General features: G+C 46.5%; 1 protein-coding gene across 1 annotated transcript; it reads left to right on the forward strand.

Annotated features, from left to right (window-relative positions):
• The first annotated feature begins 34,265 nt into the window (after window positions 1-34,265).
• Window positions 34,266-60,646, forward strand: OVOL2 (ovo like zinc finger 2). The gene is made up of 4 exons (XM_035005649.1): window positions 34,266-34,365; window positions 35,038-35,258; window positions 47,733-47,922; window positions 60,333-60,646. Exons 1-4 carry the CDS (start codon window positions 34,266-34,268, stop codon window positions 60,644-60,646), a joined length of 825 nt encoding a protein of 274 aa, XP_034861540.1.
• The last annotated feature ends 336 nt before the right edge of the window (window positions 60,647-60,982 follow it).

Here is a 60,982-nt window from a genome sequence, read left to right on the forward strand (position 1 = left end):
TTGCACAGTAAGAGAGAGGTTTAATGAGTAGGCAGTGGTGGGGAATAGGACAGAACAAAGAATGTGCAGAGCTTTTCTGGGATGGGAGTGCAGGTGATGAGGGCTAAGCTGGGCCTCCAAGGCTTCTCAAACATGAATAAATGGCATAATGATGTACAAGGCACGTTGTAAAGCAAGGATGAGTGTTGGGCATAGATAGGAATGGGGGTCTGAGGATCTCCCCTGATCCTCTTCCCTGGAGGAAAGGAAAGCTGAGGACGCTAGGTTCCCTCTTGATGCCAGTGATGGGAATAAAAGGCCTGAGGAGTGTGTCTCAAGACTTCTATCTGAAGGGTCCAGGGAAGATGCCACCAACAGTCTATAGAACTCTTTCCTGCTGTTGCAACAGGAGGTTGTTGGTTTTAGAGTCTCAGGACGCAACACTTATTTTGGAAAATGTTCTAGGCTGATTATTTTCTAATCTCTGCAGTTGCAAATATCCTTTCTCCATATCTTTCCTGCACTTTGTTCTAACCCCATATCTTGGCTTAAGGTTTCAGAGCAGTCTAAACTTTCCTGACAATGAGTTTGTATTTCCGTTTCTTGGTCTCCTTGTTGATTTGGGATATTTCACATCAGAAAGAAGAAATGTTGACTATTTCATCATTTTTTTTTTCAATTACAAGGACTGATTTTTTTTTTAAGATATCTCATTCTTCATTTCATTGGGGAACCCTGAATGTTTATATCTACAGGTTTTTTCTCTTATGTTGAGAATTTCTCCAGAAAAGAATCTTCTAATGTCCTGACTGGGAGATAATAGGTCTGGCAGTCAACATCCTAGGAGCCCAGCAGGAGAAGGATGCCAGAAATGCCCCATTAGTAGGTAGACTTTTGTTCAATTCTGCTGTTTTCAGTAAGGCCTCATCTGGGCCTAGTGTCCCTGAGTGGTTCAGGTTCTTCATTCCTGGGGCTGGGCAAAGCAAGATGGTGGATAGCATGGGACATGGGAGAGGCCTTATGATTCTAACTGCATCTTCCTTATATAGATATCCATGTAATATGTCCCACCTCTTATTCTTATGGCAAATTATATTTCCCCAAATGGCCACACCAATATATATCCCACTCCATAAATACTTTTTACAAACCAATGTTGACACACCTCCATTGAGAGGTGGGGGTCTATGTTCCCTACTCTTGAATCTGGATGGATCTTTGTAACTGCCTTGACCAACAACAGAATGCAGCAAAAGTAATGCTCTGTGCCTTGGACTTTATCCTGGACTTTTCTTCTTTCATGGGATGCTTGCCATGGAACCCAGATTGAAGAAGCCCAGGCCACGTGGAGAGGCGACTTATGGGTTCTGCCCAACTAGCTCAGTCCCAGCCAACGGCCAGCATTAACTGCCCGTAAATGAACACTCAGATGACTCCAGCACCCACCTTTGAGTCTTTTGACTGAGTCCCAGACACTAGAGCACAGACCAGCTGTCTTCACAGTGTGCTTTGTGAATTCCTGACCCATGGGAACCATGACCAAAGATAAATTATTCTATTTGTTTTAAGCCACTAAGCTTTAGGTATAATTTGTTACTCAGTAGTAGATAACTAATACACCACTGTCTTCAGCAATCTCTTGTACTTCTAATTTGTGGTCTTTTCCAGTGTTCTGATGTTTCTTGCCTGTCCATCAACCTTCCGTCTTTCAAAACTGTGTTGACATCGCTTGTCTGCGTGTTGTCACTTCTGTTCTCTGTGTCCTAGTAGGGATTGCTTGGTTTAATTTATGGTCACCCCTCTTTGATTGGGTTAATCCTTTTCTGAACACTCGCAACATCATATGATTTAATTTTGTGGCAAGAAATAGAAATGGACTCCAGCTAGTTTATACACATACATTTTTGAAGCATATGAGTTCTTCAAATAATTGAAGAGTTGAATGACCAAGACAGGGAAAGGGAAGATGAAAGAAATTTTTCACTGGATAAATAAAAAGAAAAATTTCCCTGAATGTTCACAGATTTCTGTTGATCTAGAGTAGTGTTGTCCAGGAGACAGATCATGAGTCACAGATGTCATTTTACATTTTCTAGTGCTATATATATTTAAAAAACAGGTGAAATTAATTTTTCTATATTTTATTTGACCCAATATATCCAAAATATTATCCTTTGAACATGTAATAATATAAAAATGTATTAATGAGATATTTTGCCTTTTGTTTTTGTACTAAGTCTTCAAAATCTGATGCACTTACAGTACATTTTAGGTACTTAATAGGCACATGTGGCTAGTGGCTATCATATTGGGCAGTCAGGTATGGAAAATAATTGTTACTGTCCTTGAAAAAACTCAGCTCCAGAATTTTTTTTGCCTGCCTCTCTATGTTTGAAGTATCAGATTTCAGAAGAAAGAATCTCATTGGTCCATCTTGAGCTTACTCTGGACCAATCAACCGTGACCATGCACCACCATGTAATATTGAAGACTGGGGGCCATCTTGGGTATCAGAGAAGGTGGAGCTGTGTATCAGACCACTATCGCAAGAAGGAGCAAATACATTCACATTAATATTTAATCATTTCACATATTGTGGGAGACATGTTTTTTATTCTCTATATTTCCCGATGATGTGACATCTTGCTGAACCCAGAGATGCTTCCCCTCCCAGGACTAGCCATTCCTAGAGATAGTGAAGGAGTTACCAGCAAGTGTGCCTTTCACGTACAAGCCACCAATCCAGCCAACTCTTTGTCAGGCTTTTACAGTCCAGCCAGGTAACAGGAAAGTAAGGACAACCCCTATGCCCCAGAGCCCTGAAAATGATCAAACTAGCCAGTATCAAGCCTGCTCACCCTACCTCAGCCATTCCTCAGAAACCACAGTAAAGATGCTTGCCCACCTTTTCCTCTTGTCTCCCTCTGCCTCTTGACCAGCTCTGGTGCTTCCCCGAGTGCTTCCCCTGCACGCTGTACTTCTAACTGCATCTTCCTTATATAGATATCCCACTCCATAAATACTTTTTACAAACCAATGTTGACACACCTCCATTGAGGTGATGACGAGTGCAAATTTCTTCCACTGTGAAAGTCCTTTCCACATCTGTGTGTCCTACCATAACTGATTAAAACAAATTCTGTGTAAAAAATAATAATAATAATAATAATAAAATTAAAAAAACAAAACAAATTCTGTGTACATTTTAAAACACATTTGTTCATTTCACAAGATTCCCAAGAGGACCCTCAGTGAAAGCTTTTCTTCCCATTTGCTCAGTTCTCTTCCTGCCCCAATAACCTCTGTCTTAGTTTTTCATGAATCTTTCCAGAGTAAATATATGTAAGCAAATACAAATATTTTCCCTCCTTTTTGCCAAAAAGGCAATAAAATACAGCCATTGCAATCACTTTTAATCATCTTATATCTACTGGTGTCACTTCTGTTTTTGATGTTCTTGTAGGTGCCTTAAAAGAAATTCTTATAGGGGCGCCTGGGTGGCTCAGTCGTTAAGCATCTGCCTTCGGCTCAGGTCATGATCCCAGGGTCCTGGGATCGAGCCCCGCATCAGGCTCCCTGCTCTGCAGGAAGCCTGCTTCTCCCTCTCCCACTCCCCCTGCTTGTGTTCCCTCTCTCGCTGTGTCTCTCTCTGCCAAATAAATAAATAAAATCTTTTTAAAAAAATTCTTATATATTCCTGTGTAGTTTGCATAATTCTTGTACTATTATTACTACTTAATTTGCCACACCTGTAGATTTCTTCACTGCTGTCACATTTTAAATTCCTGGAGGCAAAAGCTGGGTCTTATTCATCTTTGACAGTGTATCATTTATTACAGTGCTTCCCACAGGGTCAGTAAAACAAACAAAATTTAAAAAGATGAACAGATCTTTGTGGAATAAATGAATTAATATTAGGAAAATGCATGCAACATCTATCCTTTTCTAATAGTAATTGATTTCATCAATGTTGTGCTTTTTAAACCATTTAAAAATATAGTTGTCAAGGGCTGCCTGGATGGCTCAGTTGGTTAAGTGTCTCCTTAACCTGGGATCAAGCCCCGTATCAGACTCTCTGCTCCTCAGGGAGCCTGCTTCTCCCTCTCCCTCTGCCTGCCACTCTGCCTACTTGTGATCCCTCTCTCTCTGTCAAATAAATAAATAAAATCTTTTTTAAAAAAGTTAAAAATATATAGTTGTCCTGGGTTCTTCCTGTTTGGAATGACTTTTTGCATTTTAAGGGTAGGCTGTATTTGGAAGCATTTGGGAGCTTGGCAAAAATACGTGTAAAAATTATATCAGAACATCATTCAAACCTAACATATGTAAATAACCTCCTCAAACAAAGGAATTGAGGGTTAGTACTTTTCTTACATTTTTATTTGGGAAATTTTCACGAGGAACATGAAGGCATAAGACAAAGAAAGCATAAATCAAACTAACATGGGGACAAAGAGAAAGAACAATATGTTTCCAGAAAGCTCTACTAGAAGCTAAATGGCACACAAAACCCCCTGCTCCTCTGATCATTCTGGTATGAATTCTGATCTGTGCTTTATTACAGTCCATGGCAAGTTTTTCCTTTAGAAGTGGTCTGCAGTAAGTACGGTCTAATCCCCTCCCACCCCCAGGGAGGTATTATAGGTACTTTTAAAAATCTTTTTCCTCTTGAGGAAAATGGTCATTTGTTTTTCTCATGCAGCTGTGTTTTCACCAAGCAGGAGCAAAATGTTATCCTGAATTTGGGGGATTCCAAATATCAGCATTCCCCCTTTGCTATCAACAGCATTTTCACCCTGCTGTGTCCCTGGAGCCTAGCACAGTGCCTGTCCATGTTTGTTAAGTGGCGATAGGAAACCCACTCTCAGGAGTGTCTGGCTGGCTCAGCAGGTAGATCATGTAACTCTTAGATCTTGGGGTCATGAATTCAAGCCCCATGTTGGGTGTAGAGTTTATGTAAAAAGAAAAAAAAAGGGATGCCTGGGTGGCTCAGTCGGTTAAGTGTCTGCCTTTGGCTCAGGTCATGATCCCAGGGTCCTGGGATTGAGCCCCACATCGGGCTCCTAGCTCAGCGGGGAGCCTGCTTCTCCCTCTCCCACTCTCCCTGCTTGTGCTCTCTCTGACAAATAAATTAATAAAATCTTAAAAAAAAAAAAAGATGACTGCCCTCGAAGAACCAACAGCCAATAGTGAAGTTTAGCACTTTGGATAACACCACCTAGACATGGACAAATCAGATTAAAATCTAAATCTTTTAATCAATTAAAAACACGTATACAAGTAAAAGTACAAATCTTAACTATACAGCTTAATGATCTTTTACAAGTGAATAATTTCATGAAGCCACCACCCATCAAGATGGAACATAGTGTTAGCACTCTAGACTATTCCCATATATCCCCTTCCAGGTATGTTCCTGACCTACCTCATCCTAGATTGATTTTGCCTGTTTGTGAGCATTATATAAATGGAATCATACAATGTGTTCTCTTTTGTGTCTGTTAATATTATGGGAGATCCATCCACACTATTGCATGTACCAGTAGCTTATTCTTTTTCAGCTCTTGGTAGTATTTTGTCATATGAACATAGCATGATTTACATATCTATTCTCCTAAATGGACACCTGGGACAGCTTAGGCTGTCATAAATAAAGTGCTATGAACACTCTCCTACGTATCTTTTTTAAAAAAATTCCATTTATTTATTTATTTGGGGGCAGAGTGTCATTTTATGAATTTTAACACATGTATAGATTTATACCATTGCTAAACAATCAAGATACAGTCCCATCATCCCAGAGAACTTCCTGTTCCTCCTTATCCCTAGTCCCTGACAACGACCAACCTACTCTCCATCACTATAGTTTCATCTTTTTGAGAATGTCGTATAGATGGAATTATATGGTATGTAACTGTTGGAGGCTGGCTTCTTTCACTCGGATAATTCCTTTGCTATCCATCAACATTCCTTTGCATTGTTGACATGATTACATGCCTTTTGATGGGCATAAGTGCTCCCTTCTGTGGGTACATCTGTAGGAGAAGAATTGCTTGATCACAGTTTCTTTAAGTACGGCCAAGTATTTTCCCAAAGCGACTGAACCAGCACTGTGAGAGAGTTTCCGTTGTTCTCTGTCTTCACCAGAATTTGGGAAACATTCTGGTCAGCGTGTATGTCACCTTTTAGCCATTCTCATAGGTGTGTATGTATTAGATTTTAAGGTTTGTCATAATGCACGGGAAGAATTAGTCATCTTCTGTAGCAGATGCTGTTGGTGCCTTGCTCGGATCCTCTGGGGTCCCTTTTACCATCCCATAGCTGCTGCAGGTGCTGTTGCTAACGGCTCACACCTGCAACTTTATCCAGCACTTGCCCTTGGGCCATTAGAGCTGCTGCATGGATTTTAACCCCCCCGGCCCCGAACACAGGGTGGTCCCAGCCAATGGCTGGCTTTAATGGGGTGCAAAAACCCAGTTCCCTTGCCTCAAGGCAGACAGATTCACAGTGTTTCGATTTATACTTCAGAGCTCCCTGTGGGATCAAGCGGAGGCCAGCTTTACCTGAAACTACAACCGTGTTTGGCTTTTCCACCTGCCGGCTCCTGTTCTCCTTACTTCCTTACAAGGTTTTCCTGTGAGCACCCCCCGTTGAAGGACCCAGACAAGAACCCCCGTTTTCAGCTCTCCTTCGAGGGAACCTACTCCAAGACAGTTTTGCAGCATCCATGTCTCTATCCTCCCTGCCCAAAGGCTCCACTTTCTATGTATATGTTGAGTTAAAAACAAAAAAACAAACTCGACATTTGACTGAGACCGACAAAAAAAGTAATAAGCAGTAGCTTAAACAAACAAACGTTTGTTTGTTTTCTCAGGCAATATTAGCCTCAATGTGACAAGTGCCAGTTAAGTTGTAGGCTTGCAGGCAGAACTCTGAGCTAAGCGAAATTACCCTTGACCATCCCACTTGCTCTTCAGGACCCTTCTTCCTGTGTTGGTCCTTCCTTCTACTTGCTCCCCCCACAGTGTATCCCAGTGATCTTGGAATGCTCAATCCAGTCTTTTCCAAATAGTACCCCCTGAGAATTTTCCGGGTGCTGGGGTGCTTCAACAATTCTGCACACATAAATTAATATTTTATTCCAAACAATAGAAAATTTTAAATCCTGAGATTTTTATCCGTCGGCAAATTAATAACTGGGCAGTTAATTTCATTAAGCTTTTCAAGACATCCCTCTAGTTATTTCTCTTCATAGAAAGTGATCAAATAAACTCGTTTGTTGCTCAGGTGTTAATGACATTCAATTCTTTGGTTCAATCAGTGTTTATAGAGGTTCTGGTCCAAGCTCCTTAATTAGCTGGGTTACAAATATGAATAATACACTGGCTGCTCTTTTAAAGATCATATACGGGGGTGCCTGGCTGGCTCAGTCAGGAAAGCATACAACTCTTGATTTCAGGGTTGTGAGTTCAAAGTCCTTGTTGAGTGTAGAGATTACTTAAATAAATAAAATTTAAAAAAAATAAAGACCATATATGTACACATATCATTGCATTTTTCACTCCATCGTAATTATCGGTTTGTGGTTTCTCTCATTAGACTGTAAGCTTCTTGAGGTCAAGGACCATGTATTATCTCTGTACTCCTATAACTAGCATGGTGACTGGAAGTTCCCATACATGTGTGTGGAAAGCAGAGTGGCAGAGAGGGCTGATGGAGGACAGAGAAAGAGAGGCAGGTAAGGGAGGTGTGGTAGATTAAAGATGGCCATTAATTCTTGGCATTTTTCCCCACTGAGGGGCAGGGTCTATTTCTGCAGCTCCTCTTGAATCTGGGCTGATCTTGTGACTTCCTTTGACCAATAGAACATGGCAGGCATGATGCCATTTCAGGCCTAAGCTTTAAGAAGGTCTGGCAGCTTCTGTTTTGCCCCCTAGGGGAAGCCAGCCCCCTGTAAGAAGTCAAACTATCCTGAGACTACCAAGCTATAAAGGAGCCCAAAATAACCTCCTGGAGAGGACATACAGGGGAGAACGGAGGAACCCAGCCAACAGCAAGGACTGAAGCCTAGACATGTAACCCCAGTTGGATGGTTCCAACGAGACCTCAGCTATTTGAGCTATTCCAGCTGAGGTCCCAGATATCACAGAACAGAGATGAGCTGTTCCCGCTGTGCTCTGATCAAGTACCGACCCCTGAAATCATGTTCAAATGAAATGCTGTTGTGAGCTATTAATTTTTGGGGGGGTGAATGTATTTCCTTTTTTTTTTTAAAGATTTTATTTATTTATTTGACAGAGAGAGAGACAGCGAGAGAGGGAACACAAGCAGGGGGATTGGGAGAGGAAGAAGCAGGCTTCTGGCTGAGCAGGGAGCCCGATGAGGAGCTCGATCCCAGGACCCTGGGATCATGACCTGAGCTGAAGGCAGGCGCTTAACAACTGAGCCACCCAGGCTCCCCTCCTTTTTTTTTTTAAGATTTTATTTATTTATTTGAGAGAAAGAGTGAGAGAGAGCGAAAGAGAGAGCACAAGCCAAGGGGAAAGGCAGAGGGAGAAGCAGACTCCCCGCTGAGCAGGGAGCCCCATGTGGGACTCGATCCCAGAACCCTGGGATCATGACCTGAGAGGAAGGCAGATGCTTAACTGACTGAGCTACCCAGGTGCCCCTTTAAGGTTTTTTGGGGTTTTTTGTTTTTTGTTTTTTTTTTTAAGATTTATTTGCAAGAGAGGATGAGCGGGAGAGGGAGAGAGAATCTCAAGCAGACTCCATGCTCTGCTCAGAGACTGACACAGGGCTCGATCTCATGACCTTGAGATCACGACCCTGAGATCAGGACCCTGAGCCAAAACCAAGAGTTGGACACTTAACCGATTGCACCACCCAGGTGCCCCTTGAGCTACTAAGTTTTGGGATGGTTGATTACACAGCAAAAGACACCTGAAACAGGAAGTATTCACCATCAAAAGGACAATTTACAGTTTCATTATTCCCAGTAATTTTTATTCTATTTAAGATATGCTTTCAGGAAGAGAACTTTTTTTTTTTTTAAGATTCTTTATGTATTTATGAGAGAGAGACTGAGCAAGGGGAGAAGCAGAGGGAGAGAGATAAGCAGAATCCACACTGAGCGCAGATCCTGACACGGGGCTCCATCTCGGGACCCTGAGCCAAAACCAAGAGTCGGTCGCTTAACTGAGCCACCCAGGCACCCCTAGAACATTATTTTTTTTTTAAGATTTTATTTATTTTTATTTGAGAGAGAGAGAATGAGAGAGAGGGAGTACATGAGAGGGGGGAGGGTCAGAGGGAGAAGCAGACTCCCTGCCGAGCAGGGAGCCCGATGCGGGACTCGATCCAGGGACTCCAGGATCATGACCTGAGCCAAAGGCAGTTGCTTAACCAACTGAGCCACCCAGGCGCCCACCCCTAGAACATTATTAATACAAAGTAAAAGCTATAATAGTGAGATATTTGGGTGCAGAGAAGATATTTCTGACACATTCCTCATATCCTATGAAAAGTACAGCATGCCTTGGTTGCTGTCCTTGGATGCCTTGATCAGAGCTAGGAGGGAAGCTGGGGAGTTCACTGCATGTGCTGAAACTCAATTATATACCGTGGTCGGGAAGCTAATGTAAGTGAATGAAATGGGTCAGTTATGGCAGGTGTAGGGAAAGGTGGGAATGTAAGGTCAGGAGCCACCAGCTTTCAACTGCAGGCAATTCCAGTCATGAGGGAGCACAGACCTTGTATTGCTGGATCTCCCACTTTTTTTCCCAGAAGCAAAATAGCCATATTTTTATATGAAATCTCCAGATCTCATACCTGGGCTATAAAGTGTGTTGGGCTGCCAATTTGAACTCCCTGGTGCTGAGAATGAGAACACTGGATGAGGTGTCATACTCGTCATACATTGCACGTGTGTCTCTCCTAGCATCCTGTGGCTTTTGAAAGTGAAAGATGGTCTGTCTATGTACTTTCCAGCCAAGTCCAACTGGATCAGACTCACTGCTTGAAGTTGTAAGTGTTGGTGGGGATGTGGAGCAACCAGAATTCCCCCACACTGCTCATGGGTTTGGAACTGGTCCAAGCATTTGGAGAACTCTCTGGCAGTAAGGACCAAGACTGATCATACACCTGCCCTGTCCCTATGACCCAGCAATGCCACTCAAGGTAAATATCCAAAAGAAATGCAATATATGTCCACCAAGAGACATGCATTACAGCGTGCATAGGAGCACTATTAGTAATAGTCAAATACTGGAATACAATGTCTATCAATGGTAGAATGGATAAACAAGGCATTCATTGATGGAGTATTACCCAGCAGTACAAAACAAACAAACAAACAAACCCAACACCCATGCAATAAACATCTATTGCTTGTTTGCTACATGCAATAACTGGATAAATCTCAGAGACAAAATGTTAAGTGAAGGCATTGGATATGGAAGAGTCCATACAGTATGATATTCCGCGTATTAGGGTCTGGCTTCTCCACATCTCCAGCAACACTTGGTATATGAAGTTCAAACACAGGCAAAACTAATCTGTGCTTTAGGCATGACGGTGGTTACTCTTGACAGGGGGATGGTAACTTGATGGAGCATGAGGGGGTTTCCAGTGCACTTTTTCTTTTTTAAGATTTATTTATTTATTTTAGAGAGAGAGTGAGAGAGAGTGCAAGTGGGGGGAGGGGCAGGGAAGAGGAAGAGAGAGAATCCCAAGCAGATTCCCCACTGAGTGCAGAGCCCTATGCTCTGCTCTATCCCATGACCCTGAGCCAAAATGAAGAGTTCAATGCTCTACCATCTGAGCCACCCAGGCGCCCCCAGTACACTTTTTTTTTATTTGTGCATTTTTCTTTATCCATGTTTCAAAATATTATTTTGGGGGGGGCACCTAGTTGGTTCAGTGGGTGGAGCATGTGACTCTTGATCTCCGGGTTGTGAGTTTGAGACCCATGTTGAGTGGCAAGATTGCTTAAAAATAAAATCATAACAAAAATTCTTGTTAAAAAAGCAAAATTGGAAAAATGTAGCACTTCTTCAACCTGGATCTGGAAGTGAGGACAGCATCAACCTGGATCATGCCTCTAGGCGCTGGGCATGGATGCGGAGCGCCAGCGAGCTCTAAGCCTTTGTTTTCTTAAGTCACTAGAGAATAGGGCAGTGCTCTGGGGCAGCCTGCTGGTCCTTCTCTCGGATCTCTCCTCCATCTCCCTAGACAGGGCTGCCTGACAAGGGGAGCATTGCCCGGCCTCCTGAATTGGGTCAGTGGTAGGTAGGCTGAAGTGGATGGTATGAGCAACCTTCTGGTCATCTCCTGGAGATGGCAAGGACTGACTGACCAAGCAGAGAAGGACAACATCCTAGGGGATGGCCGAGCCACACAAGGGCAAGAAAGCAGGGCTCTGAATGACCACATGACTCAGAATCACCCTGTCGTCCTGGATCCGCTGGAATGTTGACGTTGTCGAAGCAGACCTCTTTCTTATCGAAGCTTCTATATTTTCGGGTCTCCTTGTTACCACAGCTAAGCCTCCGCCCTTTCCCAGGCGTTACCTGGTGCAGCTGACGTCGCTGACCCACGAGCCGCCGGGACTTGGGGCTGGTGGGCCGCAGCTGTGGAAGTACCTGGCGGGCCGCATTCAGGATGGCCGTGGGGTCTGGGCCTCCGCAGCTGTAACTGTAGAATGGAGCACTGCAAGAAATGGCATTTTCCTAAGTGTCGAGGTAGTGAAGAGCACTGGTTCTCAAAGGTGGGCCGCAGAAGCACCGGGAGCTTGTTAGAAATGCAAATTCTTGGGCCCTCCCCCAGGTGGACCGGCTCAGGGACTGGCATGTGGCTTGCCCCAAACCCCCTGGGGGATTCTGACACACCCTCAAGTGTGAGAACCACCGGCTTGGAGGGCTCAGCAAACTTTCTCTGTGAAAGGCCAGATAGCAAATATTTTAGGTTCCACGGGTCATGGAGTCTCACAAGGATTCAGCGTGCCAGTGTAGAGCCCAAGTCCCCGGCATCTGTAAATGAGTGGGCGTGACTTGATTTGACTTAAGGTGGATTTGAGAGAATCAGGTAAATGCTTAGAACATACGGTAAATGCAGGGCACAGTGGTTTGTTTTGTTTTTGTTTTTTTAAAATTTTTTGAGAAAGAGAACGTTCCCTGAGTCTCCATCTTCCCTGTAGTCAGTCCAAAGTCTACACTAGGCACCCTCTGGCTCTTCCCTCCAGGTTCCTCCATCTTACTTTCTACACGCTGTCTTACAAAATCTGTGAAATTCTATAATAAATTAAAATCCGATAATAGGGGCGCCTGGGTGGCTTAGTTGGTTAAGCGACTGCCTTCGGCTCAGGTCATGATCCTGGAGTCCCGGGATCGAGTCCTGCATCGGGCTCCCTGCTCGGCAGGGAGTCTGCTTCTCCCTCTGACCCTCCTCCCTCTCATGCTCTCTGTATCTCATTCTCTCTGTCTCAAATAAATAAATAAAATCTTTAAAAAAAAAATCCGATAATAGCTAATAGAGCCGCCTCTCTTAGGGGCATCTGCATTTTGAGGTGGGACAATATTTGGTGGTGGGGGGAAAGTATTATGTCCCAATATCAGTGGATGGATGTTTTTGGAGTAGGGAGAGGCTTTTGGTTTCCCTGGAGTCACCTTCAGGGGACAGACTGCTTTCATGTAAATCCTGATCTGTCTGTTTGGGCTCAGATATTCCTGGAAGGAAAGTAGAAATCTGCTGCCTTTAATCTTACCTGGGTTTAATTGCAGTATTCACTGGGAGCTGCTGGTAGCTTGTTTTATTCTGGGTTCAGAGAGTCTGGAAGGAGGAGCTCTGGCTGGACATGCTAGCATCCCTCCTTCCCCTAGGCTGCCCTCCCTGGTGCCCCTCAGGGACCAGAGCATCCTATACCAGCTTTCCCTGCTATGTACGCAGAGAACAATCCTATCATGTGTCTGTGCATGCAGGTACTAATGGCACTGAGCCAAGGTAGGCTAGCACCTCCTCTCTCTGTTCTATTCGGTGCCCACCCCTCCATGGATTGGATGCTGCTGCCCACAGTGATGAGGGCAGACTTCTCAGGCTACTGAATCCAATCCTAATCTCTTCCAGAAACCCCCTCACAGCCACACCCAGAGATAATGTTTTACCAGCCCTCTGGGCACCCCTAACCCAGTCAAACTGACACATTACATTGAACTTGAGCATCCTCCCAGGCTCAAAGTCAGTGAAATGAAAGTCCCATTGCATCTCATTGGTTCTGAATGGGTAACATGCTACCCTCTGTGACTAGTGAAAGATCAGTGTTGATTGGCTAAGTCTGATCCATCTGTCCTAAGCTGGAGCCGGAGTGGGGCCACTAGGGAAACTGAGGGAGAGAGAGAGAGAGAGAAATGAGGGGTGGGAGAATTTTAAGGAAATCAAAACCCAGGTGCTATTCCTGAGACAGTGGGACTGGATGCATCTTAGTTTGTGTTCTCCCAGAATCTGACCCTGAGCTGAGGATTCAGATGCAAGTAGTTTGTTTAGAAGATGATCCCAGGGGAGTAGGGAAGCAGGAAAAGAAAGAGAAGAGAGCCAATGAAGAAAGGACGTGCTATCAAGCAAGTTTCTTCTGTGGGCGGCTGAAGCCCAATCCCACTGGGGAACTCTGGGATACAGTGTAGAGCCTGCCTCAAAGTTATCCCAACAGAGGGGCAAGGAAACTGGAGTAGTTATCCAACTCATCTACCATGGATATAGAGCTTCTTCTAGCCCATTAATTCTGCGGAACTTCAGCTTGTCCTGCACACCAGCTAAGCTTGCTCTTATGCACCCCAGCTCCCCCCCAAAAAGTCCTCAGGCAAGAGAATTTGGAGGTGTTTGCAGCAAGTAGCCACAACGTGTAGCGGTGAATGCCAAGGGGATGTGTGTAATGTACCAGCAGTGTCTGCCACAGGGTGCCAGGACAATGAATATCCTCCAACCTTCCCCCATCCCGTGCTAGGGATCCTTACCCACAGCAGGTGTAGGGTCCTTCTCTGGACCCCCTGGGCAAGATACATTCTTCCTTCTGACAAATGAAAGAGAACGTCAAGTCCATACCATAGAGATAAGAGAGCACCCAGAGCTCCCCTTCGCATCAAGCAGAGCCTATCTCACAGGTACTGTCCTGTAAAAGGAAGAAAAAGTTTGCAGGCAGGCACAGTGCTCTGGGCCACAAGCTAAAGATCTCAAAAGGGCGTAGTTGACTCAGTTGACAGGAACAGATGAGCTGAGTTTGAGACCTCTCCACCTGAAGCACACGGACCGGGACTGGGAAGTGTGGACATCCCAACACAACTCAGAGTTGCTCCTGGAACTGGAGTGGATGAACGCTGGGCCCCCAGAAATCCCCTGCAGGTGCTGGCCACAATCCTAACCCTTCAACTGGTTGATGTATCAAAATGGGTGACAACTACCATTTCCCCAACATGAATATTACAATTGAGCATCTTTATATTTCCTCCTTTCCCCGCTTCTCCTTTTATTATCTTATTTTTAAATCCTTCCATTAGTTCCTTTGGTAACTTTAAAAAGGACTTATGCTTCTTTATCTTGATTTTTAAAAAAGATCTTATTTATTTATTTGACAGAGAGAGACACACAGTGAGAGAGGGAACACAAGCAGGGGGAGTGGGAGAGGGAGAAGCAGGCTTCCCGCCAATCAGGGAGCCTGATGCAGGGCTCTATCCCCGGACCCTGAGATCTTGACCTGAGCCGAAGGCAGACAGTTAATGACTGAGCCACCCAGGTGCCTCTATCTTGATTTCTTAACTAACTATGGTGGTTTTTTTTTCCTATTTTTAAATAATATTTTACTATGATCTGTTTACTTCATTCATGGTGTCTGGCTCTTCTGATCTTTTTGGGAATGGGGGGCATTAGAAAAATGTCTTTTTTTCTGTTTCTTTCTTTTTTTTATACAGTAATTTGTATGACGTGGGGATTAGTTGATCCTTATAACTTGGACACTTGAAGGATCTCACTGGTAAATTGTTTAGCTCTAAGTCATTTCTAAGAGGTATTTTAAACCTAAAAAATGTTTATATTAGGTGTGTCTTTTTGTAAGGAGTTTATAATTGAATTGGAAACAAACAGTATTTATCTTTTAAATGGGGGCTTAAATTTTAATTCTTATTTTTAAAAAATAATCTTTATTTATTTTTAAAGATTTATTTATTTGAGAGAGAGAGCGCGAGCATGCATGCACATGAGTGGAGAAGGGGCAGAGGAAGAGGAAGAGACTCTCAGAAAGACTCCCTGCTGAGCTCAGAACCTGACATGGGGCTCAATCTCACACCCTGAGATCATGACTTGAACTAAAATCAAGAGCCGGAGGCTTAACTGACTGAGCCACCCAGGGACCCTCAAAATAATCTTTATTTTTTAGAGCAATTTTTGGTTAACGAAAATTACAGAGGTAGTACAGAGACTTCCCATACACCCCACACCCATTTTCCTTATTATTACCATCTTAAATGTGTGGTCCATTTGTTATAATTAATCAATATTGACACATCGTTATTATTTTTTAAAGATTTTATTTATTTATTTGACAGAGAGAAAGACAGTGAGAGAGGGAACACAAGCAGGGGGAGTGGGAGAGGGAAAAGCAGGCTTCCTGCTGAGCAGGAAGCCTGATGCGGGGCTCACTCCCAGGACCCTGGGATCATGACTTGAGCCAAAGGCAGACGCTCAAAGACTGAGTCACCCAGGAACCATCTGACACATAATTATTAACTGAAATCCATGCTTTATTTGCATCTCTTTGGTTATTACCTCATGCCCTTTTTTCTGTGCCAGGATCTATCCAGGACACCACATTACATCTAGTCATGTCTCCTTAAGCTACTCTTTTTTTTTTTTTTTTAAGATTTTTATTTATTTATTTGAAAGAGAAAAAGCATGAGAGAGAGAGAGCATGAGCTGGGGGTGGGGGTTGCAGAGGGAGAAGCAGACTCCCCGCTGAGCAGGGAGCCTGACTCGGGTCTCGATCCCAGAACCCTGAGCTCATCACCTGAGCTGTAAGCAGACATTTAACCAACTGAGCCACCCAAGCACCCCCTCCTTAAGCTCCTCTTGACTGCGACAGTTTCTCAGACTTTCCTTGTTTTTGATGACATTGTCAGTTTTGAGGGGTACAGATATTTTATAGAATATTCCTTATTAGATTTCCCTGAGATTTTCCTCATGATTAGACTGGGGTTATGGGTTTTCAGGGGGAAAGATAAGGGAGGTAAAGTGCCATTCTCACCGCATCTTATCAACAGCGCATATTATCCGCATGACTTATCACCGTTGACCTTGGCCACTTGGCTGAGACAGTGTTTGCCAGGTTTCTCCACTGTAAAGTTGCTCTTTTCTATACTGTCCCTTTTGGAAGGAAGTCACACTTGAGGAGTGGAGAGGGATGCCTCACCTCCTAGAAAATGGTGCAGAAGGCAGAATAATACCCCCCACCCACCAAGAGGTCCATGTCCTCTTTCTCAGAATTTGTCAGTGTGTTACACAGTGCAGAGCAAATAAGGATGTGCAGGGGTGGTGAGGGAAAGGAAGAATCAAGGATGACTTGGAGGTTTCTGGCTGGGGATGCTGAACGAATGTCATTTATCGAGATGGGGCAGCCTGGGGTAGGGACATGGGGAAGGAGAGATTGAGGGGGAGCATCAAGATGTTTTCCAACTTACTAGGATATTTTGGAGATAATTCAGATGGAGTCAGCAAATAAACAACTGGATCTGGGGAAATGTGGAGCTCTAAGGAAGGTGGGGAGTGCACTTATGACTTTGAAGGTCATGGGATGTAACATTAAGAAATGGGCGAGATTTCCTTGGGGAAGAACAGGGAAGATGAAAAGGGGCAGGACCAAGCTCTGAGGAAGAGCTGAGAACAGAAGCCAGGCTGGAGGGGGTTCCATGGGAGGAAGAGTGAACACAAAGCGAAAATGTTGGCATTTATTGTAGAACACGGATTGTGGTTCTTGAAATCAAGCAAACACTTGCAGGGCTTATAAAACCAACATGTCTGGGCCCAGAGTTTCTGACTCAGGAGGTCTAGAATGGGGCCTGGGAATCTGCATTGCTAACAAATTCCCAGGTGATGTTGATGCCACTAGCCTGAGGACACTTTGAGAACCACTCTTGGAATGAACTATGCTTGGGTATGAATGGGCACGAGAGAACCAGCGGGGAGTGCGGAGAAAAGAGGACTTCTAAAGATTAAAGATAACTGCATATTTGCTTGCTGGTGGGAGCAACCCAGTAGAGTGGGGGGAGATGGATGGTGCAGAAAGAGAGGGGACAAATGAAGGGACAGCCCTTGGCAACTCAAAAGGGGGCTGGATTTGGAGCATCGTGGGGACTTTTTTCTCTGATAGGAGAATGGACATTTACCCCAAGGCAACAAGTGTGCATAGATTTTGAAGATAAGCAGTGGGAGATTGAGCAAACTTGCTTGTAGTGTTGACAAAGAATGAAGACTTTATCCGCAAGAGTACAGTAAATGTTGGAGGAGATTTGAGGCAAAGGGAGAAGGTATGAACTAGTCATCTTGGGGGCCAGGAAGTCAACTTTCCTAGACTAGCTTAATAGAACTTTCTGTAATCGGGTATTGTTCTATAATCTGCACTGTCCAATATAGTAACCGCTAGCCAACATGACACAATGGATATTTAAGTTATTTAAAATTAAATAAAAATAGAAATGTAGTTCCTCAGACTCACTAGTCACATCTTAAGAATCAATGGTGCATTTTTAGAGAGACATAGTCGGGCTGTGGAGCTGCGTGGAGGGTGCTTGAGATTTGTTAAACAAGCCTGGTTTGTGATTTTTCTCCAGCAACATTCACCAGCTCAGCAACAGGCCCAAAGAAGGTGGGTGATACAGGCCTTTTTTTAGGGTGAGCTTTTTCCAGATAGGTAGGACCAAGGGAGAGAGGGCCAAAGCATCAGGGGCATTGGGAGGGAGTGACATAATGCAGGATTATGGGATGTCTGCTGCAGGACCCCAGACAAGAAAAACCATGGAGCTAAAAGAACTTTCAGATGTGTCCTTCAATGTAAAAATGTGAAAAGGACCCTAACAGAATAAATATCTTAGCTTTTCTATAAACTCCATCTCAGAGATCAATTGTTGACAAGGGGAAGTTTCTTTTTATACAACACTCCAGCTAATAAAGAAAAGAGTGATAGAATCAAGCATCAGGATTCTTTAAGTCACTAATGAAATAATGCTCATATAAGCAACGCTCATTAATGGTTGCTAAAACCACAAAAAAGAAGGACAGGATATTTTGTGTCTCTTGTTGGAAGAACTCAATACCACCCGATGGGAAAAAATCAATGCTGGGTCTGATCAAGCTTCTAGGTTGTTGGCAACCAATCTACAGAACATGTTAATACCAAGAAGATAGAATCAGTAAAATCTAGACTGTGGAAAATTCTACCAAGTAAACAATTTGCTTTCTTTAACAAATTAACTGCATGGAGAGAAAAAGAGATGGAAAGACACATCAACAATAATGGTATCGTGGTTACGTATGTTAGGTGTTTTTTTTTTTTTTTAAGATTTTATTTATTTATTTGACAGAGAGAGCAAGAGAGAGAGAGAGCGCACAAGCAGGCAGAGCGGCAGGCAGAGGGAGAGGGAGGAGCAGGCTCCCTGATGAGCAGGGAGCCTGACATGGGGCTCCATCCCAGGACCCTGGGAGCCACCCAGGCACCCCTGTTAGGTGTTCTTATATTTTAGGAATGCATACAGAAATATTAACAGGTGAAATTATATATCTGGGATGTATTTCAAAATAATCTCAGTAGTGGGCATAAATGAAGGAAGAGGACGGGGCCCCTGGCTGGCTCAGTCAACAGAGCATGTGACTCTTGATCTCAGGGTTGTGAGTTCGAGCCCCAGTAGAGACTACGTAAAAAAAAAAAAGTCTTAAAAAGAAGAAAGAAAGAAGGAAAGAAAGAAAGAAAGAAAGAAAGAAAGAAAGAAAGAAAGAAAGGAAGGAAGAAAGAAAGGAAGGAAGGAAGAAAGAAAGAAAGAAAGGCCCTGGGTGGTGTAGTGGGTTAAGCGTCTGACTTGGTTTCGGCTCAGGTCATGATCTCAGGGTTGTGAGATCTAGACCTGTGATGGGCTCCGCTCTCGGCTTCAAGTCTGCTTAAGACTCTCTCTCCCTTGCCCTCTGCCCCTCCCCTCAATGCTCACGAGTGCGCATGAGCTCTCGATCTCTCTCTCTAAAATAAATACATAAATCTAAAAAGAAAAAGGAAGAAAGAAGAGGGAGCCATTTGATGATTAGTGTATCTGGTGATGGGTACCTGGGTTTTAATTATACTATTCTTTCCACTTTATGAATATTGAAAATTTCCGTAATAAAAGCATTCCATAAAAATAACCCTTCCTACACTGGATACTCTTTCTAGATATAAGCCTGCATCTCTCCTTCCTCTCGAAGGCATTATCTCTGCTGGCTTTCTCCCATCCTTACTTTCTGCGCATGCCTCCGACCATGCAGTCCTCCATCTGCCCATATTCCTTCCCTAGACCTGCTCAGGCCGATGTCCCCAGGACCTGCACTCCCTTGACACTGTCGGCCACATCCGTCTTTTTAAACTCTCTCCAAACCAGGATGACTGGAGTCAGACAACAGGGGCTCACATCCGAGCTGGCCACATCTTGGCTTGCTTTTACTGGAGAACCCCTTTTATTCTCCACCTCTCCACCTCTAAAATGCTGACAATAGTAGGGTATACCTTCCTCGGGACTTATTGCCATGTTAACAATCCCCCCTGATTTGAGGAATTTGAAGCACTGTTTATTATCTCTTATGGTCTGAGGATTGATGGTCTCAGCTGGGTGCTGGGTGGGGTCCCTCAAGTGGCCGCAGTTAGATGGTGCCCAGGGCGTGGGTTGCCTTCACTTACATGCCTGGCCTTAGACTGGGGTGACTGGCGCAGCTGGAGCTGGTCAGGTATTTCTCTCTCTCCATATGGCTTCCCCTATAGCTACCTTGGGTTTCTTTTCAGGATACTCAGACTTTTTGCATAACAGCTGGCTTTCTGGGGTGCCTGGGTGGCTCAGTTGGTTGAGTGTCTACCTTGGGCTCATGTCATGATCTCAGGGTCCTGGAATTGAGCCCCGTGTCTGGCTCTGTGCTCAGCAGGGAGTCTGCTTCTCCCTCTGCCCCTCCCCCTGCTTGTGCTCTCTCTCTCTCTCTCTCAAAAATAAATAAAAATATTAAAACAAAGCAAAAAAAAACAAAAACAGAAACAAAAAACAACTGGCTTCCCCCAGAGTGAGCGTTCAAGAAGACAGGAAGTGGAAACTTGTGTCCCTTATAACCATGAGCCTGGCCCATCCCTTGACCATATTCTATTGGTCAAAGCTGTCACAGAACCTGCCAGGATTCCAAAGGAGGGCCTTAGTGAAGTGCCAGGGAGAAAATCTCATTGTCTTCAGAAATCCACGCTACTCTCTATTATAAAAGCACTCTCTCTCTGTCTTTCCCACTCTTTCTTCCTACCTCCCAAGATTTTCTAAATCAGAATTTCTTAAAATATTATTTTGCTAAGTACTCCCTTGGCTGCAAGAAATGACAGTGGTTTAAACAAGAGAAGATATTTTTCTTTCATTATAAGAAATATGAAAAGGAAAAGCTGTAGGGATTGCTTCAGCTGTTCAAGGTTGCCTTCAAAGGCCGTGCTCTTTCTTTCTGCTCCGCCAACATTGGCATCTGGGCTTTCATCATCATGCTTATCCTCATGGTCACAAGATGGCTGCCACACCTCCAGACATCAAATCTGAACAGCATTCTGTTTAGGACTCATTGGATGGATATACATGTCACATGGCCAGAACTAGATGAAAGGGAGGCTAAGAAAGAGAGAATGGAGCTCGGGAGATTACTGTGCCACATAATATCGAATATCGGAGGTCCATTATCAAGGAAAAAGTGGGGAATGGATATTTAATAAGCGAAAGCTGTACTTATGTCACTCACATTTATGTGTGTAGGTCATTGTTGGGTATGTGGTGGGTAGTAGGTCTGATACAATGTTTGAGATGGTGGCCATCATGGATTGGGAAGTCAGGACTCCAGGTCACCTCCTCTAAGGGAGGTTCCTTACTCCTCACCCTGCAATAGAATTAACAACCACATCCTCTGCCCAACAATATTCAGTACAGACTTTTATCAAAGCACTTAAGGATACCTGGCTGGCTCAGTCAGAAGAGCATGCAACTCTTGATCTCAGCGTTGTGAGTTCAAGCCCCATGTTGGGATAGAGATTACTTAAAAAAAGCACTAGAAAGGCATTAGGACTCTTTTAAATTTACATTTCTGTCTCCTTTTTCTAGATTGTGACCCTTTGAGGTCAGGGACCAGGATTTGTTCACCTTTGGGTCCTCATCACCTAACATAGGTTAGGGAAATGAACGTGATATTGAGTTACAGGTTTGGAGAAACTTTTGATGGCGGAAGGCCTACTGAGGGAGTGTGGAAGTCAGAGAAAGAGAAAACAAAGCAGGAGAAACCTTCAGGACCAATCAGAGTTTTCTTGAAAAACAGGAATATAAGGGACATGAGTTAGCACGTAAAATTACTTTTGCTGATTCCATAAAAAGAGTAAGAAAAAAAATGCAGAAAGTGGTTAAAGAAAATCAAAATGAGAAGAAGCACAAAAGGAAGGGAGAAAAGAAGGGAAAGAAGGAAGGGAAGGGATCTATTTGTTTCGTGGGGTGGCTGTAACAAATGACCACAAATTTGGTGGCTTAAAACCACCAAACTTAAAAATTGATGCTTTCCCAGTTCCGGAGGCCGGAAGTCTGAACTCAGTATCCAGGGGCTGAAATCAAAGTGTTGGCAGGGCTGGAGACACTAGCCCCCTTGAAGGGTCTGGTGGCCACTGACATTCCTCCACTGTGGCCACATCACCCCATCCCTGACCCTCTGGTCACATGGCCTCTGCCTCTCTGTGTGACATCCCTCTGTCTCTCTCCTCTAGGGACCCTTGTGATGGCATTTAGGCCCCCGCCACAAATAACCCAGGATAATCTCTTCATCTCAATATCCTTAACTTATTTACATCTGCAAAGTCTCTTTTGCCCAATAATATCGCATTCCGGCTTCCAGGGATTAGGGCATGCATTTCTTTAGGGTAAGGGGCATTTTGCAGCCTGGCTCAGTGGGAGAGAAGGAGGAAGAGGAGAGAACATCACTGTGTCAGCCTCCCCCACTTGACAGGGCCTTCCTTCAGAACAGTATTGCCCCCAAATCATTCTTTCTGCCGTCACCTGTAGGATCTTAGCTCTACGTAGGCCACACCCATGTCATCGTAGGGTGGCCATAAGAATGCGCCACTTGCATCTCTGACTGCAGGGAGAGGTGGTCAGCCCTGGGTCCCCACTGCTGCTCTCTGAAATCTATCACCGCATTGGGGGCGAAGTCATGCTTCCCATGGCTTGTTCCAGCGGGTGTCGGAGCACAGCAGGGATACTGAGGCAGGCCCGTCCCTGGGGAGACATGGAAGGCCTCTGAGATGCCTGGGACTGAACCTTCCTTAGATCTGCCTGGCACTCTCTGTACAATGCTTCAACCCCCCTTTCCCCCTCTCCTTCACTGGAGTGAGCCGTCTATTCAGACTGACTGCTGCCCCCCACCCCCGCCCCGCCCGCCACACTCCTCCTGGTTCCTTCTCCATCCTCTCTCACAGGCATATCCCCTAATAAGAGTCTTGTGCATTTAACCCCTGCTTGGTATCTGATCCTTAGGCAATCTAGATTAGCACCTATTACCTACTTAATACTCATCTTTAGGGTCGCCTGGGTGGCTCAGTTGATTAAGTGGCTACCTTCAGCTCTGGTCATTATTCCAGGGTCCTGGGATCGAGTCCTGTGTCGGGCTCTCTGCTCAGCGGGGAGTCTGTTTCTCCCTCTCCCTCTGTCCTTCTCCCCTACTTATTCTCTCTTTTTCTCTCAAATAAATAAATAAAATCTTAAAAAAAATACTCATCTTTAAATAAGTCATTCAGTAAATGTATTTGGAAAGGAAATTTTGCATTCACTACTAGAAATAGAGATCCAATATCACTTGCCATAAACAGAAGGAAAGCTGAAAATAGAGATATAGACCAACAAAATTATGTTATTAAATTTTAGCCAGGTACCCATTGCTTGTGTGCTCTAGGATCGAAGTCTGAGGTTGGCTTGCATTAAAGGGGGTCTGGTCAGTGTTACAGATGTGTTAAAAGCCTATTAGCACCAAGCTAAGACTTTCTCCTGGACTTAGGAAGCTCAAAAGAGAATTTAAAAAAAGAATAACTTTCTCACTTGAGACTTCTAAGTTAACACTTAAATGTAGACCAGCAAAAGTACCTCAAAAGTCACAGAGTCTTGCACGTGATTGACAATGATGAATTCATTATCAGTAAGCCTTGTGGTAGAAAAATTATTGAGATATTAATTTGTTTTTTTCTAGCACTACTTTTTTCTCCATTAACACCAATCAGGTAAATGCCCCTTCATGCTTTCTTGTCTTTGAGGAAGTCTGTGTTGCAAAAGTGAAGTCCTTTTTTTTTTAAGATTTTTTTTTTTAATTTATTTGACAGGGAGAGACACAACAAGATAGGGAACACAAGCAGGGGGAGTGGGAGAGGGAGAAGCAGGCTTCCCGCCGAGCAGGGAGCCCGATGGGGGGCTCGATCCCAGGACCCTGGGATCATGACCTGAGCTGAAGGCAGACTTTTAACGACTGAGCCACCCAGGCACCCGCAAAAGTGAAATCTTAAGAAGGCACCTCTCTTGCAGTCTTTAAAGAAAGCCTAAAGTCATGAGTGAGGAACAGGGGTATGGAGGCAACAGCATGAAGGGAGAGAAAGGGTCGCTCAGGCTAGAAAGGAGGACAGTGGTCCAGGATTCAGAGAGCAGTGAGGACCCTCCTGCTAGAGGTGGGATCTAGAGGGGTGGGGTGCCTTCATAGCTCAGGGGTTAGAGCACTGGGTTTATAGAAGGGAGGGAGAAGAAGGTGGCTTTGTGTCAAACCCACCACATTGGGATGGACCCTTGAGTCAAAGTAAAGACAATAAAATCATGTGACATTGTCTCCCACCCTGGTTTGTGGATCTGGATTTACATATACCTACAAGCATCTTAAGAATGTTACATCAGGGTGCCTGGGTGGCTCAGTTGGTTAAGCAACTGCCTTCCGCTCAGGTCATGATCCTGGAGTCCCGGGATCGAGTCCCGCATCAGGCTCCCTGCTCGGCAGGGAGTCTGCTTCTCCCTCTGACCCTCTTCCCTCTCATGCTCTCTGTCTCTCATTCTCTCTCTCGCAAATAAATTAAAAAAAATTAAAAAAATAAATTAAAAAAAAAAGAATGTTACATCAGTGGGGTGCCTGGGTGGCTCAGTCGTTAAGGGTAGGGATAGATCCAGGACTGTCATGAGGACTCAGTCTTGCTCTCCCATCTCTTGCTTTGCTCTCTCTGTGTTGGCTTCAACCTCAGGCAGCTGCTGGTGGAGAAGGTGGCTAGCTGCCCCAGGCTTGTATCCCCTCCTCTCTCAACCTCAGGGAAAGGGAGTCTCAGTTTGGATCTCATATGTCAGCCCTTGAAGCAATCACTGTGGCCCAGGGGAAGGCTCTAATTAACCAGGTTAGATGCCCGCCTCCCCCAGAAGGGGTGGAGTCAGCCTGCCCAGAACTGCACATCAGGCACTGGAAGAAGGCAGATCAGATGCCAGAAGGCAGGTGAAAATGCCAGGTGTCCTCCGCAGGTAGACTCTTCCCTTCCCCACACGCACAGATGTGCCCAGGAGCAATGAGAGCTCATTAGTGTGGAAGACACACTGAGATCATGTTCTTAGAAAACTCGGTGTGTTTACAAACTGAGGAACCTGCCGGCAAGGGGGTCCCCCACATGGCACATCCCAGACCGACTGAGGGCCCTGATGGGCTCACCGTTGTTTCTGCTGAGCTCGGGATGCACATTCTTGGCATCATGGTGCATCCCTAATGAGGGGCTTAAAAGCAGGGGTTCTTCACCTTTCTAAACCTCTCTTGTGAAATGGGTATAAAATGAGCATTTCTCTCTCATAAAAGATTGCTTATCTGCCTTTGGCTCAGGTCATGATCCCAGAGTCCTGGGATTGAGTACCGCATCATGCTCCTTGCTCAGCAGAGAGCCTGCTTCTCCCTCTGCCTTCTGCTCGCCCTGCTTGTGCTCTCTCTTTCTCTCTCTCACTCTCTCTCTGGCAAATAAATAAATAAAATCTTAAAAAAAAAAAAGATCGCTTAGTGAAACAGTATATGTCTAGGGCATATTACCCAGCATCTTGATCAGAGAAGGCATTCGATTAACATCGGCCCTTGTTATTTGAACAATAGAAAAATACTTCCTACAAGCACGTTCACAAATATGATTCCATTTATTCTCATAGTAACCCTGTGAGGTAGGTGAGAGACACATTATTGTCCCATTTTAGGGATGAAGACACTGAGGCTCAAAAATTTAAATGATTTTGCCATATCCTTAGAGCTTCTCAGTAGCAGAGACAGATTTCAAAGCCAAGTAGTTGGCTTCTCAATGCTACCTCCCTGTTACCCCCAAATCACAGTGCTGACCAAGAAAATGTGGGGATGCCTAAAGACAGCCTTCCAGAACAACACAGGCTATTCATGCCAGTCTAAGACCAGCTCTGCCCAACGGAAATATGATAAGAACCAGAGATGTAATGTTAAATTTTCTAGTAGCCACATAAAAAAGCCAAAACAAAGTAAAACAAAGCCCCAAAATAACAAACAAAAAAAATGGAAGTTGATTTTATTACTATATGTAACCCAATATATCCATAATATTATCATTTCAACATGTAAATCAGTATACAAACTATTAATGAAATAGTTTAGAGTCTTTTTTTTTTTTTTCTGTAGTAAGTTTTCAAAATCCGGTGTGTATTTTACATTGATTGCACATCTTACTTAGTTCAGATCAGCCACCTTTCAAGTGCTCAATAGCCGCATGTGACCAACCAGTGGTTCTTGTGATGGACAGTGCAGGACTGCAGGTTAACATTTAGGGTTCCAGAAAAGCAGGAGTATGAAAGACAGGGGACTAGGGGAAGACATGTGGATTTTGCTTTAATGAGTTTAACCAGAACCTTGAAAATTATTCTAGAAAGAAGGGATTTAAAATAGGCACCAATGTTTTGTGGGTTAGTGTTGTTTTTATTCTGAATTACAGTAAAGCGGGGATGATGAGACACCATAATCTTGTCTTACATTAGAAGACAGCTAACTGAAGGTCTTAATGCTGTCCAGGGGACAGGGCCAGTTACAGAACAGATAAGCCAAGATGTGGCAACAGAACCCACTGTAGCTAGCTGAATCAGAAAACAATTCATTAAAGGATGTTAGGTGGCTTGTGGAACCTCCAGGGTTCCACATAGAATCTCATAGAATCAGTCCTAGAAGGGAGAAGCCTGAAACGTTGCTCAAACTGCAGTTCCTGGTTTCTCCAGTAGGGGCTCTGTCGCTGCCATCTGGGGCCCAGAACACCTGAGCTCCCAGCACCCTCCCTGAGCACAGGACATGGCCACCCTGACCTGACCAGGGCCTCCTTCCTAAATGGAGTCTGTGGGTATATCCCACTCGTAGAACTTGGGTCACATTCTTGTACCCGTAGCAAGGGAGTCTGGGAAAGCTATTTTCTGGCTCCCTTGTGAGGAAGTGAGACTCATACAAAAAACTACCCAAAAGTAAGTGAACAAGCAGTACTAAGCTTCCTCGAGCATGCTGCATGTCCACTATGCCAGTTAATTTGGTTTTCTCTTTTATTTATTTTTATTTATTTATTTTTTAAGTAAGCTCCATGCCCATCGTGGGACTTGAATTCATGACCTTGAGATTGAAATTTGCATGCTCTACCTACTGAGCCAGCCAGGAGCCCCTGGTTTTCTTTTAAAAATTATTGTGAAATAGGGATGCCTGGGTGGCTCAGTTGGTTAAGCGTCTGCCTTCAGCTCAGGTCAGGATCCCAGGGTCCTGGGATTGAGACCCCACCCCCACCCCCCATCTGGTTCCCTGCTCAGCAGGGAGTCTGCTGCTCCCTCTGCCTCTGCCCCTCTCCCTGCTCTTGCGTGCGCTCTCTCTCTTTCAAATAAACAAAATCTTTAAAAAATTATTGTGAAATATATCACACAGACAAGAGTGATTATAATATGCATGCATGGTTAAATAATAATAACAATTATTCTTATCCTCTAGGTTAAAAAATACAGCATTACTAGTACTTTGGAAACCCTGCCCTTATTTGTCCCTCCCTAATTTTTTTTTAAGATTTTATTTATTTATTCGTCAGATAGAGCAAGAGAGACAGAGAGAGAGAGCACAAGCAGGGGGAGCAGCAGGCTTTCCGCTGAACAAGGAAGCCCAATGCAGGACTCAATCCCAGGACCCTGGGATCATGACCTGAGCCAAAGGCAGATGCTTAACCGACTAAGCCACCCAGGCATCCCTGTCCCTCTCTAATTTTATACTTGTTCCTCTCCCCAGATGATCATCACCACTATCTTGACTTCTGTATCATTTTCTTGCTTTGCCTAGTATATTTTGAAATTGGGATATAATTGATATATGACAGTTTATTAGTTTTAGGTGTATAATCTAGTGATTTGATACATGTATATATTGCAAAATGATCACCTTGATAAGTTTAGTTAACATTCATCACCACACATAATTATATATTTTTTTCTTACGATAACTTTTTTTAATTTTCTCTAGCTTTATTGTAAGAATACAATATGTAAGCCATATAATGTACAAAATATGTGTTAATTGATTATGTTATTGATAAGGCTTCTAGTGAGCTGTAGGCTATTAGTAATTAAGTTTTGCGGGGATCAAAGGTTATATGCAGACTTTTGACTGTATGGGCTGGGGGGGTGGTGCCCCACATCCCCACATTGTTCAGGGTCAGCTGTATGCCACATCTTTGCCAACATTTGTTGCATCCATTTTTAAAATTTTTTTTAAAAAAATTTATTGTTATGTTAATCACCATACATTACATCATTAGTTTTTGATGCAGTGTTCCATGATTCACTGTTTGTGCATAACACCCAGTGCTCCGTGCATAACGTGCGCTCTTTAATACCCATCACCAGGCTAACCCATCCTCCCACCCCCCTCCCCTCTAGAACCCTCAGTTTGTTTTTCAGAGTCCATCGTCTCTCATGGTTCTTACGATAACTTTTAAGATCTACTCTCTCAGCAACTTTTGACATTTTTTTAAAAATTAAACTTTTTGGGGCGCCTGGGTGGCTCAGTTGGTTAAGCCACTGCCTTCGGCTCAGGTCATGATCCTGGAGTCCCTGGATCGAGTCCCGCATCGGGCTCCCTGCTCGGCAGGGGGTCTGCTTCTCCCTCTGACCCTCCCCACTCTCATGTGCTCTCTCTCTCACTCTCTCTGTCAAATAAATAAATAAAATCTTAAAAAAAAATTAAACTTTTCATTTTGAGATCATGTAGATTTACATGCAATTATGTACCTTTCATTCAATATCCCCCAGTGGTAAATTTTATAGAACTAGAGGACAGTATCATCAGCAGGATATTGACATTGAGACAATCCGCAGGTCTTACTCAGATTGATACAGTTTGACTTGTACTCATTTGTGTGTGTGTGTGTGTGTGTGTGTATGTGTAGTTCTATACAACTTTATCACATGTGTAAGCTTGGGTAACAACTACCACAGATCCTGAACACTCCCATCACCACAGGAGTCCCCGTGTTGCCCTTTTATAAATCCTTAACTCCTGACAACCAACCACTAATCTTTTCTCCATTTTTATATTTTTCTCATTTCAAGAATGTTATATAAATGGAATCAGAGAATACAAAACCTTGGGTTTGCTTTTTTTATTCAGCATAGCTCTCTAGAGATTCTTTCAGGTCATTGGTTGGTGCTTAATGGTTTTAACATGTGGGTTTGAATTCCTAAGCAAGGTATTGTTTACTTTGATTCACCTTTTTTTCTTAAAGATTTTATTTATTTATTGGACAGAGAGAGACACATCGAGAGAGGGAACAGAAGCAGGGGGAGTGGGAAAGGGAGAAGCAGACTTCCCGCCTAGCAGGGAGCCCAATGTGGGGCTCCATCCCAACACCCTGGGACCATAACCCTAGCCAAAGGCAGACACGCAATGACTGAGCCACCCAGGCGCCCATACTTTGATTCATTTCTAATAATCATTTGAATCTTACAGTACAATTCTTCTGTCACTTGCTTTTTTTCATTCAACAAGATGTATTTGAAATTGACCTTTGTTAATGAGTGTGGCTGTGGGCCACTCATTTCCACTGGGATGCATTTATCACAATATATTAATCCAATTAGTTATTGATGGACATTCCAGTTGTATTCAGGTTTTTATGTTTTTGAATATGATAAATGATGCTACTGTGAATATTCTTGCCTGTAATTCTAGGTGGAAAAGTGCAAGACTTTTTCTAAATTTAAAAAGTTGGAGTGGAATTTCTGGCTCATTCAATATGTGCATGTTTAATTTTACCAGATAAAATCAAACTCCCAAAATGTTTGAATCAGTCTATATACCTATTAGCAATGCATAAACTTATTGTTCTTACATCCAAAGCAACACTTAGCAGTATTGTCAAACCTTTTAATTTTGCCAGTCTGGTAAACATGAAATAGTATTTCATTGTCATTTTAATTTGCATTTTCTTGTTTACTAATGAGATTGAGCGTCTTTTTTTTTTTTTTAAAGATTTTATTTATTTATTTGACAGAGAGAGCGAGAGAGCACAAGCAGGGAGAACAGTAGAGGGAGAGGGAGAAGCAGGCTCCCCGCCAAACAGGGAGCCCGATGTGGGGCTCGATCCCAGGACCCTGAGATCATGACCTGAGCAGAAGGCAGACGCTTAACCATCTGAGCCACCCAGGCGCCCGGAGATTGAGCATCTTTTTATATGTTGATGGGCCATTCATGTTTTCTTTTCTGGAAAATGCCTGTTCATGTCTTTTGCCATTTTTAAAAATTATGGTTCTTTTTCTGACATTTGAATTCTTTGTAACATCAGAATTCTGATCATTTATAAGATAAATGTGTTGCAAAAGTTCTCTCAACTTATGATTTAGTTTCTCATTCTCCTTACTGTGTCTTTTGAAAAGTAGTCATTCTTAATTTTTCTGCAGTCAGATTTATCAGATATTTTCTTTTATGGTTTGTTCTTTGTATCTTAAGAAATTCTCCTCCAGGGTGGGGGGATGGGGTAACTGGATGATAGGCATTAAGGAGGGCATGTGATGTAATGAGCACTGTGTGTTATGTACTGCTGATGAATCACTGAACTCTACCTCTGAAACTAACAGTACACTATATGTTAATTGAATTTAAATAATATAAAATAAATTTTTAAAAAATAAAAAAAAAATTCTGCTCCATTGTGTGTCAACTGTACTTCAATAAGAAAAATGAATGAATGAATGAATCAATCAATCAATAAGTAAAGTTCTGCGCTATCTTATGGTCATAAAGATATTCTCCATTATCTCTCTATTTATCTATGCATATGTATACACATACACATTTAAATGTTTAATCCACTGGAAATTGATGATATGTGTGTGCATTATGCGATTTCCTTTATTTTTCCCCAAATGCATAACCAGTCATTCCCATTTCACATTTTCCCCCACTGCTCTGCAATGCCCTCTCTCATAAATCAAAAGTCCACATGTGTGTGGTCTGTTCCTGGGCTCTCTACTCTGCACTGGCAGTCTATCTGTGCACCAATGTCATGCTATTTTAATTACTACTGATATCTGATAGAATGAATCTATACACCTTGTTCTCCAGGAATGTTTTGGTTATAAGCTTTAGAACAAGTTCGTCATTCTCACAAAAAGATCTTTTTTTTGAAGTATTAAATCCACAGATGACTTTGGGGAGATTTCTAAATGTTATTGACATTTAGACATGCAACTGACACACACCGAGATTTTCTATAAAATAACCTTACTAAACTCTTTTATTAATTCTAATCATTTATCTGTAGATTCTTCTGTTCTCCACGTAGCTAATCATACTGACTACAAATGATGATAATTTTGCTTTTGTTCTTATGACCCTTATACCTTTATTTCCTCTTCTCTGTCTTACTGTACCCACAAAAAAGCCGGTCTCATGTGAAGCGGAGTGGTGAGAGTAGGCAGCTTGGTCTCGTTCTGGGGTGCTGTCTCTTAAAATTTTTTTTTGTAAAATTTGATCAAGTTGTGTACTTATGATTTGTGCCTTTTTTAAAAACACTATTTTATACTTCAGTAAAAAGTAAAAAAAAAATTTTTTTAGGACCATTTCCCCATCATCCTAACCTCTCCTTATCCTCTAATGATGCCACTGAGCTGGTTTGCACCTATTTTCAACCTGACAACATATTACTGAAGAAAAGAAGTCTTAAGTGAGAACACCCATGCCTGTTTTCACGCATTTGAAGAACTACCAGGGAAAGGGGGCACAGGCTGAGGGAGTCTCAGCAGCCCCAGAGGGCAGAATGCAGAGGAGAGATAGAAATGTGGGGAAACAGACTTCCATAAAGCAGAAGGAAAAGCTTTCTAACCGTATTGTCACCTCACCAGAATAGACTGCTTTTTGAAAAAGTGAGCTCCCAACCCTGTAAGGATTCAAGCAGGGCTGGACACACACCTACTAAGGACTCTAGGGAGGGCCACCCTATCCTCTCAGTGGAGAGGTGGGGGGCAGGATGTGGGCCAGATCAGGACTTCTGTCTCTTTCAACTACCAGCTTTGAGATTTTTAAAGAATTGAGCTTATTTCTTATTCTACTTTTAGGGGATGCTCTATCAGCTCCTCATAATACTTAGAAAACTAATCATAAAATAAAGTCAACAAAAACAAAACATTGAAAACGTTAATATTGATAAATCCCTCTCAAGTCCGATCAAGAAAAAGAGAGAGAGAGAGAGGAAGATAACACATTAGAATTCCTTTCTCCCAAAGAAACAGCTAGCAAATATCATAGTAAGTGTGCATCCAACAATCCTTGACAGAAAGTGTAGTTATTTCTGTTAATTTTCATCCCGAATCTGAGGTTTCTAGCCTTATAGTCTGTCATTTAATATTCTTTTCACATAAAGGACAAAGTAGTTCAGGCACTCATTGATCTGAAATCCAATAAAAGAAAAAAAAAACTGTTAATGGGGTTGACTGGCTTTTTCGAAATATAAGGAATTTTGAACGAAGGAAAGTTTTAAAAAATTTATATGAGATGGGAGGCAATTCTGTGATTTCGTAGTTTTACTTTATTTTACTTTCATTCAACCAAGCTCCTTCTTTCTAGAAAATCTTCCGTTTGTTGGTAGATAAAAATACATTCTCAGATTCTCCCAGAAGCTGCGCCATCAGCCTCATAGACTAAAAAGAAGCCTCGTTTCCTTGTGCCGCTATAGAAATGTCTCCCTTCTCCACTCCGGGCTTAACCGGATCAAAGTCTTTTTCATTCTTAGTTGATTGTTCTCAGAAAATCTAGAGTCCAGACAGGCTTGAGCCAGGAGAGGGTGACCTCTTGAGGGCAGACCCTGAGGCATGGCGCTTCTCTTCCCTTCTCAGACCCAGGAGAGCTGCGCCCCCTCTCCGTACGCGGGGAGAGTACTCCCGCCGAGCCGAGAAATCCGTTACTAGGCTGCTGTGTCCCCAAGGGCCATTCCAGGGCGGAAGAGGACGGGGAAAACCGCTGTGTTGATTCCTCGGCCCTGTGGGCTGGGCGCGCAGCGGGTCAGATTACAGACAGGTGAGTCTGGCGGATGGGCGAGCTGCGGGCGCCAGGGAACTCCAGGCGAGACGCGCCCCTGCACAGCCCCGGGAGCCCGCGCAAGTCTGACCACCCACGGGGGGAGTGCGCCCACCGCAGCGGTGCAGGCACTTCTGCGCGTCCCCGGGCGCACCCGAGCAGCGGCCGTGAGGGGGACAGCGCGCGCGCCCCAAATGCAGGCACGGCTGCTCTTTGAAACTTGGCATCTTTCTCTTACCAACTCCTCTTCCTTCTCTCCCAACTCCCCCTCCAGGTATAAAGGCAGAGAGGAAAAGCCAAAACCAAAAATAAATACAAAGCTCTCCAGCCACCTCCCCAGTAGCAGCCCAACTTCACTTGACTGGGAGACGTATTACCCAGCCTCGGAATTTGGGGAGCGGGCGGTTATGGGGAGACCATAATGGGAGTGGGCAAGGATAAGGAATTTGTTCCGAAGCCGCGTTTTTATAAAATGCGCTTGGCTTTTGTTTCCATTGTGTGTTTATTTGGGTTGATGGGGCTCTTGGGGTGGTAGGTCTTGGGGTGGAAGCTGGTTTAGCAGAGCTAGCCGACTTGTTTTTCCTAGATTGTATGGCACAAATCAATAACGACGTGTTCTAAATTTTATTATTACTGTGTTTATTTGGGGGACTGTTGTAAATGATGGGGAGCCTAAGCCCCCAAGTTCCCCCCTTTACGAGATCAGAGTCCTGGAGAGTCTCCCCGCCGCCTCCACTTTCCGCCCGCCGAGATTTCAGCCAGCCGCGGAAACCATCCACCAAGTCCGGAGGAACTGAGCCATTTTCTTGCTTGCCAGTCGGAGACAAATCCACCTGGGGGCGGGGAGGGGGGGGGTGCAACTCGCAGGAAGCTCCAACTCTTAGGATGGATGCCCTGGGAAGCGGACCTGGAGGCTTACCTCTAAGAGTTTGCCCTGAGGTGCATGTGATGGGGACTGGGGCGAGAGGTTGATTAAAAAACATTCTTCCCTTTTTAAAAAGGGGAGGGGGGGAGAATCAGACGTTAAATTCTTTTGCAAACATTCATGCCTAAGGAAGGGCTGGAACAGGCAGCCCCGGCCGCCGGAACCGGTCGGACAGGTAGCGAGCTTGTTGACACCGTTATGTTGCAGAGCGCATGCTCACTCCCAAGTTTCCTGGTGCCTTTTCTATTCCACCTTATGAAACTTTTTCCTCGGCGTGGTCTCACCCGCGATTTAAGGCATAGGTGTCGCCGAGCCTGGAGACTGGGAGTCGCCGGGCGTGCGGGGGAGAGGCCTGGGCCGCGCCGCGGCGGGGGGCGGAGGGAGAGGGCAGGCTAGGCGGGAAGGTGGGCTCTGGCCGCCGGGAGCCGGGGACCGAGTCCCTGCCGCAGCTTCTAGCGGGGAGCAGCCGGGAGGAGGGGGCCGCCGGCCGGGGAGGGGGCGCCACACCATGCCCAAAGTCTTCCTGGTGAAGAGGAGGAGCCCGGGGGTCTCCGTCCGCAGCTGGGATGAGCTCCCGGATGAGGAAAGGGCAGACACCTACATCCCAGGTGAGCGCCGCGCGGGGGCCGGGCCTGGGCGCGGGACTCCCGGGGTGGGGGCAGGGGTGGTCGGGTCCCCTCGGCTCCTCGGCGGGCGCTGGACTCCCCACCCCATGCCCCCCTCTTTCGGGGCGGGCGGGGAAGGGGGTCCTTGAGGAGCGGGAAGACCGAGAGTGAGAGGCTGGGGAACCCGGGACGCCCTGCGCCCCCTTCCCCCTAGTGGGCGCCCGTAATTGCCCGGCGGCGGGACCGTTGGCTGCCGCGCGGGCCGGGGTGAACCTGGAGGGGAGACGGAAGGCCGGTAGGGGTTACTCTCAGCCCCATGTCCTCATGGGGTTGCACCAGGATCCGTCAGCCCCTCGGGCTAGGTGGGTTGAGGTCAGACTCCTAACCCCCTATCCCAGAGAGAGGAAACTTGGCGCGCGGGGTCCGCGGCCGCCGAAGGCCCTCGGTTCCTTGTGGGCGCGGGGACTGGGACCGAGGAGCCGCCCCCCGAACCCCGTGCTCGCTCCGGAGGCCCAGCCGGGGACCCGCTCGCCCACCCCCGCGTGTTGCCCACTTGGCCAGGTGCCCAGGTCCAGGGCGGGGCGGCGGCGGCACCGCCCGCAGGTCAAACTGCCGCGGACGCCCGGGCCTGACGCCGCGTGTCTGTGTGTCGGGGCGCCGCCCCTTCCTCCGCAGTGGGCCTGGGCCGTCTGCTCCACGACCCCCCCGAGGACTGCCGCAGCGACGGCGGCAGTAGCAGCAGCGGCGGCAGCAGCAGCGCGGGGGAGCCTGGAGGCGCCGAGAGCAGCTCGTCCCCGCGCGCCCCCGAGCGCGAAATCCCCGAGCCCGGCGAAGTCGAGGGCCCGGGCGGACACCTGGCGGCGATGCAGCGCCCGGTCGCCAGGTCGAAAATCAAGGTACGGTGTCGACTCTGCCCCCCGCCGCCACCTGCACCACGCCCTGGCGTCGGGCTCCGGGAGCCCGCGCCCCTCCCTGCCGCGCCCGCCCGCGCACCCGGGCACCCGGGCACCCAGGCACCCGGACACCGAGCGCGCGCCCTCTGCGCCGCTCCTGCACCTGCCTCTGGGTCTCGGCCAGGGCGGCTCTGCGCGTCCTCCTGTCTGCTGGGTAACCAGCGGCCAGCGCCGCTGAGCCCTGGAGGCCGGCTCCTGAGCCGGCACGGTCCGCGGGGGTGGCCTCTGGAACTGCCTAAAAGACCCAGGCCCAGCTTCCTCCCTCCAGCAGCCCATTCTGTGTGCAGAGCCTGCAGAATCACCAGGCCGTCGGGGTTCCCGGGTTCGGAAAGGAGGGACCCAGGCTCTCAGGAATTCCATTCTCTGCGGCGCATTCCTAGCGCTATGAGAATTCCGAGTTTCACACACTTCCTTGCGTTCTGGAGGCAGTGGCGACAGTTTGGCACACAGTGGACCTCTCACAATAACAGCTCTTCCCATTGACAATTATGGAGTGCCCGTTAGACCCCAGGTCTGTGCTGGCCACTTTAAATTTGTCATCTCTCTCAAATCTTGAATTAAACTGATGGATAAAGGGGTTCAACTGCAAATTGCCTCAGTGCCCCGCCCCCAGTGGGTTGGAGTGTTTGTTACCCTGCATTATCATTCTTCAACCCCCCCCCAAGTCTTCTAGAATTGTACGCGACATCTTATCGGGACATTCATCTGGCTTTTCTGGGTAGAACTTCCATGATCGCCTGCTCAAATGTATCCGTTACCCGCAAGATTTAGGAATCTCATTCCACTGATTTAGTCAGCTGGAGCCAGGGAGTGGTGTTTTAGGAATCACATGACCCCATTTCCTAGCCTGGTGGGACTCTGCGGGCTCCAGGCCCTGGGTGGTGGGCGAGAATTCTTGCGCGCGCCAGGGCGGTCCTGCAGCCCTGCTGCCCAGGCGGGGGATGGGGGGATGGGGAGGAGGAACTCTAGTGTTTGCTGTGGATTGGGTAAGACTAGGTTACTTTTCCTGGGCGAGGCCATCCCTCCCTATGCATATTACTGGTTCCTGGGGTTTGGCTTGGGGGCTGGCTAGGGTGCATTTGGTTATGAATTGAGGCTAGAGGCTGGAGCCGAAATCCTCTGGAAAGACATCTTTAAAGGTTGCTACGGCGCAAGCTGTTTGGTGTTAAAGTTGACTGCTGAGGTTCAAAGTCAGCTGGCCTGAGGCTTTTCTGGGCCAGATGGGGTTAAGTGGGAGGGGACAGTTTGCCTGAGGCTGGTAGCTCTGCCCTCCAGGAAATTCTACAAAGTGTCCCACTTGCATATTTATCACCAGGCTGGAAGGACAATTGCAACGTTGTTTTGGGATTGACTGTAGTCAGTTTGCCCCTCTGTCCCCCAATTTCCCAGATTACCCTGGGAAGAAAGTGGCAGGGAAGAAAGATCCAGTCCCTTAACCAACATTTGAGGAGCTGTCTCTTGTCCCAGGCAAACAGCCCCATGGATCCCTGGATTAAAGAATAAATAAACCACAATCTTATTTCTATGATCTTGCCTACATGCTGCCCCTGGGCTGGGGGATGGGGTATAGTGTTAGCTCCTCAACCTTAGCACAGCTTCCAGAGAAGTTCCATTTATTTACTGAGGATGTTTAGATTCCTTTTCCCTCTCAGCCTCCATCTGAAAATAGGAGACATTTTGGTATTAAGATACTCCAAGCCTCCAGAATTATCTTCTGTGGTATTGGCCGTTTTCAAATGATTGTCCAAATCGCCTGTGACTTAGCATATTTCCTAATTCTAGAGTTCTATGCAAAACCTGCTGCTCTCTTAATTCTTAACCAGAAGAAAAGGAATGCCAATCCAGTATGAGGCCCATATATGAAGCATAATGACTGAGTTTGAATGATTTCAAGACACCCCCTGAGCAGTTGGCTCAGAGGACTATGGGAGGGGCAGGTTTGAACCAGTGCCCCGCAGAGAGGCAACGTCCCATCTAACATTATGGAGTGCCTGCTGTGTGCCAGGCAGCCAGGAGATAAAGATGTTCCCTGCCTGGTGTTCTAGAATCATCTGACAGTAACAGTTAAGCCTCTAGGCTCACTTTTTAGCTGCCTGATCTTGGGCAGGTTGCTAATCCCTCTGGGCCTCAGTTTCCTTGTCTGTGAAATGGGAATAATAATGATACCTCCCTTATAGAGTGGTAAACATAATAAATGAGTGAAGAGAGGAACGTGGTAGGTGCCCATTAGCTCTAGCTAGAATTATATGGGTTGGTGGAGAGACACAAATATTATTAACTCTGTTACAGCAAAGGGAATGCTAAAGCACAAGCAAAGATGTAATACATTCTGAGCCGGGGAAGGTTTCTTGGTGTGGATTTGAGGGCAGTGGAGAAGAGGGAGAGGCGGGCTTTAGGGCAGTGGCATGAGTTGAGCCCGAAGCTTGAGTAGGTAAAGGACTCAAAGTCCTAGTGCCTGAAAATGGAAAATGGACCTGGTAGGGTCAGAGAGAAGAGTGGGAGTTGAGGAGCTGGGCCAGGGCGAGATGATGAAGGGGCCGCGCCAAGAGGTGTGGATTCTCCTGCACAGGCACAGCAGGGGTTCTGGAAGGGTTTTGAGAAGGAAGACCTCAGTTGGGTCCATCTTACCAGCTGTATTAGGGATACATTATCTGTCCTGAGTCTTCGTTTCCCTGACCTGTAAGATGGAAAAGCAATAGAATCGGCCTCTCAGAAGGGTTGGTTCAATGCAATGAGGGGTGCAGAGTGTCTAGCACTTTTGTGCATGTGTAAACTGCCAGTAGGGAGTTAGCTAAAAGTTATGTATGGCGGGTTTCCTTAAGGTCCAGTACTCTGTTGCCTACAGTGGGGACAAGGGATTTGCCAATCTGGCTGTGCTGGTGAGTGGCTCTAGAAAGGAGTTGTAGGTGCTGGTTAGGAAACTGGCCTTTTCCAGCCTATCTGCCTATGACTGTGTGCCTCAGGGCAGTTTGCAAAATTGTCTCTTTACTACTGAGGATTCAGTAATTTTCCAAACAGATTGAGGTGGAGAGATCATGTGTATCTAAGAAGGCGGTAGTGACAGATCCAGGTGGCTTTAAGTCTCTTTTGTGCTGGTCCCATTCACAGGACTCCAGCTGCGGGGCAGAGACCCCTAGAAACCCTGATCACCATTGCCCTTCCTTTGAAGGCTTATTGGAAACTAAGTAACTCTGAAGTTAAATCAGTTACTTGGCGGACATTTTTCCTTCCTGGCTCAGTGGCTGGTGGGACCCAGGTGCAAGTGTAGAGTAGCAGGTGAATCTGTCTTCTCCCCCTTTTTCCTTCTGTTCTCGTCCTTTGGCCTCTCCCAAGGATACTTCAAAAGGAATTGAGTGTAGGATTCCTTCTGAAGTATTTTTGGTCTTTTACCTGGCTCTGTAGTCCAAGTCTTCGAGTCCTGCCAGACGTAGGAACATGTGGTAGTCTTTTTCCTTTCTTCCCATCATTTGTCACCCACCCCAACAACCAGTAATCCATGGTTATTCCTGCCCATCCAACCCCTACCCATCCCCAACACATGATTTTGAAGCAAATCTCATTTATCATATTACTTCAACCATAAATACCTCAGAATGTGCCTGTAGTAAAGGCCAAAATACATGATCACACCTACATTAAGAGCGGTGTTCGCATTGCTAATTGTCTCATAAATTCATATTTTTTTCAGTTTGCTGAATCAGGTCCACACAATGTCTACACATTGTAATTGATTGACATATCTTTCAGTTCTTTCATAATTTGTCCATGTTCCCTCCATCTCTTTTCCATGTCCTTACAAGTTAATTATTGAAGAGATGAGTAATTTGCTTGGAGGGTTGCTAACAATCTGGATTTTGAGGAATGCATCAGCACGGAGTCTAACGTTCCTTGGTCTTCTGTGTTTTCTCTAAACGGGTAGTTGGGTCTGTAGCTGCACTGCCCACTCTGGTAGCCAAAGTCACATGTGACTATTTAAATTTAAACTAAGTAAAATTAAAAATTAAGTTCCTCAGTTGCACGAGCCACATTTCGGGTGCTCAGTAACCACGTGAGACCCGTGGTTACTGTATTGGGCAGTGCAGATTAGAACATTTCTGTCATTGCAGAAAGTTCTGTTGGACAACACTGCTTTAGATGCTTGCTCAGGTGTATTTATTTTGGCTAAAAAATATGTCGGGGGAGGGTCATCTATTAACATCAGGAAGCGCACAATATTTGTGATATGAGCCGCTGTTGATACTCAGGGTCTAAATATTTTAGGTTATTAGGGGGTGTGATATTCTGTCCTTCATTTCTTAGCCGATACTCTTGTATAGAGATATATTTCCCCTCACCTGCTGTTTGGTTCCCAGTGAGGCAGTTCATTTAGGAAAGGCCAAATAAGATTCCCTTTATTTACCAGTTTTCAAGCTAATCTGTTGGTTCACCAGAATTCTACAGCGATGGCCAACTTGTTTATTTTTAAAATATTGTTGTGAATCATGATTTAAGTGGTTTTTAAAAACCCATCCATTTGATATTTGGAAGAGAACATAAGCTCTGTCCCTAACTCCTTGCCTATTGTCTTTTATCTCCTGAGGCAGAATTGGCTGCCCCTCACCCCCGCCCCCATTGTAACTCACTGACCATGTGCCTGACATTTGGCTGACCAGACTCCTCCTCTTCTTGACTCTAGACCCACCGACCGCAGGGAACGTTCCTACTGGGCTTGTATCCCCAGCATCTGGTACAGTAATGCCTGACTCATAGGAGGACATAGGTCAACATAGAACAGAAATACAGGTGTGGGGGGGGAGGGGTCAGCCGTCCCTGGATGTAAATGACAGCATTTGGGAGGAAATAGGAAGCAAGAAGGAAACATAGATCTCGGAAAATACCTGGAATAGATGCTCAAAAAAGGCTAAATTAATTAAGAGGGGGAAAAGAGGAGAACCATATAAGTGTTAATTGCACTGGCTTTTACTTTGAACATGGGTGAAGTGGGTTTAGTTGTAGACAACAGAATCCATGGTAGTTAGCTTCAGCTGAGCATGGTTAATGATAGGGTAATGAATGGACTAAAGAAAGACCAGGCTATAATCCCAGAGCCACACTGCAGAAAACTGGGCCATTAAGGGAGCTACAGCCGACTGCCTCTCCGGGTGCCTGCTCCCGCATCATGATGCTCTGTCCACTTAACTCAGGCCCAGATTCAAATCTCCTGATAGTGCATGTAAATTGGTGGAACCCAAGTCACATCTAAAACCCGCAGCTGCAAGGGTGTCTGGGAAATGTAGTTTGTAGCTTTTTAGCCTCTGCAGCACAGGAAGGCCCACCAGAAAAAAGTAGGAAGAGATGCTAAGAAGAGTGTCCATCCATAGGATTCACTACAGGGACCTTTAAAGCTTGTGTGGTCCAATCCCCTCATTTTCAAGGAAAGAAGGGGAAAGCCCAGAGGGGCTTCCTTGAATTTGACACAGTTTTTAGTAGCAAAGTCCAACCCAAGGATCCTTTTAGGCTTGTTGTATTGCATTGTGGGAGGTGTCTTTGACACGTCAGCCATTAGCGTTGACGGTCTGACATGAAGCTGTTGCTCACCACGATATGAGACAAACAATAGGATTCATCCCCTCTCTCTCCCCCACATCATGCCCAGATCCATGGACCTGTCTAGGGGAAGTGTGGGCACCTACAAGTCATGTGACCAAGGGCAGTTGAGCTCTCCTGGAGCCTCAGGTTTTTTCTGGATTATAAGGTTGTATTCTCTTCATTATCTCTGCATTTGAAAAGGTTCTCCATTCTACCATATGGTGGAGTTGTGAACCCTAAAGAAGTGAGTGGTACAGGGACCAGGAGGGAATTTTTTATCCCAAGGGAATCGGGCAATATGCTTAGCATGGTTGTTTGTCGTTGTTGTTGTTTGTTTTTTTGTCTTTTTAAGTAATCTCTATGACCAATATGGGGCTCTAGCTCATGACCTCAAGATCAAGAGTCCCATGCTCTACCTACTAAGTCAGCCAGGTGCCCCTTGCTTAGCATGTTTTAATGCTGAAGCATAGCAAATGTGTCAATGGAAATCTTATCCAAATGGCCACCACCTTCACGGTACTCTGCCACAGGAAATAGGACCATTAATAATTTAATAAACTTGTCTGGGGGAAGCATCAACAGAAAATAAAGGATTTTTTTTTTCTTTAGAAGTTTGACAGGTAAATGACCTTAGCCAGCTTTGAAGTTGGTCAGAGGGCCAGCCAAAGTCCCTACCTCCCCAGACACTCCTGCAGTTTTCAACAGCCCTGTTACAATGATCGGTTTGTTTTTGCTGCAAAGACCTGTTTTTTAGAAGAACTAGAGGGAAACCTGTGTGTTTTTTAAAATGAAAGTCGAGATCATGCAGAAAACAGGACAGCAAGCAAGAAAGCGCCCCCCAGCCATGGGGTTGGAGAATCACTCAGTCTCTCTTCATCTTTCTTGCCCTGAATGAATCCCCAGACTGATGTCACCTCCCACCATCCATGGTAGCTCCCCCACTTCATTAATAAGCCTTTTGCGAAGTGTTAATTTTGGATTCGGGGTGAAACTGTTAAGCTTTTTCAGAAGGTAGCATGGTGTATATACCACCCCCAGCAGGGCTGGAGCAGTACCCTATAATTAAACACATTAGTAATTTTTGTATCAAAACACATGAATATTGACACCAAATGGGATGAAGTCTGCCTAGCTCTGTGTCTGCTCGGGCCCACTTGTATTGCCAAAGGAAGATATGTGAGAATGTTGGTTTTCAGAGCTGTTTGGATTTCAGAGTCGTGGATGAAGGACTGAGGGTTGGCAGCTCATACTGAAGGTTAGTTCCCTTTTTTTTTTTTCCATCAGAGAGAGAGAAATTCAAAAGGGCAACAGAGAAACAAGAGATTTTGACCAATTACCTTTTATTCAGGATCACAGAACTTTGGATCTGGTCTATGAGTTACGAGTTACTGACCTCCAGGTCCTTTGTTTGTTTGTTTGTTTAGATTTATTTATTTTATTTGAGAGAGAAAGAGAGAGAGAGAGCACAATCAGGAGGGGCAGAGAGAGTCTTAAGCAAACTCCACGCTGAGCATGGAGCCGGACTCGGGGCGACCTCAGGACCCTGAGATCGTGACTGGAGCTGAAAGCCAAAACCGAGTTCATGGCTTGATTCACTGTGCCACCCAGGCGCCCCCTCCAGGTCTTTTTTACTAGCTTTTCTTATTTAATTCCTTAACGATCCTGAGAGGCAAATATAGATACTGTCCACATTTTACAGGTGATGAAATTAAGGCTTAGAGAGGGGGAAGTAACCTGCCTACTCCCCACAGACTGTAAGTGGCGGAGCAGGGCTTGAACTTAAGAAAAAGGAAAAAAGACTCTGCCCTTAGATCTTCATACTGCTGAAGATGGCTCATCTAATACCATTTTATCATTTTTTTTTTAAAGATTGTATTATTTATTTGAGATAGAAAGATCGAGAAAGAGGCAGAGGGAGAGAGAGAAGCAGGCTCCTCACTGAGCAGGGAGCCCAATACGGGACTCAATCCTAGGACCCCGGGATCATGACCTGAGCTGAAGGCAGACGCTTAACTGGCTGAGCCACCCAGGTGCCCCTCATTTTTTTTTTTTTTTAAGTAATCTCTACACCCAATGTGGAGCTCAAACTCACGACCCTGAGATCAAGAGTCACATGCTGTACGGACTGAGCCAGCCAGGTGCCCTGCCATTTTATCATACTTAACACGTGGGAAATGGTGGTGCAGGGATATTAAATGACAGCCCACAAGTGGGTGATGGAAGGTATAGGTTTTTATTTGATCCTCAGCATTCCTTGTCTGTTCATTTTGTAACCAAGAAGGCCAAGATGTAACTAGTTTGGGTCTACTACTTGCAAAGTGGAGTAACAAGGTATGATTGGTTAACCTTATTTTGAACTTTTAGGAGGTCAGGTGTTAGGTATAAACCTCTGTAAACATTGTAAAGATGGCCCAGTGACCTGGGGAGGGATTGCTGGTGCTCTGGCCCATGGGATGTCATTCCAGGAATCAGATGTGTTGTCTGTATCCTGCAGCCCATCCTGGAAGAGAACATTAGGAAATGTGGCAGGTCTCGTGCTCTGGAGAGATTGTGATACATCTCTTACTGTTCCAGTTCCCTATTGCACTTTCACAGATAACCCCACATTTAGCAGCCTAATTTATTAATTTATTTTTTTCCCAAGACTTTCTTTATTTACTTGAGCGAGAGAGAGAGCACACAACGCGAGCACGGAGTTGGGGGGGAGGGACAGAGGAAGAGGGAGAGGGAGAAGCAGACTCCCTGCTGAGCAGGGAGCCCAACAAGGGGCTCGATCCCAGGATGTCCTGGGATCATGACCTGAGCCGAAGGCAGACACCCAACCGACTGAGCCACCCAGGCACCCCTAGCAGCCTAATTTATTATTCTATATTCTAGTTCTGTGGAATGACTGGGCTTAGCTGGGCCGTTCTTGCCTGAGGTTTCTCTCGTGGTCGCAGTCAAATGGCAGCCGACTGGAATCTTCTAGGGGCTTAACTGGGCTGGATCACGTGTCTGACAGCTGACACTGTTTCCTTTGTCTAGATGCTTTAATTATATGGTTCTACCATCTTTTTAAAGCCCCTATTGATGGACTTATAGGTAGTTCCTGGTCTTTTGCCATTACAGACAGAATTTCAGGGCACCTGCCATGTGAAGTATACTCTGGGATAAATTTCACATTTAGGAATTTATCCTACAAATAGTCCTTCCTTTCTGAGGATTGAAATAGTCTGGCAGAAGCTGGCTACATCAGCCATGGTCTTTTGCCATTTAATTAACTTTACATCTTTCAACAAGGCCCTTTTAAGCCTTCAAATATAATTCCTTAATATCCGGGTGCTGGGTTGGTCATAGATAGAGAGAGGTGGCAAACAGTGCTTCATGGATTCCCTAAATGAGCCCCTTGGTGCTGGCTCAGTTTGCCATCCTGTGGAATGGGGATGTATATGAAGATGGAGAAATGGGAAATTTGCCTATGTTGACGTACACTTGGAGAATTTCTATTTTTGTTACAAGAAAACCAGAGGAAAACTGCTTAGTCCCCACTCTCCTCCCCCATCCTCATGTTCTCCCCTGTGTTAAAAGGCTTTCTGTATCTTGGTCAGATGATCCATTGGCCCTGCACTCCCTTAAGTTGTCACTAACCTCCTTTCTCTCTACCCTTCAAGATTTTATTCTTTTCAAACAAAATAATGCCAGTGATTTGAGGTTTTCATCCTGGACTGTAATAGAAGGTATCCATATTACATGCAGAGCATTTTAAAAATAGGAATTTACCAAAAGGCTTAAAGTAAACAGGAGTTCAGGTTTGGACTCTAAGTTGGCAAGTCCTTAAGAACATTCTGCAGGAAGAGTTCTAGCATTTTGCATGTTCTTAATCAAACTACATGGGTCAGTTGTCTGTGTTCTGTTTTATTAAGCATTCACCAGCTCTCAGTGACCTTTCTCCTGTGTAGACTTGGCCTTGAGAAACTCCAGGTATTCGGTTTGCCAAGGCTTGGGTCATATTTGTCTTTTTTTTTTTCTTTAAGATTTTATTTATCTATTTGAGACAGAGAGCACGAGAGAGAGAGAGAGCACCAGCAGTGGCGAGGAGCAGAGGGAGAGGGAGAAGCAGGTTCCCCGCTGAGTATGGAGCCCAACTCGGGACTTGATCCCAGGACCCTGGAATATGACCTGAGCCACCCAGGCACCCCGGGTCATATTTAGTCTTTTTACATCCCTTCAAGGGCTGCGATGCCCAGAATGGGGACTTCCAGGCAAGGAGAAAAGACCTGCCCCATCCTGGTGACAGAAATAAGAAAGTCTTGGGCTCAGCTGGGTCTCCCTCAGGACGAGGACCAAGCCCTACCCCTTTGGAGGACACAGAGGTGGGCTTTGAGCAGTTGGAGGCCCAGGGTGGCAACCCACTGGGTCAACAACCCAACCCCTGAGGCCATCCTCCTGTGTGCCTTCCAGTGGCCCCTCTGCCTTTTGAATAGAACTGAGTTTCTTTAGGGCCCCAAGGTAGAGCCCCAAGGAGGACGCTGCCCTGCCCTGCTACTTCAGCTCTTTTCATTAACTGCTCTCTTGGGTTCAGGCTAGCCATGTGGAGCCACACGCAGTCTCCCTGTTGCCCATTGCCCACTTCTGAAATATTCATTGCGGTTGCCCTTCTCTTCCTCCTCATCTTTGCCTGGCTGAGGAGTGAGCTCACTTCCTCGGAAGCACCTTCCCTCATACTCTACGTCTGGGGTAGGTGCCTCTCCAAGGTGTCCATTGCTCCCGGAGCTTCCCAGATACCAGTGGCCTTTTGATGGGTCTGCTTCCCCACTAGACTGGCAGCTTGTTGGGGACAAGCCATCCTGGTGACTGTGCTGCCTCCAGCTCTGAGTACAGGGCCTGTTGCAGACCGAGCACTCCGTATGTCGGCTGAGGCAAATTCAGCTGCAAACAGACGAGGAGGCCGACCAAAAAACTGTGCTCTGGGGTCTTGTGCCTTCCCCACGTCTCTTTGTATTTTGCCACTGTGAGCCACTGCCCATCAACACTTTTGGTGCCCTGGCCTGAGTCTGAGCTTGGGGGTGGGGGGCAGGAATGTGCACAAACACTTGCTGACTTCTGCAAAGGCGTTTACTTGAGGAAACAAGGTGAACACTGAGGAAACATCTGTGCATGATGGAACCCTCTGGAACGAGTGGAATAGCATACTGAACTGTGTGAGGGCCATACCCTAGCTTCATGTGTCCAGTACAATCCATGCCACAGTGGCATCTCCTGGGAGCTGACTAGAAATGCAGCATCTAGACTCCACCACACCTGCTGAATCAGACCCCCGAGGGACTTGTGTGCACACTGGGGCTTGAGGGCCCTGGTCTTAGGGCTACAGAAAACAGTTTGGGCAGAAGCTGCAGTAATTGGAGAAGCTGCATCAGGGAGGGAGCACTGGAGCTGGGACTTAGTGGAGGGCAATACCGAGGGCGGGGGGAGGCGGAAGGGTGTTGGAGGCTATGGAGGTGTTGAGCCAGGCAAGGATCAACTCTTCCTGTTAATGATGTTCCTATGAAAATCAGGTTATTAGGCCCTTTTACAAATGGCAGAGTAATTGGCTCAAGCTTCGATTTGGTTTGGTAGCTAGGAAAACTTTGATGAATATATCAGCTCTGGTGTTTTTCACCATTTAATTATAGATTCAAGTTTCTGCCTTAGAGGCGGCAAACATGGTTGAGGGCCCATGGGACTGGAAGCCCAGGGCCTGGGGTTTGGTTATTTTGCTGAGAATGAAGCTGTGGGATTCTGACCAAGTCACTTCCCAAAATGATCATTTTAGGAGTTCATACTTTGGTGGGTCAGGAGCTAGGGCATGGCCCAGCAAGGTAGCTGTACCCTGGGTGGCATTGGCCAGAGTCACTTAACTGATGGTAGCCGTGGGCTGGGCTGGGAGGCCCAGTGAGGCTTTATCTGGCACCTCAGTGCCTCTCCCAGTGGCCTTGCCCTCCACATGGCTGCTTGGGCTTCCTCGTGGCATGGTGGTCTTGGATGTCTTACATGGCAGCTGGCTTCCAAAAGGGAACATGTAGAAGCTGCATAGTCTCTCTCCCTCTTGTTTTTGTTTGTTTGTTTGTTTGTTTGTTTGTTTAGAGAGCGCACACGTTGGTGGGGGGGGTAGAGAGAGAGGGAGAGAGAGAATCCCAAGGAGACTCCATGCTTGCTCAGCACGGAGCCCCAACGAGTGGGTCTCGATCTCACGACCCTGAGCCAAAATCAAGAGTCGGACGCTCAACTGACTGAGCCACCCAGGCGCCCCAGCTGCAAAGTGTCTTAAGACCTAGAACTTACACAGGCCCTGCCCAGATCCCAGGGGAGAGGAAAGGGTTTCTAATCTCCTGATGGATGGAGCAGTGTGCAGGCACAGGGAGGAAGGAATCGGCTGTGTCTGTCTTCGGGGACTCTGTACCTCATCGGGACCTGGACTCCTTTCTTTCTGCTCTCCCATCCTCAGCACTGGCTTCCCCTCGATGGTGTAGGGTGGCTGTTGGAGTTCTGGCCAGCAGGAAGGAGCAAAGGAGGAAGAGGGCTCCCCCTCCCCCCACAGAAGGGGTATATGCCGTTGGCCCACTAGTCCCGCCACCGTGACTTGCTATAGATGTTCAACTGGGGGCCGTTGTGCCCAGAAATCAGAAGTCTGTTCTGAGGAAGGAGGGGGGGAATGAACGCGGGGAGGAGCTTCCAGCCATTTCCTTCCCAAACCCGCTTGGAAGTTGCAGGGGTCAGGAGCCCCAGCCTGGCCAAGCCTGGAGACACACAGGGAGGTGTGCCCCCCGGGCTGAGCCCACCAGCTGCGCCCGCCTGCCCCAGGGCCCTCACACACACCCCCCTCTGTCCCAGTTCACCACAGGCACGTGCAGCGACCCCGCGGCCCACAGCTGTGAGCTGTGCGGCAAGGCCTTCCGCCTGCAGCGCATGCTCAACCGCCACCTCAAGTGCCACAACCAGGTGAAGAGGCACCTGTGCACCTTCTGTGGCAAGGGCTTCAATGACACCTTCGACCTGAAGAGGCACGTCCGCACGCATACAGGTGAGGAAGGGGAGGGGGCGTGGGCCTCGTGCTTGCTTTTGCAGTTCTGGCCCACGGAGCTCCTGCCCCTTGGCCACCAGAGAACCACATCGGGAGCATGGAGCAGTGTGGTATTTCTGGAAAGACGGCAGGTTGGGGCGTCTGAGGCCAGTGCACCTGGGCTCACCTCCTGGGTGTGCCACCAGCCCCCTGAGTCACCTTGGGCCGGGCAAGGCCCTTTGCTGACGCTGTTTTCGCCTCTGTATGATGTGGTAATGGCCCAAGTTCTAGGGCCCCTCAAGACACATCACTGGCTGGAAGTGTCCTCAGAGTTGTGAAGTCTGACACAAGGCTCCCCGGGGCATAGTTCAGCCATCATCTGGCTGACTGCTGGAATGGATTCTTGTGGTCTCACTGGTGGTGTCTTTTGCTCCTTTGTTGGGATGTAAGCCAGTCTCAGAATGAGCTCCTGAGAGCTCGAAGAGAAGGAAATGCTCGGCTCCTATGTGAGGCTGGCAAGTGTCTTCCTCCCCTTGGTCCTTCCTCAGTTTCCAGACCTATGAAGCATGGATCTGGGTCCTTACCAGCTCAATTCACAGAGGATCCTAGGGGTGCCCATTGGCCTCTCTTCCAGCCCTTCTGACTGGTTAAGGCATCATTTGTTTTAATTTAGACACATCTGGCCTCTAGGCTTCCCCTTGAGGCCCACAGTTCCACACCTCAAAAGAGGGATCTTTTGAGGATAATTCTAAGGATGCCATTTCCCTTCTGAAAATTCTCCAACTCTGGGTGAGATGAAATCCAAACTCCTCACCTTGATGGACTTCATGTAAGCTCCTTACAATCTGGGTCCCATCTTCAAATCCCCATCCTGTCCTGTCCTATCCCATTTCATCTCAGGTAAACCCATCCCGTCCTAACCATTCAGCCCCATCCTACTCATGACCCATTCTCTCTACAGCCTCATAGAATTTACGATAGATTGTCTCCTGATCCTCAAGTCCTTTCAGAGTTTGGGGTTCCCTCTGGCATCTTGGTGGAATAGGACAGTGTCCACTCTTCCCTCCGGATGGAGATCCCAGCTCTTCAGTCCTCACACAGGGCCCTTCTCCGATCCTGTGTATTCAGATTTCTTGTATAGCCCTTATCCCACCGTTGTGTTCTGAGAGTGCTGGCCAGGAGCTGTTTGCCCGGCCTGGGAAGAGTGTCCTCCACCTGAGAGAGTGGACTGGCATACTTAGAAGTTCCTTTTTTCCTTCTAAATTACCTTTTCTCAAGTGGATTTTTCATTTAAATGTAGCATGCATCCAGAAGGGCACACAAATCATAAGTGTAGAGTTTGACGCGTTTAAGGAATTTTTACAAAGTGAACACACCCATATAACTAGCACCGAGATAAAAAAACAGAATACAGCAGTCCCCCTTATTCATGGGGATACATTCCAAGACCTCAGTGGATGTCTGAAACCACAGGTAGTACCAAACCTTATATATCATATATATATATATACCTGATAAAGTTTAATTTATATAGTAGGAACAGTAAGAGATTAACAACAAGAACTGATAATAAAATAGAACACTTACAGAGATATACTGTAATAGAAGTTAAGTGAACGTTGTCTCTCTCTCTCTCAAAATACCTTATCGTACTATACTCACCCTTCTTGCGATGATGGGAGATGATAAAATGCCTACGTGATGAGATGAAGCGAGCTGAATGACGTAGCATTAGGCTACTACTGACCTTCCGAAGCTAGGTCAGCAGGAGGATCATCTGCTTCTGGACTGTGGTTGACCATGGGTAACTGAAATCACTGAAAGCAAACCCACAGATAAGGGGGGCTACTGTACGTCTAGCCCCCCAAAGTCACCGCTCCTCCCTGTGTCACTATCCTCTTCCCTCCAAGAGGCACCACTTGTGTGACTTGGAACAGCATTAATTACTGTGCCTGGTTTTGAGCGTAATAGAAATGGAATCATGTAGTGTGAATTCTCCCGGGTCTGGCTGTAAGGCTTCTTTTTTAGTCCCTAGCACCAGTGAATCAGTAAAAGTTTGATCTCTGTGTGGTTAGGCTGGCACCCTAGGTTGGGGCAAGGAGAATGCTGTGGGAGTGGTGGGCTGGTGGGGCTCCTGTGGGTTTAGGTTGCAGACCCTGACCCAAGGATTTGGGTGTAAGCTGTTTTTTGAAGAGATGATCTCAGGAAGCACAGTGAGGGGCTACAGAAGGGAGATGGGGAGGGGAAGACAGCCAATAAGAGCAAGCTAATGAGCAGGTTATCACTGTGGGCAACAGGGGCTCAACCCCGCTGGGGACCCTCTGAAGAACCATGTAGAATGCACTGCAGAATTGCTCCGGGGTGAGGAAGCTGGGGTATTTATCCAGTAATTCCTGTCCCTCATTGATAGGAATCCATCCTGGGACCCTCATTTCCTAGGCAGCTCCTCCCCCAAGCTCCTTGCAGATCTCTGGTGTTTCCTGGGGAATCTCCTCAAGCAGAGAGATGCAGGAAGCCACTGACTTTGCTGGAACTGAGGTGACCCAGTGAAAGGCTCAGGGGTGGGGGCAGGGTGTTGGCAGTGTCCTCTTACGGACAAGAAGAGTTAGCAAGTGAGGGGGGTGGCTTGGCAGAGGCTGGGAGTCCCTGCAGAGGGTGACACAGCTTCTTCACATGGCAGCAAGCCACGAGTGGTCACTTTCCTCCATGCCAGGCCCTCAGCACTTTGGCTGCTATCTCAACCCGAAGGAGTCAGCGAGCCCCACGTAACGGATGAGGAGACGAGGCTCAGGGAGGTCAGATAACCATAGGTGGTGGAGCTGGGAACCGGACCGGCTGGTGCTAGAGTTCATGGTCTTCCATTTTGTCAGTCCCCTTCTCGTCCCCTTTGCCTCCCAGTGCCTTCCTCACTCAGGTTTCTCCCTGAGGCTGGGGCCTCACCAGCCTGCCCCATTCCAGTTTCTGGAAGCCTGCTTGCCCTGCAAGAAGGTGAGGTGAGGGGGCACTCAGGCCTGGCACAGACTGCACACTGCAGCCTGGGGGTGGGCAGGTTGCATGGGAATCTTGAGTGTGTGTGTTCAGTGGTGCCAGGATACCCACAAGAGTGGGCAAGGAAGGAGATGGCCGGCATCTCAGACTCCTGAGCTCCTCCATCTCTGGCTCCTCCAAGGTGACATTTCTAGTGACTCATAGAGGGGCTGGAAATTACTGAAGTTGGTGAATCATAATGCCTTCCACCTAGTGCTTTCCTAAAGACCCTCACGGTTTACCCCATGAAGGGGAGGCATCTAGGAGGGGGAAAGCTGCAGCCATCCTGGCCGGTACAGCAGCCCGTGGCCACCGGTAGCCGCAGAGCGCCCCAGCATGTGGCTGGTCCCGTTGAGATGTGGTGTTCAGTGTAAAACCGACACCAGATTTTGATTTAATGCAAAATAAGAATGTAAAACATCTCGGTTTTTAATGTTGATTCCACATTGGAATGGTAATATTTTGAATACACTGGGTTAAACAAAATATATCACTGAAATTAATTTCACCTGTTTTCGTTTTTTAGCAAGAGAAAGTGCGCATGTGCAGGGGCGGGGTTGGGGTGGGGTAGGGAGGGAGGGGCGGAGGGAGAAGGAGAGAGAGAATCTTAAGAAAGTTCCACACCCAGCAGGGAGTCGCCTCGATCTCACGACCCAGAGATCATGACCTGAACCGAAATCAAGAGTCGGACGCTTAACCGTCTGAGCCACCCAGGTGCCCCTCTTTACTTATTTTAATGAGGCAACTGGACATTTTAAGATTACAAGTGGCTTGCATTTTAATGTTTGTTGGACAGCATTGACTATAAGATCGAATCGAATCTACAGGTAATGATTTAAAAAATTTTCAAACATAATTTGACTCTTAAAGTGATCAACAAATAGAATTATGGAAATGTCTTGAACCTGGTTTTCCTGCCCTGGTTTATTTGCTGCTGGAGATGTGCCTCCAGGTAGTAAGGGACCAGAACGAGGAGCAAAGGGCTTACTGGCAAATTAGGCGGTAGCGAACGGAAAAAGGATTCCTGGCTCTGGGGATGCGGCCACGCCCGCAGCAGGAGGGGCTGCCCTGGCGTCCTGGTGGGAGGGGCCTGCGCTGCCATCTCTCCAGCTCTGCACAAAACGGTCAGTCAGTAAAAAGAGCAAAACTTTGGGCTTCTCAAACATTTTCAAAGTTCTTGTAAACAACCTCCCTGATTCCAAAAGATCTTGCCAGAATTCTGTGAGTTTGGGTCTTGATTAAGGCATGAAGTTTGGATTTATGTTATTAACGATTGCAAGTAGACGTATTTAGACCAGAGGCAGACATGTGAACACAGATACGGTAGACAGCAGTTGAGTGAAGGCTGTGTTTGCTTAGAGTCTGATTGGACCGGTCTTGACTAATTTAAAGACTTCCTGGGATCGCAGGACCCTTCTTTTGAGAATTATAGCTACCGTATCGATGAGGTGGGCAGAGAGAGTGGCGTAGAGAGACAGGACCAATCTCTCCTTCCCTCGCATCTCCTCCTGTCCTGTGCTAGGAGGGACAGGGCAGCTAAGGAAAGACTCAGAACACAAGGAGACATCTTGAAAGAGGCCCAGGGAAACCAGAGTCTGTAAGTGTCTTACCTTAATATCCAAGTGGATGAAAGAAAAGATTAAGATTTTTTTTTTTTTGGATGACTTCATCAAGAAAAAAGTAACTCAGAGTGTGTGTGTGTGTGTGTGTGTGTGTGATGGGGAGGGGGGATGTTAGTCAAATGACATCTGATTCAAGGTTGGAAGACAGAAACTGATGCACAAAAAGTAACATTTTGTGAAAATAGATTAGCAAGTAAGGGGCTATTTTCAATCCAGATTGTCTTGGGTCAGATTCCCTAGAAGCAGATTCTGAGATGGTGATTCTTATAATATGATTTCTTGGGGCGCCTGGGTGGCTCAGTTGGTTAAGCGTCTGCCTTCGGCTCAGGTCATGATCCCGGGGTCCTGGGATCGAGCCCCTCATCGGGCTCCCTGCTCAGCGGGAAGCCTGCCTCTCCCTCTCCCTCTGCCTGCTGCTCTGCCTATCTGTGCTCTCTCTCTGTCAAATAAATTAATTAAAAAAAAAAATCTTAAAAAAAAAAGATTTCTTAAGGGAGGGGTCAGAGGAAACCTGGAGGGAGGGGGGTGGGGAGCAGGACAGGGCAGGGCAGGGGGTGAGCAGAGATGTGGCCTCAGCCTGGTCCCCCAGGGGTTCTGGGTGTGAACAGCACTATAGGCAAGTGGGGGACACTTCAGTGTCAGTGAGACATTAGCCGAGGGCTGCGTCTTCCCTGGGCTGGAAACTCATTGCCCAGTGCCCATTCCTTGGAGAAGGGGACAGCCGGGAGCTGTTAGCGGCCCACACACATGATAGATGCAGAATGAAGCACTAGCTCAGAAAGGGGGTCTGCAAAGGGACCAGCAGCATCCACTACACACATAGTAGAGGAAACTGCTCTATTTAAGTGGAGTTGACAGGACCACTGAGGCCAGTGTGGGAGATTCTTGTCAAAATAGAGAGAGGAGGCCATGAGCTTTAAAGAAACGAACGTGGGACACCTGGGTGGCTCAGTTGGTTAAGCGTCTGCCTTCAGCTCAGGTCATGATCTCAGGGTCCTGGGATCGAGCCCCACATCGGGCTCCCTGCTCAGCAGGGAGTCTGCTTCTACCTCTGCCCCTCCCCCTCTGCCCGAGCTCTCTCTCTCTCTCTCAGATAAATAAATAAAATCCTAAAAAAAAAGAAATGAATGTATATTCAGTTCACTGCCTGTGGAAGACATCACGGGCCTGTTTTTAGAGAAGATTCTTTTGGATTTGTTTAAATGTTTAGGTTGAACTAGCTGGGATGCATCCATGGAAGGAAATGATTCGCTTTTCAGGGTGGGGGGGTAGGATGGGATCCATATTCTAGAATAAAATGTAATACCCGGCATTTGCATGTGCTGGACTGAGCACCAAGTGCCCCACCTCACTGCTCAGGAGCCGGCACCACCAGTGGGCCCTGGGCACGTGTTGGAGAGGCAGAACCACATTCATCGAGGCCACGGCGCGTGAGGTGTGGCCTGGGCATTGTTGACTGGTATGGCCAGATGTGCCAGGCCCTTCAGACAAGTACGGCATTTATTGAAAGTCTTACTTTTCTTGTTTGGAAAATGGCTACTTATTCAGTCAGAGACTCCAGCCAATGCAGACAAGAAAGTGTAAGCCACTGTCAACAGCCGAAAAGGGCACACGCATCTGTGGGGTCCCCAGTGCAGCCTTTAGGGGGTTGTGCCAATGAGGTGTAACCCATGTTGGTTATAACTTTATGACACTGGAATAAAGGAGTCTGGTCAAGGCGCCTGGCATTCCTGTGGAAGCTTCTTGAGTTCCAGAGAAAGAAGCTGAGGAAAGCAGATTTCGAGCGCTGGGAAGTGGGGAGGGGGTACAGGCCCAAGCTTCGGTATCTGCCCCACCCTTTGGGACGCCCTCTGGCCTTATCTTCCATCGGGCCCATTGAGAGGGACTGGAAGGCAAACAAATCCCATCTTGATTGAAGAAGAGGAAACAATGGAGTCTTTGTGTGGAGCCTACAGGGAAGGATTGACTGGGGGGGGATGCAGATTGGGAGAAGTTTGGATTGGGGCAGATGGCAGAAAAAGAAGAAAGTAAACTCCACCCCTAGGGAGTTCAAGGCTGTCTGGTGGGATCACCTCCTTTGCTCATCAGGCTGTCACTGCTCTATTTCATTTTGACTTACTTTTTAGCTAAAGAAATAATATGAAAAGGGGAAAAAGTGAAAGGAAAAAAAAAGTAAGCCTTCCTCCCCCTGCCAAGCCCGAAAAGTTCCACGCCTGAAAGCAAACATTTAATATTTCCGCCCCCCCCAAGTTGTTAATACACATTGCTTTTCTCATGTCATATATATCTCGGACATCATTTCATATCTGCATGGGCAGACATACCTCTTTTTAATAGTTGTCAGAGCATTTTTTAATATGAGATTATGACAATTTCAAATTTGGTGGCACCATGATTTCCCCTTGTCCCAACTGATGAACTTGTTTCCATTCTCAGAGTTTTCTTTCCCTCCCTTCCCCTTCCTCCCTCCTTCCCTCCCCCTCCCTCCCTTCCTTTATTCCTTCCTTCCTTCCTTCCTTTTTTAAATGTCAGACTACCACGAATATTCTTACACATCCTTTGTCTACCTGTGTGAATCTTTTGGTAGATAATTTCCCTGAAGGGGGCCAAAGGGTAGACACATGGTGATCTTTGGTGGGCACGGCCACATTGCCTCCCAGGGAGGCTGCCCTAAATACCCACTCCCACAAGGAGGCCTGTAAAAGCTTCTTGCTGAAGTTCATGTTTGTATCAATTTCAGTAGTGCAGCTCGCGGCTACGGCAAGGAGAGCAAGCAGAAAGCACCAGTAGCGAAGAATTTTCTTTGGAGATGTGTGATATGAAGCTTGATTTTGGTAATAGGAATAGAAAATTTGAAGAGAAGAAATCCTTTTGCATAACCCAATGCAGTATTTTTTTGGATGAGGTCACAGAGGCCATAAAGCACAACATTCGAAAGGGTTGCTGGCGAAGGAGGTCTTTCCACCAGGCACCTAATGACCACATTGAAAACAATTATCCCCTTTTGTTTTCCCACTGTGAAATAAACAATACATCCCAAAGTGCATGCAAAAACAAAAAATGCATATCTAGAGCCAATGGAAAGACAAATACTCCATATGTGCCCACCAGCCAGTTGAGGAATAGAGCATATCCGTGTTCTGTTAAGCTGGATTGTAAACTCTTCGGAGCTGTATCCACTGAGTACGGAATACGTGCTAGGCCCTTTGCAGGTGGTGTCTCCATTAATCCCCAGAGCAACCTAACAAGGGGGTATGAGTGTTATCCCCATTTTACGGGTGAGGAAACTGAGGTTTGGAGGGGTTCAGCTGTCTATCATGGGCTCACGTGATGAGAAGCTGGTGTGTGATGTGTGGGTTTTCAGAGGCCTCGGACTCTTGGCTGTGTGGTGTCAGTAGGTTAATGATGTCTGGTAGGGTGTAGTGTTTTCCAGTTCCGGTGTCCCACTCCGGACATGGACAAGGTTGGCCTTGGCTCCAGAGCGCTAAGGTGGGTGAGTCCCCAAAGTTGGGGAGGCCCTGGCATCAGTCTCGTTTGCCCAGGGGTCCTCTCTGGCCACCTTCATCTCCTACCCACCCCTGAGTTCATGGCGGGATGGGGATTCCAGGAGGCAGGGGTTTGTTTCCAAGCCCAGAAAGGGTCACCCGGGGGGCTGCTGCATGACCGTGTCTGCTTGCACCAGTGAGTGATGAATGAATGTCCTATTTCCAGAGAAGGGACGTGAAGCGCGTGTGCAGAAGTCAGAATTGCCCGAACTGGAGTTTTCGGTGTCTGCTGTCTTCCATCCGTCTTGGTGTCTCCGAGTCTCCTGTCCTCCAAGCCAGGCTCACATCCCACCCTCCCAGGGCAAAGCCCACCCGCCGTGGTCATTCCCATTCTTTCTATATAGTCTGGATGATGGAGGGCTCTGGAATCTCTAGTCTTTGCTTGTCCGGGCCTTGTTGGGTGCTCTATCCATGGAAGGTGCTCGGCTGACCTGTTGGATGCAGAAGGAAATGCGCTCCTGGCACGCTCACCTCTGCTGGGGGGCCAGGGATCTGGCAAAGCCCTGGTCAGCAGCCACTTCAGATCACCTTTTTGGGTCACTGATGGGCGGGGCTTCCTAGAGCAGGACTGGAAGCTTCCTTTCCTGGGGGGCCTAGGAGCTCGCCGGGGGTAAGTGCACTCTTCTCCCCACATGTTCAATTTGGATGTAAAATAGCAGCGGGTTACTTCCAATAACTATTGAAAGGAGTAACGGGTCTCTGGGTGAATTTCTCTTTTTAAAAAAAAAAAGATTTTATTTATTTATTTGAGAGAGAGAGAGAGTGCCACAAGCAGGGTGGGGAGAGGCAGAGGCAGAGGGAGAGGGAGAAACAGACTCCCCGCTGAGAAGGGAGCCCGATGCGGGGCTCGATCCCACCACCCTGGGATCATGACCTGAGCTGAAGGCAGACATTCAACGAGTGAGCCACCCACGCGCCCCTCTGGGTGAATTTCTATTGTGATGAGCTGTGGGTTTGAAATCAGGTTTGTTGCTTGCTCTGCCAGAGGGTGGGGGAGCCAGCTGCTGTTGCGGCCCAGAAAGCCTGAAGAGATACAGAGCCCTCTAGGGCTTGAGCATGAAACCCAAAGCAGCCCTGTTCCTTAAATTTGTTTCTTAAATCTCTTTCTCCGGGCCAGTAGGGGTTCATTCATTCATCCCTTCGTTTAAAAATTATTTGCTGAGCACCTATTATGTGCTCAATGCCGAGAATTGTAAAGGAGTTTCTTAACTTCTGGCAGTTTTCTAGAATGTGTGGAATATAAGATCGACCTGCATTCTGCTTGAGTGTTACAGGATACGCTTCACGTGCGTGCTTCTGGACGTGGACTGCATGAGAAATGAAAGCGATTTGGTTTGTTCAGGTGGTTGGATGGGGGTGGGGGGAATATTTGTTTCCATTTCAAGTTCCCGTATCATCTGCGCACTTCGTGAACAGGAGGGGCTCTCTCGGCCCCCCCTCCATGAGCCACCATTAAGGAAGTGGGGACATTTAACCTGGAAGAGAAAATACTGGGACCAGAGCTGCTTTCAGACCCCTAAAGTGCCGTCCTCATGCCTCATTTGGTAGAATTTGTCTGTGAAGCCGTCTGGTCCTGGACTTTTGTTTGTTGGGAGTTTTTTGATTACTGATTCAATCTCCTTGCTGGTAATGGGTCTATTCAAATGTTCATTTTGGTCACACCTCATTTGGCGAGGCCTTAGACTGGTGACTCCCAAAGAGGTTCTGGGACAAGCAGCCTCCGTATCACCTGGGAACACGCTAGAAACGCAGGCGTCTCAGCCCTGTCCCAGAAAGGGAAACACCAGGGCTGGGGCATGGAATCTGTGTTTTGATGAGCCCCCTGGGTTTGAGGACCACAACTCCACATTTTATTCAGTTGGGGCGGGTATGGGATGGGAGGGGCTAGGACTCTGCATTTCCTACAAGCTCCCAGGGGACGCAATTTGACTGTTGGCCCGAGGAGCACGCGTGAGGACCCGGTTGTACAAGGCAGTCAGTCTGTCTCTGTCTTGTGAAAGATGGCATTTGGATATAGCCGTCCAACAAAACACCATGGTGCTGTGAAAAGGAATGAAACCGAGCTGTAGGCACCAACATAGAGGAATCCTCCAGATTATTTTGAAGCTAAAAAAGTAGATTTTGAAAATATCTTTGGATAAGTTTGCTTCCATTAAAGCCAGGATAGTAAAATCATCATAAATTCCATTTTTGTGTAAAAAAAAAAATATTTAAACATTTTAAAATGTGAGTTTTAATTCAGCTACTTTTCAGTTGTTCAGTATATTTTTTTCAACAGCTAGCACATTATGGGGAAAAGAATAACCGTTTAAAAAATACATGAAAACATCTACATAGAGTGCTCGTCTTTCCTTTTGCCTCAAGCTCCAGGATGGCACTGTTGGGTCTTGTCCTTGTTTAAGATTTTGATAACTGGGTCCTGTGGATTTTTTTTAATGTGCTTTGATTTTTGAAATATTATCTCACTTGACCAATGAATTTTTGGCATGCCCTTAAATTTTGCATCTCAGGCTTTGGGGATTCCCGTAGGGGATGGGTCAGCTGGCCTCTGGGCTCTAAGATGGTCTGACTGTGGGGGACGCCCCCTATCTGTTCCCCGTACCCCAGCAATACTCGCCCTTTAGAGCCTACGTTGGGTCTGACTTACATCAGTTCATGTGACTTTCTGCCCTCACAGTCAGGATGAGTGCTCTTAGTGGAAATAGGGAGGTCTGTGCTTTCATGAGGCTGAGCTCCCTGGTGGAGATGGCACATGGGAACTCTCCATCTAGAAGACAAGCCCCTTAGCCTATTGCTAAGGCCAGCATGAGATCTAGTTTGGAAACGCTTTCATAACCGTAGCAGATGCCACCCATGTCCCACCCACACCCCTGGCTCCTGCCATTTCTGGGCACACCCATCCACGTTGCAGCTGTCCACACCTGCAACTGCCGGAGAGTGTTCTTGCTGGCACAAGACAGGGAAGGAGAATCGGCACCCCCAGGGACGGCCCCTGACAGGCTGCTGGAGTGGGGCGGGGGTGGGGGAAGACCCTAGCCGTGAGGGGCAGGATGACTCAGAGGTAAGTGTTCTACCTTGTCTGGTGGAAGTGGACTCTGGTCGCCCACAGCAGTGACCACCTTGCTGTCCCCACCTTGTAGGGCTCCTTCCTCTCGCTGCCCCACCTCTTCACTCACCGACAGGCGCTGCTGGGATCTTTGTCACGGGGTCTGTTCCCAGGAAAACCGCAACTAAAATAAAAACAAGGTTTACTCTGCCCACTATAAAATTAAAACAGTAAGGCATACAAGTGGGAAAGCCAAAACCCTTCCTCCCAAAGCCAGGTGGTGTTTCTTTGCTAAGTTTGCATCGAACCCTTGTAGACATACTTTGTCTCCTGCCTTAATCATTTTTCTCATGTTGAATTCCTGGTCAGGCTGATTTTTTTTCTCTCCCTATTTTTTCTACCCCTCAGCTCCTGGCAACTGTTTATCCACTCTGTTCCTATGGGTTTGACTTTTCCACACATAAGTGGTACCACGCAGCATTTGTCTTTCTCCGTCTGGTTTATTTCACAAAATGCCCTCACCGTTCATCCATGATGTTGCAAATAGCAGGGTTTCCTTCTTTCTCATGGCTAAATAATATTCCATTGTATAAATATACCACATCTTTTTTATCCATTCATTCGTTGGTGGACACTGAGGTTATTTGCATGTTCTTGGCTGTTGTGAATAATGCTGCAGTGAACACGGGTGTGCCGATGTGCCTTTCATATCCTCTTTTCATTTCCTTTGAGTATATATCCTAGATGTGGGATTTCTGGATCACGTGATAGTGCTATTTTTGATTTTTGGGAAGCCTCCATACTGGTTTCCATATGGCTGTGTCAGTTTACATTTCCACCAACAGTGCACGAGGGTTCCCTTTTCTCCACATCCTCAAGGACCCTTGCTACCTCTTGTCTTTGATGGTAATCATTCTAACAGGTGGGAGGTGATTCATATTCTCCTGACGATCAACGGTGTGGAGCACCCTGTCATGTACCTGTTGGCTCTTTGCATGCCTCCTTTGGAAAAAGGTCTATTCAGTTCCTCTGCCCAGTTTTGAACCAGGCGGTTTGGTTTTTTGCTATTGGGTTGTGCATCATGGTTTTTGTTTTCGTTTTTGTGCATCATGTTTTTAAATGGCTTCGTGGTTCGGAGGCTCTGGCTTGGCTGTGACCCACTGGTGATGTGTCTGCCCATCGACCTTACAGGCATTCGCCCCTATAAATGTGACATCTGCAACAAAGCCTTCACCCAGCGCTGCTCCTTGGAGTCCCACCTGAAGAAGATCCACGGGGTGCAGCAACAGTATGCCTACAAGCAACGCCGGGACAAGCTCTACGTCTGCGAGGATTGTGGCTACACGGGTCCCACCCAGGAGGACCTGTACCTGCATGTGAACAGTGCCCACCCGGGCAGCGCCTTTCTCAAAAAGACATCCAAAAAACTAGCGGCTCTTTTGCAAACCAAGCTGATGTCCACGCGCCAGGGGAATGCCAACCTGAGTGAGGAGGAGGAGAAGTGAGGGGGGCGGAGGCAGCCAGAGCCACCGTGTTTACGGGGATTTGGGGTTTTGAAGGTCCCCTGCCCCACTTGGGTTCAGTTCATCCCTCTGCCCTTCTGGGGCCTGAGCAGGGGGATCTGTTCTAAGGGTTGTTGATGATAATAGTGGTGTCTGGCCCCCCCCACCCCCCGTAACCCACATCCTGTTGAACAGTCAAAATTAACAAAAGTTTGTGGATGGTCATGATCGCCATGAGGAGTTGTTTTGTTTTTGTTTTTGTTTTTGTTTTCTTTCTTTCTTTCTTTCTTTCTTTCTTTCTTTCTTTCTTTCTTTCTTTCTTTCTTTCTTTCTTTCTTT

Source organism: Mirounga leonina, unplaced genomic scaffold (genome assembly GCF_011800145.1).
Source record: "Mirounga leonina isolate KUSES-001 unplaced genomic scaffold, KU_Mleo_1.0 Mir_150, whole genome shotgun sequence".
In the NCBI taxonomy this organism is placed as follows: domain Eukaryota; kingdom Metazoa; phylum Chordata; class Mammalia; order Carnivora; family Phocidae; genus Mirounga; species Mirounga leonina.

Excerpts from the sequence above, each read along its gene's own strand:
- OVOL2 (XM_035005649.1), top strand. The coding sequence starts at position 34,266 with ATGCCCAAAGTCTTCCTGGTGAAGAGGAGGAGCCCGGGGGTCTCCGTC. Across the intron at positions 34,366-35,037 it reads GGCAGACACCTACATCCCAG|TGGGCCTGGGCCGTCTGCTC; the intron begins GTGAGCGCCGCG and ends CTTCCTCCGCAG. Across the intron at positions 47,923-60,332 it reads GCACGTCCGCACGCATACAG|GCATTCGCCCCTATAAATGT; the intron begins GTGAGGAAGGGG and ends TCGACCTTACAG.